Genomic DNA, 71,911 nt, shown 5'->3' with positions numbered 1-71,911 from the left:
ATGGTCAGTATAAAGTTCAGTGATTCAGTAGGTCACGGGTTGGCTTGGTTCCAGCCTTAAAACTCGTATAAGAATTTTTCGAAATGTCTATAGAGAAAATGAATGGGAAAGTCACTTCCGGGGCACGTGACTGTTCAGCTCTATAACAGGAAAGGGGAAAGTTAACAAAGGAAGCAAAAAGTGGGAGGGGCTTAGGAAAAGTCAATTGTAGGCAACAATAGAAAAATCCAATCGATGTATTTGTGCATCACTCTTCTGTTTAGTGGTGCGGTAGTAAGAGTTGTAGTTGAAGCAATGCTAGTGGCAGTAGTTTAAATGGTAGATGGGCTGCATTTATATAGCGCTTTTATCCATTTATGTGCCTACATTCACCCATTCACACACCGAGGGCGGCCAGCTGCCACGCAGGGTGCTGGCACAGCCATCGGGAGCAACACTTCGACATGCGGACTGGAGGAGCCGGGGATCGAACCACCGACCTTCTGATTATTAGTGGAGGACCCGCTCTACCTCCTGAGCCACAGTTTAGTCATGGTGACAGTGCTTAGTGGCAGTAGTTGTAACCATGGTAACAGTGCTTAGTGGCAGTAGTTGTAACCATGGTAACAGTGCTTAGTGGCAGTAGTTGTAACCATGGTGATGTGTGTTTTAACAGGTAAATGTCTGGACCGCTCTGACCTGCTCCACAAAGTGTTTATATCAGACTGTGACACCAGTAAAACCACTCAGAAGTGGGAGATGAACAACATCGTGGCCGTGTGAAGACTGGCAAACTCCCACACAGAGACAACCACTCAGAGATGCACAGAGTGACTGTATGAAGATACACACACACACACACACACACACACACACACACACAGATGCATCCTTACCAGGGGAAGGCCGATGAATGGGTTTGCCAAAATATAAGGCTGATATTGGCTTTTTATCCACTGATGGTCAAGTGAAGTGTGAACGCTGCCTCACTGCCAAAAGGAGCTGCTGACCCACCTGCAACTGTTGCATTGTGTCTCCTGGTCTCCTGGTCTCACACTGTTACACAGGCCATGAGGGAAACACACTGAATACTTGGAAATCTTTGGAATTTGGAAAATAATGAAATGTAAAGATATAATTGAATATTGGCACATATAATATAGGCTATTGACAGCTTCACTCCAAAAAGATCAATGTTGGCCTTCAAAAACCCATATCGGCCAAACCTTTGTGCATATAGACAGAATGTGTAGTAGGCACATACACACTCCAGAGGCCACGACAGCCGTGTGGAATGGAGGCTGAAGCTACCGCCCCCTGACAGCCACCAGTTGGACAACCACTGAACTGGAAAGACTCTCTCACTGGCTGGCTCTCTCTCTCTCTCTCTCTCTCTCTCTCTTTCTCTCACTGGCTGGCTGTCTCTCTCTCTCTGTCCCTCTCTCCCTCCCCCTCTCTCTCTCTCTCCCCGTCCTTGATGGTGGTTGTGTTTACATGGCATCTCTCCATTGGTTCTTTTGGTCTCTTGGTTCTTTTCTAAACAAATTAGTTTGAGTTATGGCTTTAGTTTATCGATCACAAAGACAAAGACTAGCTATTTAACAGTCATGCTATGAGTGAGACTCTTCAATCAACTCTTAGCCAATCCGATTAGCTCATTTATCAGAGTCCTTTTATTGGTGGAGGATTCATTCATGTGTTCAACAGATCAGGCTACATTTACATACAACTGTACGCAGATCTTTTTCTCTCTCCCCAGGACGGCAAAGGTATGTCCCGCCCTACTCTCCCTCTGATTGGGTTGGGTAGGCATGAAGAGGTTGGGTTTAGGCTTGAGGAGTGATGATTGGTTTGGTTTAATCATAAGGGTTAGGGCGATTGGTTAGGGTAAAATATCATGGTAAGCCAATCAGAGGCACAGTGGGGCGGGACATGCCTTAGCCATCCTGGGGAAAGAAATACTGCCAACTGTGCACTGGCCAACATGGTGGTGATTTTTGTCGGGAACCTCTTGTAGTGTGACAAAGTCAAAGAGACGCCTCACGACACCCCGACCAAAAGACTGGCAATAGCGTAATGCTAGCAGACACTCCCCGCTCGTTCCTATTCAGTCATCTACACACCAATGTTGTTAGTCCCCCTTATTAAAATGAATGGTCAGCACTAGCGTGAAGCTAACAATCTAGCTTGTGACACATTGGATGGCATGGTGAATGCTAACAAAGCTAACAGGGCAGCCGATTTTTGGTTTCATGGAAATGCCAAAGCAGAATTTCTTTCACCACACTGTGACAAAGGCCTGCCTGAGAAAAGTCATGAAACGTGACTCACTTCACTTGTGAGGATGAACCTCCAGGAGAGGCTCAATGAAGCACTCCTTCTGTCATCCTGTGGTCAAAGCCTTCTTTTCCTGGAGCGTCCTGGTAGCTGTGTGACCTCCTGCGTTTGTCACATGTCAGCCCACACCAGCTCTGCCATCTTCCCTGGCATCTGTCTAATGAAGGCAAAAACAACAACAAACTAAAACAGAGTTGGTTTCCCTAAGAAATGCACAATTGTAAAAGCGTTAAGATTGTCCCTGTTTCTTTAGTGGCCTTTGTCTTCTATAGGGTTCCATTGACTTCTATAGCATACTGTACATGTTGAGAGTGAGATGGTGTTTATGGTCGTCTTTGAGGTGGTCATCTTAAGAGTGAGATGTAGAGAAACTAAAAGCTGACTGTTGAGAGCACAAGGACAGGTGAACTGCCTGCCTTACTGACTGACAGTCTTATGAACTCATTCAGTAGCTGACCAACTGACTGTGGGACATCATTCACTGACTGTGTGACATTAACTGACGGACCGTCTGACAGCATGATGAGGACAAACAAAACAATTATTTGTATGAATTTCCTCAATGTTTTGTTGTTGTTTTTTTTGGGGGGGGGTGATACCAGCAAGATGTGTGAATCTGAATCAAGATTAAGGGGGCGGGGCAACAAATGAAGAACATGTGACTGTGGTGTTTTTTGCCAGGGAATGCAATTTGGTGTGTGGATGATCATGTATGCAATGTTTTGTACAATGTAAATAGATTTCTTTCTAAAGACGATTATGAGCATTTTGTGAAGGGCCTTGAATGATGTAAATATCTAAGTTATAGCAGAGATTTAATTATATGGGCTGAATAGTGGGTGACCCAGGAAATAAAACGCCTGCTTTTTACTACTTTGGCTGTGTCCTCTCTTTTCTACAGTTATAGGTTGTTTTCAGTTAACGTCACGTCAAGATGGCGACCGGGGCGAGACCATGTGCTCATTCTGAGGGGCAAGCAGCAGGCTATATAGGAAAGCACAACAGCACGGTGGCTCAGTGCTGTCACTGTTGCCTCACAGCAAGAAGGTCCCGGGTTCGAACCCTGGTCCGTCCCAGGTCCTTACTGTGTGGAGTTTGCATGTTCTCCCCGTGTTTGTGTGGGTTTTCTCCAGGTGCTCCGGTTTCCTCCCACCATCAAGAAAGACATGTATGTTAGGGTTAATACTCCTGTCAGTGCCCCTGACCAAGGCACTGTCAAAAAGAACTGGAGTTGGTCTCCGGGCGCTGCACTGTGGCTGCCCACTGCTCCTAGTTCTAGGAAGGTTCCTAGTAGAGGATGGGTCAAATGCAGAGGATGCATTTCCCCATGGGGATAAATAAAGGATAACAACTTGACAAGCAAAATCAGACAAGTTGCTGGAAAAATTGCTTATTTTCATTGTATATGGATCATATCCTATGTTTTACAATCTTTTGCAGCATCCAACCCTCTTGCATACTCGCTTTTCTCCATTCCCCCCGCCCCCCCCCCCCCCCCAGCGGTGTCATCAGCGTCATCAGAATCACATGGTTGCAAGCAAGTTATTGCCATTGTTTTTGTGGCTAATATACTGTGTTCAGGGCCTACACTAATATATATATATATATAAAATATACTGTGTTCAGGGCCTACACTAATATATATATATATATATATATATATAATATACTGTGTTCAGGGCCTACACTCAGGCTGGAGCTGAATCACAGATACTTTAATCAGCTATTGATCTATTTTCAGCCTTGGCCAGAAACATAAAAAAAAGCTTCCATGAAATGAATGAATGTCACAATACATTTGACAGTAAGCAATGAAGCAGCCAAGCAAAAGATGTTGAAAGCACATGTAGCCTACTGTGCTACTAATCAACCAAATAATGGTGGAGCTATATCCTAAATGTCAGAAAATAACAGTGGGAAAAGTAGCCTACCAAATTACCAAGATAGTAAAAGTATTCATTTGCTGAAATGTTACAAACTTTTAATTGCTGGTGTAACAATCAATGTAAGTAAAAGTTGAAAGTAGCATTAAAATGTATTCAAGAGTAGAAATGATTGAGGTAGTATTTAGAAAAGAGAAAGTTATTTTCCATGCAATTCTAACACGAGTCGTGACATTGTTGAATGTAGATCCAAGTCTCAGATGGGTACCCCGTGTGAATCTCACCAGCTGCAACCCCACAGCACTTCCTTTTTCTCAGCTTCTTCTGTGTTTTATGGCGGTTGGCATCCTTAAATGTTGCATTACCGCCACCTGAATTGTATCAGCTTCACAGTGCTAACTCTCTCGTAACGGACAAGCCCGTCTTTTATTTTCACAAACACCACAACACACTCATGCTGACGGTGGCTGGTGAAAAGTGTCCTCTGCATTTAACCCATCCAGGCATGTCCTTTCCTCCGAGGGGCAGGCCAGGAGCAGTGGTCGCTTTCTCGTACAGCGCCCGGGGACCAACTTCGGATGTTGTCGTCACTGGTCGGATGACGATGACGATCTGATCTTCTGCATGTTTTTAGTGGGGGGGTTATATACGGAGGAGCCCCCTGGGTTGACTATTGACAGTGTCCACTTTCTCAGCTATTCAGGGTCAAACACTGACATAGCCTACTTCCATTTCTATTTTTTATTTTTGCTATGTAAACGTTTAAATGTAAAGATAGGCCTATGCGTGCAATAACGTACTGATAGTCAGCTTACTCTGTAACATGTAGCTTTTATTAGCCTCTCAGGCTAGCTCCGGGACGCAATCTTTTTTTTCCCATGATGGCGAAGGCTAGGCGAAGGCATGACCCGCCCCTCTCTGCCTCTAATTGGCTGACTGCACTCGGCTGCTCGAAGTCATCTCACCTCATCCCCTCCCTCCTCTGCCATCTCCTGGCTCCCATCCCCCCATCCCACCCCCCCACCCCTCTTCCTCCCTCTCCCCCCCCTCCTCTCCCCCCCATCCCACCCCTCCTCCCCGGCTGCTTTTTACATGTATGGGATAATACAGGCTAATATACAAGGTGTCCCAAGCTCTGAGTCATTATAAACTCAATTAGCTACAGAAGCTAATGTTCACATTCAGTCCTTGTATATTTCTCTCATGTGTTCATCATTCCTTTCCTCGTCTGTGTGTGTGTGATTGAGAAATTAGATGCAGGTGGTGTTCATCCTAATTGGCCTGGTCAGGTGTCAGATTGCTGCTGGCTGATTGGCTGGTGGAGAGCATTTAAGCCAGCTGATGCCATCCTGTCCCCCCTTGCTCTCCTCATTCCCAACGATGATGGCTGCTGTGCTGACTGCTGTGTTCTGTCAGGTAGGAACTGTGTGTAGACCTACTTTAGTAGTTCTGCAGAACTTTATTAAGATGTGTCTTTATCTTGGTAGACCTGTGCAGTCTAAACTGTAAATAGTTACCTTCCAGATCTACACTTTTGTACACTGTAAATAACATTTACCCAAGTAGCAGAAAGTAGGGGGAGAAGCCCTTTAGTTTTTTGTAACATTTTCTGATGTTTATTTTGTAGGAGCTTATAGGTAAGAGCTGTGTCTTATTTAATCCATCATTTTCTTTTCTTAGGTAAATTTAAGGTTGGGGATTAGTTTGATTGGTTAGTTGTGTTGGGGCCATGCTGTGCTCTGAAACTAAACCTGCTACTTGTGAACTTGTGATGGTGGTTTGGCTGATCATCCTTGGGAGTGGGAAGAGTGGGGGCACTTTTGTGTTGCGGTCCGGTTCCCCGAGGCCGGTTCCTAACATAATTGGGTGCTCGTCTGCTTTTCTCATTCGTCAGCACGTCGTCTGTGTGTATGTGTATATATATATTTTATGTTTGTCTGGTGGGCAGTCTTTGTGCAGGTGGTAAATGGTGTTAGTCAAGGTGCCTTTGCATGGAGCTGAGGAAGCTCATGGTGGTAAAGCTGGTGGAGATGTTTGTTGGAGGAGGAGCCGGTCAGAGGGGACCAGTAAGACTGAGGAGGGGTGTGACAAGGCAGGGCCGTCAGTAGCACCGTTTCTCCTCTTTCTGTGTAGACTGCTACCCTACAAGAGTCTCCGTACATAGACTTGCCTGTCACTCTGACTCCCAAGCCGTCTAAATCAGCGATACAGACGTATTTACAAGTGTCACAGAAACATTTCAAAGCCACATATTGAGAAGAAGAGTTCATAGCTTCTCGACATCGGGGTTAGAAAGCTCGTCGCTGCTCATAAATGCCTCTTTTCATCTGAAGTCTGTGCTGGTGATATTTTTTACCGAGCTTTCGGCCAGAGTGGCGCTGTTGAGCGCTCTGACGGCTGGGAGCTCTAACCTGGAAAAATATCACCAGCACAGACTTCAGATGAAGAGGCATTTATGAGCAGCGTCGAGCTTTCTAACCCCGACGTCGAGAAGCGATGAACTCTTCTCAATATGTGGCTTTGAAATGTTTCTGTGACACTTGTAAATACGTCTGTATCGCTGATTTAGACGGCTTGGGAGTCAGAGTCACAGGCAAGTCTATGTACGGAGACGGGACTCTTGTAGGGTAGCATAGTCTACACAGAAAGAGGAGAAACGGTGCTACTGACGGCCCTGCCTTGTCCCACCCCTCCTCAGTCTTACTGGTCCCCTCTGACCGGCTCCACCTCCAACAAACATCTCCACCAGCTTTACCACCATGAGCTTCCTCAGCTCCATGCACACCATTTACCACCTGCACAAAGACTGCCCACCAGACAAACATATAAAATATATATATACTCAGATGACGTGCTGACGAACGAGAAAAGCGGACGAGCCCCCAATTATGTTAGGAACCGGCCTCGGGGAACGGGACCGCAACACAAGTGCCCCCACTCTTCCCACTCCCAAGGATGATCAGCCAAACCACCATCACAAGTTCACAAGTCGCAGGTTTAGTTTCAGAGCACAGCATGGCCCCAACAACAAACTAATCCCCAACCTTAAACTTACCTAAGAAAAGGATGGATTAAATAAAAGACAGCTCTCACCTATAAGCTCCTACAAAATGAACATGAGAAAATGTTACAAAAAACTAAAGGGCTTCTCCCTCCTACTTTACTTGGGTAAGATGGTAGTGTACAAAAGTGTAGAGCTGGAAGTAGCTATTTACAGTTTAGACTGCACAGGTCCACCAAGATAACACATCTGTAAGTTCTGAAGAACTACAGTAAGTAGGCCTACACAGTTCCTATCAGACAGAACACAGCCATCATAGTTGGGAGTAGAATGAGTGGCCTCTTTGTTCAATTACACACTCAGGAAAGGAATGATGTGAACACATGACACAGACTCAAAACGTTTAAATGCAATAGTTATTAAAGTTTTGAATGATAGCCCCAAACTTTTATTTCACCAACTTCCTGTGTGTGCACTGTTAAATGGGTTTGGGGATGCCATCCCTTGCAGTCATTGGCTGCTCTGCTGACGCTTTGTTCTGTCAGGTAGGCACTGTGTGTAGGCCTACTTTGGTAGTTCTTTAGAACTTTAAGATCTGTCCTTGTCTAGGTAGACTTGTGCAGTCCAAACTGTAAATAGCTACCTTCCAAATCTATACTTTTTTACACTAAATAACTCTTACCAAAGTAGTAGGAGGGAGAAGCCCTTTAGTTTTGTAACATTCTCATGTTTATTTTGTAGGAGCTTATAGGTGAGAGCTGTGTCTATTTTTTTTTAATCCATCCTTTTTAGGTAAGTTTAAGGTTGGCGATTAGTTTGATTTGTTGATGTTGGGACCATGCTGTGCTCTGAAACTAAACCTGCTACTTGTGAACTTGGATGGTGGTTTGGCTGATCATCTTTGGGAGTGGGAAGAGTGGGGGCACTTTTGTGTTGCCGTCCCCTTCCCCGAGGCCGGTTCCTAACATAATTAGGGGGTCGCCCGCTTTTCTCTTTAGTCAACACGTCGTCTGAGTATATATATATATATATATATATTATGTGTTTGTCTGGTGGGCAGTCTTTGTGCAGGTGGTAAATGGTGTGCATGGAGCTGAGGAAGCTCATGGTGGTAAAGCTGGTGGAGATGTTTGTTGGAGGAGGAGCCGGTCAGAGGGGACCAGTAAGACTGAGGAGGGGCGTGACAAGGCAGGGCCATCAGTAGCACCGTTTCTCATTTCTGTGTAGACTATGCTACCCTACAAGAGTCCCGTCTCCGTACATAGACTTGCCTGTGACTCTGACTCCCAAGCAGTCTAAATCAGTGATAGACGTATTTACAAGTGTCACAGAAACATTTCAAAGCCACATATTGAGAAGAGTTCATAGCTTCTCGACGTCGGGGTTAGAAAGCTCGACGCTGCTCATAAATGCCTCTTCATCTGAAGTCTGTGCTGGTGATATTTTTTCCGGGTTAGAGCTCTCAGCCGTCACAGCGCCACTCTGGCCAAAGGCTCGGTAAAAAATATCAACAGCACAGACTTCAGATGAAAAGAGGCATTTATGAGCAGCGTCGAGCTTTCTAACCCCGACGTCGAGAAGCTATTAACTCTTCTTCTCAATATGTGGCTTTGAAATGTTTCTGTGACACTTGTAAATACGTCTGTATCACTGATTTAGACGGCTTGGGAGTCAGAGAGACAGGCAAGTCTATGTACGGAGACTCTTGTAGGGTAGCAGTCTACACAGAGAGGAGAAACGGTGCTACTGATGGCCCTGCCTTGTCACGCCCCTCCTCAGTCTTACTGGTCCCCTCTGACCGGCTCTTCCTCCAACAAACATCTCCACCAGCTTTACCACCATGAGCTTCCTCAGCTCCATGCACACCATTTACCACCTGCACAAAGACTGCCCACCAGACAAACATATAATATATATATATATATATATATATATATATATATATATATATACATATATACATACACACAGACAATGTGCTGACAAGGAGAAAAGTGGACTAGCCCCCAATTATGTTAGGAACCGGCCTCGGGGAACCGGACCGCAACACAAAAGTGCCCCCACTCTTCCCACTCCCAAAGATGATCAGTCAAACATGATCACAAGTTCACAAGTAGCAGGTTTAGTTTCAGAGCACAGCATGGCCCCAACACAACAAATCAAACTAATCCCCAACCTTAAACTTACTTAAGAAAAGGATGGATTAAATAAAAGACGGCTCTTAGCTATAAGCTCCTACAAAACACAAGAAAATGTTACAAAAACCTAAAGGGCTTCTCCCCCTACTTTCTGCTACTTGGGTAAATGTTATTTACAGTGTACAAAAGTGTAGATCTGGAAGGTACCTATTTACAATTTAGACTGCACAGGTCTACCAAGATAAAGACACATCTTAATAAAGTTCTGCAGAACTACTAAAGTAGGTCTACACACAGTTCCTACCTGACAGAACACAGCAGTCAGCACAGCAGCCATCATCGTTGGGAATGAGGAGCGCAAGGGGCGACAGGATGGCATCAGCTGGCTTAAATGCTCTCCACCAGCCAATCAGCCAGCAGCAATCTGACACCTGACCAGGCCAATTAGGACGAACACCACCTGCATCTCATTTCTCAATCACACACTGAAGCACACTGCAATACACACACACACACACACACACACACACACAGAGGAGGAAAGGAATGATGTTAACACATGACAAAAATATACAGTACATATGACCCAGGGTCATAACAGTCCTTAGCCAGGATATATTCCAAATGTTTATATTTTACAAGGAAAATGTCTAATAACGTCTAATTTGAGTGTAGATTCTTATACTTTCAGATCAAACTAGACTTGAAACTAATAAACATTCTGTACAGGACAGACTTGGGTTTCAGGTTTGTTTTATTATTACAAAAAGGCACCAAATACAGGCATCATCATATTGATAGCATTGTAGTTATTTTCCACAAAATGATAGCACCAAAAATATGTTATTTCGCCAACTTCCTGTTCCCATGTTTCTGGATAGGCACACACACAGTTGAATGGAGACGGGGTTTGGGGAAGGCGGGTGTTTGGGGGGGTGCAGGGTTTCAAGAGAGGGGGTCTCAAATCAATATCCAATATTAAAGACAAGCTTCTTCTCCTGCAGTGCACAGTTCTTCTCTCCAGCAGTGTCAGACACTTCCACAAATAAGAAATATTAACACATCAGTAGCTGAGGTTTACATACAGTAATACGTCATATGAGGGTAACATAATGATACATAAATGAGAAAACTAAAAACATATTTGAGTGACACAGAAGTGATGAGGGGGTGTCGATACAAAAAAAACAGTGAGGGGTTTTGTATCTTTGGGTAGAAATGAAGGCATACAGTAGACACGCATCTCGTATAAAATACTGTAACACAAAAAAATGTGTTGAAAACAGTTGCAAAGGCTAAAGCATCTCTACTGGGTCTGGTTGATGCCTGCCTCCTCGCAGCGCTCCCTCATCACAGAGTACTTGGGGTAGTGGGGGTCGCAGGGCGTGACGCACACCAGGGGGTAACCAGGAGAGGGCAGCTTCTTACTGCCCTCCTTGGTCACCTCCTGGACGTGGTCGTAGTCGGAGAGCGAGACCACCTGGAGAGGAGAGAGAGGAGCAGAGAGTCATCATGAGAAGTAGGACTGCTAAGTTGGATCCCTGCATGTCCATCCAGGCAGAAAGCAACCAAGAGCCAAGACTCAACATGTCTGCATCATGAAACTCATCTTGCACAAAGGCCAGTTAAAGATCTGAATGTGTTGCCTGCATGAAGCTTGCTTACGGCCCAGCCACATCTACGCGTCGTTTGACGCGGGGCTGACGCTGCTGCCCATCCACTTTGTATTGGAACATGCTGCACGCGTCGTCTGGTCTCCCAGCATGCTTTGCGAGGCGTCGAGCAGCATGTTCCAATACAAAGTGGATGGGCAGCAGCGTCAGCCCGCGTCAAACGACGCGTAGATGTGGCCGGGCCGTTACAATGGGCGGGGCAGGGAGGATGAGGCTGCCTGCAGCCTCCTGGTCCAGAATGGTCACGGTTGCCGTAGTGATGTCCCCGAGCACCGCATCCACCGGGTCGTCGGGGCCGAGGACCAATGAGAAGGACTCATGCCACTCTCTGTCCTCATTGGACAGAATCTCCACTTTGAACAGGATGTGGTCCATCCCTACAGAGCAGTCATCAGATATTGAAGTCATACAGTATATTAGGCTTTTACTGTGATCACCTCTATGACCACCTCCCTCTGCTGCTCTCCTCTAACATCCAGTTACTGTGATCACCTCTATGACCACCTCCCTCTGCTGCTCTCCTCTAACATCCAGTTCCAACCTAAGAACTTATCCTGGTTTATAGGAAGAAGTTACAGTAGATCAGATCCTGTGTATTAACAGACAGACGGTCCTGGTGTTATAGTGTAGATGAGGAAGGTCGGCACTAACCCGGAGTAAATTCAGCACGCGGCTCTTGGGGTTGTAGTCGACTCCGGACTGGGCTGATCCGTCCCGGGTGCTGCAGCGGATCTTGGAGGTGCGGTCCAGATCGCCGTGGCTTGCCTGCCTTGCCTTGTCCTCTCTCCTGCCTTGCCTTGTCCTCTCTCCTGCCTTGAAGTCCTCTCTCCTGCCTTGCAGTCCTCTCTCTCCTGCCTTGCCTTGTCCTCTCTCTCCTGCCTCTCGCTCCCTGTCCTCTCTCTCTCCTGCCTTGAAGTCCTCGCACCTGCCTTAACACATTGAGTGCCAGCGACGCCAAATGGCGTCAGGAGAAATTTACCGTAGGCTGCCAGCGACGCCAAATGGCGTCAATAACTCCAAATTCATATTTTGACGGGGGAATGTCGATCTAAGCCTCTTACATCGCCTCTTACAATATGGGAGCTATTGAATGTGTCTAACCTATTTTACAGAACCCCGATTAGACAAAGGCCAGGAGAAAAGAGAGAAGAAGTCATGAGGAAACGGAAATCGCCATTGATATGCTTGAAGCATAACGTCGTTAGCTGTGCCTGTGAACAGCAGTCATCTGCTGCCACAATTGAGCCCCATCCGTGTCCGCTGCGATAGTCCATCCATATGATTTAGTTGCCGACACGGCGACACCAGCGTCTTTATGAAAAGTTACATTATTCTCAGCTGGGAGCCGAGGACACGCTGTAAAAAAGCGGGGGGTGCAGGCAGCAGACTTTTCAGTGCAGATCAAACTCAGAGCAAACCGCAGCAGAGCAGAGACACTCGACTCCTCCCACCACGGAGGAGGAGGAGGAGGGGGGGTGGGGCACGCAGGGCACTACACAGCATACAACCATTGACAGTACACACACACCCAGGCAGCAGCAGGCTCGATGTTTGTTCAACTCAAAGCAGAATTCATTCTGTCGCCTTTCTAACATAAAGATGTGATTATCTCAGAAACTAATTTCAGCATGCTCTTTTCGGTCGAAAACACTCTTTTTCAGAGGGGTGTATTTCCAAAATGGAACGGTTTATAAACACAGTTTTTTTTTTAAATGAAACAGAAGGGTTCAAAGTTTCATTGAGGCTATTGGTTGTCCATTTGGTTGGAACACAAAAAATGATATGGCTATATTAAAATGCATTGCGGCCTATGTGGCACAGTACAGCAACCTTTTGCCCAAGGGCAGTGGCACTCAAAGTGTTAAAGTCCTCTCTCTCCTGCCTTGTCCTCTCTCTCCTGCCTTGTCCTCTCTCTCCTGCCTTGAAGTCCTCTCTCCTGCCTTGTCCTCTCTCCTGCCTTGAAGTCCTCTCTCCTGCCTTGTCCTCTCTCCTGCCTTGAAGTCCTCTCTCCTGCCTTGCCTTGTCCTCTCTCCTGCCTTGTCCTCTCTCCTGCCTTGCCTTGTCCTCTCTCCTGCCTTGTCCTCTCTCCTGCCTTGAAGTCCTCTCTCCTGCCTTGCCTTGTCCTCTCTCTCCTGCCTCTCTCTCTCCTGCCTTGTCCTCTCTCTCACCCCCCACAATGGATCTCTAGGCAGTTTTGTTATGGCTTTCCCCAACAAACGAAATCACACTTGGCATGTTCCACTGCTCCCCGTCTACAAGTGAGGTTGGACCCATCTGCCTCCGTTTCGCCTCCTCAGTCCAGACCAGGAAACTGAGAAATGAGAAGAGGTGAGAAAACACACGGGGGTACAAACATTTTGCACAATGTTTCCCAATAAAGTCATTAGCTAATAAAATGTCTCTGTGTTGTTATTTAACTGTTTGAAGGGATTTTACAACGTGAGAGATTGCAGGATTACGTGGACACAGCACACAGAGTGTTAACTATCGCCCAGGCAGGAAGGCTTCCCCGCAAACAACAAATGTAAGAAATCGCCAATTAAAGTTTTTTTGGTACTGCCGAGCAAAAGGTAGGCAGGAAATCTACTGCTGCACTACCCGGGTGCCCAATTTCATGTCAACCGTGTGTACCGGTGTCTAATGGCTCATTTCCACCACATTTTACTGCCCTGCACAGCTCGTCACCAGTCGGCTCTAATCGTATCGGCCCGATGGACGTTTTGCTTCCACCACGGATCATCTGCCCCCACCCACCCCCGCCCACAGCTGGTCGTCATAGCGACCGCATATCTGTCCTTCGCTTATAGCCGAAGTAGGCTATAACATAACGTTACAATTAAATCCATCCACAGAACTTTTAAACTGTTTATGAAATACTGGTGCCTCTAAATGACCTACAGTGTACATGGGCAAATGTGACAATCGGCCAAGAGAATGGATATCACTTTGTAGTTAGTCAAACTCACAGGCATGCGCTGCGCTGTGCGGGGACGGGAGAGGCGCAACAGAGTGAAGCCTGTACCCCGCGGCCTCTCACCAGGCAAGACCGCGGCTTCACCAAACACCCGCTGTGGCCTAGCGGAGCGCTGCAGCCTGCACTCAGCTACAGAGCTCCCTGAGCTCCCCCGATTTTATTTCACCGGAGGCGAAGGCAGCAACACAAAAGACTGATGGAAATATACATAACAGAAGAGAAGGTAAGACCACTAAACTGGTATGCAGCCGCCAGCATTGCACTGCATTGACAGTCAGTAGACAGAGTAAACACGATTCTGCCTGACCAATCAGTCGTCAACAATGTTTTCACGTCACCGTATGAACCCGGGTTCACAGAATAGAACCACGACGAGGCAGGTACTAAAAGTAGAACGACTCGACCCCAATACAAACCGGGCTGGGATAGTTTTTAGTGGTGGAATGAGACCATTTATCGAGTCGAGCGGAGCGGGACCGCGCTACTAGCTGCGGTGGAATTGGGCCAAAAGTCACCAGACATGCCAATGAGAGCCAGTGGAGTGATGGAGACGTGGAGGGGGGAGGGAAGGCGGGGCCTGTTGGTCACAGAAATCCACCTGTAACCCGAGGCGCCTACCTTGTGCTTCTCTTAAGTAAAGAGTTTGAGTGGAGTCCCACCTCCTTCTTTTTGTTCTCCCCGACAAACAACGCGGCCACGTGGGCCGGCAGAACGTTCTCCAGCAGCAGGTGGTTCAGGTTCTCCCTGGTCTCGATCTCGTCCTGATCCGTGTGGTTCTTGTTCTTCAGCAGTCGGAAGCACGACTCGTTCTAGCAGAGAGAGACGGGTGGTGAGGATGAGGGAGGTGTTTTTTCTTCTTCTTCTAAAATATATATATATATATATATATATATATTATATATAAAAGTATATATGAAGAGTTCATTTGCAAAAACAGGTATCTCCGTTTGGATTTTTTATCATTTTATTTTATATATTGATGTATTGATACTGTAATTAATTTATTTTTGGGAAATGTTTATTATCAATCATATCTAAAACATATTCATCTGATAATTTCCACATAAATCAACTCAATGTTTTCTATGTGCACTCCAGGGAGTATCAAACAGATGTTGTTTGTTCATTTTAAGAATGGCGTTTACCTGTTTTTGCAAATTAACTCTTCATATATATATTATATATATACTTTTTTTTATATATATTTATATATATATATATATTTAGATATAGAGGTTGGAGAGGTTTGCACTCAATTTGAGAAATTATTTGGAGAAAACTTGTTATTTCAAGGCAAAATGACAAACTCCAGCATAGCATAAGACGCAAGAAGCTACTTGTTACATAGTCAAAGCCACATCACTGGCAGAAAAGCAGCTCTTACTCTAGGTAAAAGAGAGGAGGGCCATGAAGGAGGGATGTAAGAAAGGTTAGGAACCAAAGGTCACACATCTGCCATCCAGGTACTTGCGAGGCACCGTTAACTCTATAGGGATGCTATCAGTCTGTCTTTATGCCTGTGAGCAATACAAAGTTATTCATGTGTGTGTGTGTCTCTGAGAAATAAGGGATAAAAACGGGGAGGGCAATGGGGTGAGGAGCATAGTGACCAGGAACAGGGTGATATATATGCAGCTCATCACCTGGGGGTGTTTAACCAGGCCAAGCTCATTCAGGACAGATGCATCGTTAATGCTGTAGCACAAAGGGGAATTCATGGTTGGACCTCAGTTTCATTTGAAATGTTTCACCTATTCATACATGGTCATTTTAGGGATGCAGGAATAATTAGGGTTAATAATTGTAACATTGTTTGTTCGTTTGTCTCTGTGTCTTTGACCCTGGTTGTCTAATGATGTTGGTACTATGGTGGTCACTGTAAGTGGTTCTGATAAGATCTCACCACCTCTGAAATACTTCATGAGACTGAACTAGACGATGAATGAAATCTAAGTGACTAGAGTGAGTGACTAGTGTTCAATTATGACTCATATCCTGTAATGCACGAGCACCCCCCCCCCCCCCCTCACAGTACAATAAGACCATGTGACAGGATACAGGGTTGACATCCAGAGTTCAGTCCCACCTGTTGCAGTTCCAGTCGTGTGGATAGAGGATGCGTCCATAGGCCATGAAGAGCTCCTTCTTGCAGCCGAGGATGATGACGCAATGAGAGACAGGATGCAGCAGTAGACAGAGTACTGTGGGAGAGAGATGGGGGATGGGAGTTAGACCTGTGATAGTTAAAATATAGTTACAAGTTAGGAATAAATTGATGAAATAGTTGTAATGTATTTTCATTTTGTAAAATGCTTATAAAAATAGTTGTACTGGTTCAAACCAAATGGTACAGATATATTTATAAACAGGAGAGATGGCATAACATATCACTGGGACCAAAACGTAAAACAAATGCAGGTTTAAAGACAATATTTTTTCAATGTTTTTTTGTTGTTGGTCCAAGTGAAATGTTCTATGGTCTCTCCCGATTATAGCGTTAGCTGAACCGTTTGGTTCGACAAACTATTTTATAAGCATTTTACGAAATGTCTATGGGAAAATAAATGGCGGATGAAATTCTCTGGTACAGTGCTGAAGCAGGAAGTAGGCGGTCACTTTGCCTCTCTATTGTTGCCCCTCTAGTGCAGGTTGATCATTTTATTTTCCAAACAATGTGGCATCCTTTCGTTCCTAACACATTACCAAGTCCATGTTAGGAAAGATATCCAGCATGATTTTTCCCCCCATTGAGATCTGATGTGTTTTCAAAGTGTTCCTTTAATTTTTTTGAGCAGTGTACGAGCAAGATTTTCAATTGTTATTAAACAGTCTAAATGTAATAACGATGCCTCACATCTTACCTTTAATAGTAGATGAGACCTGTCTTGATGATTGCAGTCTGTGTGCGGGCCGGGCAGATCAGGAAGAGAAATGAAACGGTGAGAAAACACACGGGGGTACGAACGTTTTGCACAGGGTTAGGGTTACACAATGTTTCCCAATAAAGTCATTAGCTAATAAAATGTCTCTGTGTTGTTATTTAACTGTTTGAAGGGATTTTACAACGTGAGAGATTGCAGGAGGATTACGTGGACACAGAGTGTTAACTATGGCCCAGGCAGGAAGGCTTCCCCGCACGGCTGAGACGCTGCAGTGACATGGGCGACAGACTACAGTGAAGACACACATCTCCAACCCAAACAGTGCTCCACTTAACCACCACCTCTTGTGTAGCCCCCAAGGTGTAATGTATTTACAATATTTACAAACAAATACTAATTTCATCCAGGTAATGTTACTGTTTGGCATATTACTATTATAGGGCATGGGCTTCACCATGACAGTTCCACTTTAAGTTAAACATATTTCAAGTCATTATTGCTCGTCAATACACATTTCACCAGAGATTACTAAAAAAGAATAAAAATAATTGCCTCTTTGAGGTTGGTTCAATGTTCTTCTTCGGAAAGAGTCCTGAATTCTCTGTCCTGTGTATGGAATGGAAAAGGTAACAGTCAATCTGAGGACTGATTTACAGAGGTGAATACCAAACATGACAGGCCTTGCAGGGCAGGACTTACTCGCAGAGCTGGAAGCAGATCGTACAGGGGTGGAGCCAGTAGATCCATGTCCTAGAAAGACGCTCATTTGCGTTGACATCACCTGCACAGTGCACAGACATGGCCAGACAAATGTCAATGGAAAGTATTTGACAAGTTATTAAATGTTCAAATCCTATTTAATTTAAGAGTTGTGACCAGCAGCTCAGCAGGTCATTCTGTCGGTTGGCCGGTCCCCAACAATTTCACCACACTTAAGTTAAATGAGGCAAGGTAGTCGTGTCATGTGTGCGCCTGTGTTTGTGTTCATGTCAATTGACGGAAAAAGGGGGCAATGGGGGCCATATTTAATAACTGCAGGGTGGCAGAGTAGAGTGGATCCTGCATCTGCCACCATGAATGTTACAAAAGTGTGTGTGTGAGTCGAGAGAGAAAGCTTGAATTCATGTACATAGCCTACACATACAGATCCTTTCAAAAAAATTGAATATCATGGAAATACCATGGATGACCGTGGGCTTCAGCGGATTGTCAAGCAGACGATTAAAAAATTTGGCGGAGATTCAGAGGGAGTGGACTGAGGCTGGAGTCAGTCATAACTGAGAAGTAACTGCTGATTTTCTTCACACTATTCTAATTTCTTGAAATACTGTTCTGGGGGTTTTCTGGAGCTGTAGGCCAAAATGATGAAAAATGACACAAATAAAGGCTAGAGATATTTCACTTTGTGTGTAATGAATCTATAATCTACTATTTACAATTTTGTTGGTTCCAGTCTGGTGATAGCAGTGACAGACAAATATTATATAATATAGGGCAAGTATATTCTGAGTTCCAAGTAGATCTGTTAGCTACACAAGTTGTTTAACACAGGGTAGAATAGAATCCCTATTGGTTAGAGTTTGGAATACACTTTTGCACATACAACACACATACACGCATAATCACATACATACACACACACACACACACACACACACACATACATACATACATACATACATACATACATACATACACACACACACACACTAGGCAAGAATATGATGAGTAAATACTCCTACTCTTTAAATGCTTACCATGAAGAGGATGCTGGATAGATGCTGTGGCCCTTTAAAAACAATACCAGAAGTATTAGACAAAAAAGGTGCATCCCACTGAGTTCACTTTAGGTTCTTCTGTCTGTAAGTATGATGACACTTGCAAATTAGTTTTTATTGGAGGCAGGTTTTTTTTTTTTATAGAGTAGTCGAATATTCATATTGGACAGTCGGATTCGACTGACAGAATTCTGAGTTGAGGACATCGCTATGTAGAAGTGAGTTTATGTGGTAAATGTGGGGAGAAGGAGTGAGACAAGAAACCAAAGCGGTCAAATCAGCCAGGAAGCATGAAGAATATAGTGTTTGGCTCTCTGGTAATTAACTCATGCTGGAGTGGATAAGCAGCCAGAGAAAATGTACATAAGCAAGAGTTGTGGGGGTTTCTTGAGCAGGTGTGCAGGAGCTGCTGAGGGAAGCTTTTCACTTCAGCTCTCTCAACATCTGGAAAATAGAGTTGTAGTAGAACGGGAAATGGGTGGGAATTTATTTTATTATTTTTTGTATTTAGTGAAGTGGAGTTCGGTTCAGTTTGAAACCAGTAGGTGGCGGCAATGCAACATTTTGGATGCCAAACGACTACAACAACAGATGACGCAAACCAGGAAGTTATGGCTGTAACGTCGCCCGCCATGGCTGTAGTGTATTCCGATGTATTCAGGTAAATGAGTTTCAGATGAGCGAACGTTAACAGCTACACGCAGCACAGACAGACGTTAACAGCTACACGCAGCACAGACAGACGTTAACGGCTACACGCAGCACAGACAGACGGTGATATTTGGAGACTCGTGGGAACACAACGGGAAAAATGAAACTGGTTATTTTGCTTCTGCTGTCGTGTCTGTTGGTGGAGGACGTCGACAGCTGGAATGAAGGTCGGTACTTTCAACTTGACAACATAAACATTCTAAAACATTCCTAGCTTATTACCTGCTGTAGTGTTTGCTAGCTGACAGGAAATAAACGGTTGAAAGCTAACGTTACACTGACGGAGGGAATACACGACATGCACAACTTCTTTACTTCCTGAAATGAGTCCAGCTTCTTCATTTCCTGTCCTACACTATTGGATGAAGTGATGAATCAGGTGTGCCTGATCATTGTTGTGACTGCAGCACACCTGACATTAATCACTTCATCCAATAGTGATGACAGGAAATAAAGAAGCTGTACTCATTTCAGGAAGTAGTGGAGTAGTGCATATAGCCCATAAGGTTTCAAACTGTTCCCTGGCAACATAATTCCAGTGAAGCAGTCTAGATGAATAAGATTGAGTTTAATCATCAACCCATAACATCAATGGATACAGTAACGTTGTGTGTAATAGTGTGCAGTGTAGTGTAGTTTACGACAGAATAAAAAGCAAGTGTTCTAACTTCCGGTGTTGTGTCGCACCCCCCCCCCCGAGATATTTCCTTATTTACATTTTTTGGGCGATTTCTTTTCTGTAGAAAGTTGTAGAAGTGAAAAGCTAATTTCATGTGTATCTAATGTATGTATATATTTTGGAAATGAGGTTACAGAACGTTTGTTTAAAAATAATTGTGTGTGGGGGTAATAAGAAATCAACGTTGATAAAATGGTATGACACTTACCAATTTTAGTAATGCAGTAAATACATTGAATAAACGCAAATGCATTGTTATACAGTAATGAGCATTGGTATATTACCAATAAAGATGATGGAATGCAAGTACTTACTTCTCTGGAAGCTTTAGATTACATTTGACTAGAAAAAAACAAAACAAAAAACTGTCTTTGCCTCATTGGCTACTGAGCAAAAAAGGTGTCAGACAGGCTCCTCCTATTTGAGATGCTGTCCCCAGAGTGTTTTGATAGACAGGTGTGTCTCTACAGGCAGCGTGCTGCTGCGTGACGTGCAGGTGTTGACGCTGTACCAGGGCAGACACACCACGGCCAGGCGCTCCAGCCCCGTGCTGCAGCTGCAGTGTGTGGGAGGCTCTGCCGGCTGCACCGCCTTCAGCCCAGAGGTGGTCCAGTGTCACAACAAAGGCTGGGATGGGACCGACGCACAGGTGAGGAGAGAGGGACTGAGGGACAGGTGGATGTAGTTAGTACTGTATTGGGACAAGGGCTGAGTACACGTAGTCATACCTGGATTGGCAAAGGGAGACGTCCCCTGTATCGCTACTTTAATCTCTTATGGGATATTTCCATGCTTCCCATTCATTGTGTATTGGAGGCAAACATGTCTGCCGATATGACGCTTTAATTATGCCCAAATGCTCAATGCTTAATGAATAAAAAAATAAAAAAAAAATAAAAAAACAACTAAATACATAAATAAAAAATATGGCATGTTTTACATAACCGAAGTTGAAGTAATTTTCTATTGAATGTGTACATTTTGAAAAGCATTGTATTTATGTCTGTATCTGCCAGTGGGCTACTCCTTTTTCTTCTTTTTTCTTTTTAATTGGGGGGCGGGGTATGCATGTTAATTGGGGGGCGGGCTATGCATGTTAATTGGGGGGCGGGGTATGCATGCATTCATCGGCAATCGGCCAAAAGAGTTGGAAAATATCAGCGTATCGGATATTAGCGAATCCCTCCTGCATCCCTCCCTTTCACTTGGAGCAAAAACAATAAAGATGGGGGGGAGATCTAATCGTTCCCCCGCTCGTTATTTTTTGTTTTATGTGAAATGTTTTATGGTCACTCAGGATTCAGTAGGTCACAGGTCACAGGTCAAAGGTTGACTTGGTTCCAGCCTTAAAACCCGGGGCAAGAGACGTCACGTGACTGTTAAGCTCTATAGAATTGTCTCCTGCTCGGGGACTACAGGTGCAAATGAGCTCTTAAGCTAACCCTGGCACATTTACATTTACATTGATATTGATGTTGATTAATGTGCACTGTCCCTGATGAAAAAAATAAAAAAAACTAAGCGCTGTCTGTCCCTCCTTGTCTCCCCCCCACAGTGGGAATGTAAGACAGACATGGACAACGCCTACCGCTTTGGCCGCATCGAGGTGAGCTGCGAGGGCTACAGCCACCCTGACGACGCCTACGTCCTGAAGGGCTCCTGTGGGCTGGAGTACACGCTGGAGCTGACGGAGGAGGGCCGGAGGACGCAAGGGGCCGGGGGCTCACACTATGGCTCCAAGGGGTTTGGAGGTAGGAGGGTGAATCGATGTAGGCTCAAACAGACCCTGATAGATGTAGGCTCAAACAGACCCTCATAGACAGTAATGAACCTTGACTCGTGTCTCAAAGTAGCCATGTTGGCTCCTTGAATTTGAGGGACTTGGGCCTGGAAAGTCCTGAATTTGATGTTTTAGAAGAAGAACCCTGAATATGAACATGTCTTTGGAATCTCTTTCTCTGCCTGTTATGTGTCTCAGGTTTGGGGGATTTTGCCTCTAGCTTCTTCAGCGGTTTCTCCGGCAACAAGCATCGTCACCATGGTAACCAACAACCTCACCAGAGCTCCCAGCCTCCTGCCAGCCAGGACTCCGGCAGCCTGCTGGTGGTGGCTGTGCTGCTGCTGCTAGCCTACGGCGTCTACAAGCTGTTCCTCAGCTCCAGCACTGAGGGCCACCAGGGGGCGTACCCTGGAGACGAGCACCGTGGCCACACCGCAGGACCCCCGCCCCCCGGGTTCAAACCTGACTTTACGGGTAGGTCATGCAGACTCATATAGGGTACCTGACTTTACGGGTAGGTCATGCAGACTCATATAGGGTACCTGACTTTACGGGTAGGTCATGCAGACTCATATAGGGTACCTGACTTTACGGGTAGGTCATGCAGACTCATATAGGGTACCTGACTTTACGGGTAGGTCATGCAGACTCATATAGGGTACCTGACTTTACGGGTAGGTCATGCAGACTCATATAGGGTACCTGACTTTACGGGTAGGTCATGCAGACTCATATAGGGTACCTGACTTTACGGGTAGGTCATGCAGACTCATATAGGGTACCTGACTTTACGGGTAGGTCATGCAGACTCATATAGGGTACCTGACTTTACGGGTAGGTCATGCAGACTCATATAGGGTACCTGACTTTACGGGTAGGTCATGCAGACTCATATAGGGTACCTGACTTCACGGGTAGGTCATGCAGACTCATATAGGGTACCTGACTTTACGGGTAGGTCATGCAGACTCATATAGGGTACCTGACTTCACGGGTAGGTCATGCAGACTCATATAGGGTACCTGACTTTACGGGTAGGCATGCAGACTCATATAGGGTACCTGACTTTACGGGTAGGTCATGCAGACTCATATAGGGTACCTGACTTTACGGGTAGGTCATGCAGACTCATATAGGGTACCTGACTTTACGGGTAGGTCATGCAGACTCATATAGGGTACCTGACTTTACGGGTAGGTCATGCAGACTCATATAGGGTACCTGACTTTACGGGTAGGCATGCAGACTCATATAGGGTACCTGACTTTACGGGTAGGTCATGCAGACTCATATAGGGTACCTGACTTTACGGGTAGGTCATGCAGACTCATATAGGGTACCTGACTTTACGGGTAGGTCATGCAGACTCATATAGGGTACCTGACTTTACGGGTAGGTCATGCAGACTCATATAGGGTACCTGACTTTACGGGTAGGTCATGCAGACTCATATAGGGTACCTGACTTTACGGGTAGGTCATGCAGACTCATATAGGGTACCTGACTTTACGGGTAGGTCATGCAGACTCATATAGGGTACCTGACTTTACGGGTAGGTCATGCAGACTCATATAGGGTATCTGACTTTACGGGTAGGTCATGCAGACTCATATAGGGTACCTGACTTTACGGGTAGGTCATGCAGACTCATATAGGGTACCTGACTTTACGGGTAGGTCATGCAGACTCATATAGGGTACCTGACTTTACGGGTAGGTCATGCAGACCCATATAGGGTACCTGACTTTACGGGTAGGTCATGCAGACCCATATAGGGTACCTGACTTTACGGGTAGGTCATGCAGACTCATATAGGGTACCTGACTTTACGGGTAGGTCATGCAGACTCATATAGGGTACCTGACTTTACGGGTAGGTCATGCAGACTCATATAGGGTACCTGACTTTACGGGTAGGTCATGCAGACTCATATAGGGTACCTGACTTTACGGGTAGGTCATGCAGACTCATATAGGGTACCTGACTTTACGGGTAGGTCATGCAGACTCATATAGGGTACCTGACTTTACGGGTAGGTCATGCAGACTCATATAGGGTACCTGACTTTACGGGTAGGTCATGCAGACTCATATAGGGTACCTGACTTTACGGGTAGGTCATGCAGACCCATATAGGGTACCTGACTTTACGGGTAGGTCATGCAGACTCATATAGGGTACCTGACTTTACGGGTAGGTCATGCAGACTCATATAGGGTACCTGACTTCACGGGTAGGTCATGCAGACTCATATAGGGTACCTGACTTTACGGGTAGGTCATGCAGACTCATATAGGGTACCTGACTTTACGGGTAGGTCATGCAGACTCATATAGGGTACCTGACTTTACGGGTAGGTCATGCAGACTCATATAGGGTACCTGACTTTACGGGTAGGTCATGCAGACTCATATAGGGTACCTGACTTTACGGGTAGGTCATGCAGACTCATATAGGGTACCTGACTTTACGGGTAGGTCATGCAGACCCATATAGGGTACCTGACTTTACGGGTAGGTCATGCAGACTCATATAGGGTACCTGACTTTACGGGTAGGTCATGCAGACTCATATAGGGTACCTGACTTCACGGGTAGGTCATGCAGACTCATATAGGGTACCTGACTTTACGGGTAGGTCATGCAGACTCATATAGGGTACCTGACTTTACGGGTAGGTCATGCAGACTCATATAGGGTACCTGACTTCACGGGTAGGTCATGCAGACTCATATAGGGTACCTGACTTTACGGGTAGGTCATGCAGACTCATATAGGGTACCTGACTTTACGGGTAGGTCATGCAGACTCATATAGGGTACCTGACTTTACGGGTAGGTCATGCAGACTCATATAGGGTACCGCAGGGATGACATCTTTTTGTAGGCCATAGTTAGCAGCATCCCCTGGTTCTCTCATCTGGATGTCAATGGGATTTTTATATGGGGCTTTTGGTTAGATGCCTGAAATCCGCTTTGCAAACTAGGGGGAATTCCCCCCTTATGTTCTTCAGATAGGGGGGATTTATCATTTTTTGGGGGGGATTTATTTGGTCGCTGGCTAAAAGTTTTGGTCGTTTGAAGCTACGGATGGGTGATATGGCCTCTAAATAATATCTTTATATTTTAGGCTATATCGCGATCAGTGGGGGTAACTCATTACAAAAGTAACATTACATGTAATATATTACTTTTAGTAGTAACTGTAATATAACTCATTACAATATGATTTCAGTAATATTATACCAGATACTCTGTCAAGTAACACAAGTTACAAATTGAGTTACTTTTAATTGTGTTTTTCTGCAAATAACCACTATAGATGACAATAACAAAGGAAAACGATAACATTTTAGAATTGTGGACGGTTTACACTGACTTGAAGATGGTATATAATATAATATATAATGTTTGATATGATCGTAGTTAAGATTAGCTTAAAATGTACATTTTAAAATCTTGCATCCACTCTTGGTTACTGTTCAGACTATCCTGGTGCCAAGCCGGGCTATCCTGGTGCCAACCCGGGCTATCCTGGTGCCAACCCGGGCTATCCTGGTGCCAACCCAGGCTACGGCTTCCGCAGCGACTACAACAGCTCTGGACAGCACTACCCAGGGGGCCGTGCAGCAGGGGGTACAGGAGGCGGCTTCTGGACGGGCATGGGGGCAGGAGGGCTGATGGGATATCTCTTCGGGCGCCAGAGGTGAGTGGATGGACAGACAGACAGCAATGACTGACAGCAATGACTGAGTCAACCAGAGAGAAAAACACCTGTTATGAATGTTCATATTAGGGATGCACGATGATATCGGTATGGTATCGATGGATACCATACCCTGATGTGATGAGATATGACGGCTAACCCTATGCCAGCCAGTAGGATTCATCTGACAGTTTTGTTTGAAATGTTACATGAATAAAAATATGCCATTTTTCCCTACCCTAAGTTGAAGTATTTTGCTCAGTGAATGTGTACATTTGTAAAAACATTGTATTTATGTCTGCATCTGCCAGTGCGCCATCACAATAAGAATATGCATAATAATGTGTTCATTCCACTACAGGAGAGACTTGGATGTGCAAAAAAAAATCCAATATCGTCCTTTCATATTTCATACACAAATGTCAACTTGGGTATCAAAATGATCAAAGAAAATAGGCAGTGTAAAATTTTCTTTACTGAGGGATCAGGACGTTGGTAAACAAACGGCTTCAACAGACTTCTGGGGGCAACTGCTGTGAAACCACGCCCTCTTTGAGTCTTGAACTACTCCATACTTTAAGCTCGACACTCCATTTAAACTTTAAACCAGTCACCACTTTTAGGACTCTATCACCTTAGTTCAGCTTTAATTTATCTTATGTGCTGTTTCAGAAATCTCTCTAGCAGGCTGTACTTTTTACTAAATTCAGACATTTTAAAACTGCGGCAGTTCACATGACTTTAACATGACATATTATACATCAGACCCTTTAGCTACTTCTGCTCTCTCACTCACAATATCAAAATAGAAGCGATGTGATGTGATGAGCTATTAAGGTTTGTTTGGCACTTTTCAGCTTCATTTCATACTAGTTAACTGCTGCAGTGGCACCCGGAAGTGCTTTTTTGTTGTCGTGATGTCATGCTGATTCATCCTATATTCCAATGTTGTTGTTGTTTTACCCCTGATGTCTTTGCACCCCCAAAAACTAAATCCTTGGGTGATGACACTGTCTATATATAGATCTATAGATGGATAGACGACACTGTCTATAGATCTATAGATAGATAGATGACACTGTCTATCTATCTATAGATCGATAGATGACACTGTCTATCTATAGATCTATAGATAGATGACACTGTCTATCTATAGATCTATACATAGACGACACTGTCTATCTATCTATAGATCTATAGATAGATAGATGACACTGTCTATCTATAGATCTATAGATAGATGACACTGAGAATTCCCGTGTCACGTAGAGCTTCATGTGACGTAGATCTTGTGCTGTGTGTTTGTTTGGCAGGACTCAACCCCACAGCTATAATAACTACAGCCATCACTCTGACAGCAGACCTCCTCCTGCCACCTTCAGCACTGGCACACGCACCGCCTCAGGTACAACAAGTCAATGGTTATTATCATACACAGAGAGTTGGGTTAACTCCCTGCTCAGGTTACTCCTAGCAATTTAACTCCCAGGCCCCCCTGTGGCTGAAAATGGAGGCCAGCTCTATTGTCAACTCTTCCCTGCCAGCTATGCTATTTGCTAACTTAGAGAAACCTGGGACCTTAGAAAACTTTAATTTAAGTTTCGTCATGAAAAACTATGTCCGGATTTTAAACCGCTATCTTCGGCTGCTCAGAATCCTCTCTCGACTTCCCGACAGCTGTGCAACAGTCTCTGACATGGGACAATTGTCGCCAAGAAACTCATTCTGCAGGAATGGAAGTCCCCCTCTCCACCCTCTTTTCAGCTGTGTTTGGCGGACATGATCTCTGTTATATGGATGGAGAGACTCAGGTTCCTGAGGACCAACTCACTTAAAAGATTTCTAGCTATTTAAGACCCGTTTCTGGCCTACCTTGACGAGGTTAGGGGGCGACGGGTGACTCGCCCGGTTGGTCTCCCATGGACCCCCTTGTGCGAGATCCCATGCATAGCGTCTTTTGCGGGCACGTAGGCACATTGTGCGGCTGGTGGCACCAGGTACCATGTGTACATTTTGTTTATTTGTTTGTTTTTTCATTTAATTTCTTTTCCCGTATGCGTTTGCTTTTGTTTGTTGATGTTCTAAAAATTGCAAAATAAAAATATTGGGGGGGAAACTGCTCAGGTTAGGCCAATATCTCTACTTAGCAGGTTAGGTTACATATTACAATTATCCAATAATCATTGTCATGAAATAGTTTTGTTTTTTTAAGCCTCAGTGCAGTGCTGGTGTTTGTGTTGGCAGGTTTTGGGGGAACCAAGAGAAGATAGAACCCATGGAGGTGGAGGATCTCTTCAGTAGATTACGACCAGGAGACAAGACCCAGACCGAGATAGGCCCACATCCATGGAGAACATACGAGCATCTTTCTTCATGTTGGTCAAAAACTACAAGAGACAGTCAATTATGTGGAGATTGTGTGATGCAACAATATGGAACCTTGCTAATCAGTTATACAAGTATCTCTTAACCCATTGATACCTGATGCAGCATTTGTGTGTATCCCTTCAAGTTTGCACGTGGTTCGCGGTCTTAAAGGGATACACACACAAATGCTGCATAAGGTATCAATGGGTTAAGTGATCACTTTCATACCAACCACTGATTAAGCCTGATCTGATCTGAGCTTGTTTAGAAGAACATGGACTTTCTTAATGGTTTCCCCACTTGTTTTTGTCTTTAATTATCACTCTTATAGACCCCTCTCCCCCATAGACATCAATTCCCATAGGAAGAATTAGAACATATTATGTTTCTTATACTGTATGTTTGCTGTCACACACAATACCTGTAAAGTAATGGATGTGTTGGATATGTTTAGATATCTGCTGTTGTATTTTTTTTCTCTTTTAGTCCCCCTCCCTCAAGGACTACCCAAGCTATCCTGCACCTCAGGTGTTCTTCAAATATAAGTATATTCCTCTTGATGTGTGCTGAGCCAGAATGAGTTATTTTCAATGGAAAGAAGTAGATTCTGTGCATTCCCTACACTGCGGGTTAGGGTGTCTGCGGAGGGGCGCAGGAGAGACAGGCCAGACAAGGGAGAGAGGAGCCTAGGTTATAGAGGTGGCCTACAGGTGTCTCTTCAGTTCCTCTCCGCCTCCTCCTCCTTCCCTCTCCTCCTGTCTGGCCTCCTCCCTCTTGTCTCCCTCCCATCTGGCCGCCTTTTTTTTTTGTTACTACTGGACTACAGTCCAGCTCAAACACACAAAATGTACGGCAAGTAAAAAAAGATGTAGTTAAGATTAAAGGGTTAACTTACTTAACCACAACCACCTTTGTGTTTATGGCACCAATCAAACATTCTTGAATGTTAGTTGTTGGCGAATGGTTAATTGGTGTGACTGCACACTTCTTTACTCCAGATGAGCGCTGTCACCTCAACTTCATTTTACAGTTTATTTTCACTCTTTAATTGTGCTGATACTATGAGCATTTTTTTCTAATTGTATATTTGCTGTAGAGGTTTTAAACATGGTATATATTAAACTTAACCATGCCATAACAATTCCAAACTCAAGTATGACACAAACACCGCCATGTACAGTATATTTAAATTGTATTAACGTTTTTCACACTTTTCCTGGAAAGGTACAAATAAAATGGTCAAAAGCCTCAGAAAATGTAGTGTCTGACTCAACCTGGACGAAACAGAACAATGTAAACACATAAACGTATGCGTAAATAACGGCACGCACACCAGCATGCCAACATAGAATACACAGAAAATAAAGATGGGGGGTAGATTTACATTATGTGCTAACAAGGTGTTTCATCCCTAGTCAGTCTCAAGCCGCTTTCATATTCACAGTACAAAAAATGTAACCAAAAACTTCTATTGCAAAAATTAACAAACATCTATTCCAGATTTCAGCCTGATCAAATATTCCCACTGTTCACTTGGAAGTCCAAAAATGTAATGACAGACTATAAACAACCGGGGAGACGCCATTTATTCTCCTTGTTTTTGTCTCATTAAAAAGGTGTTGCATTGTTAGTCTATCCGCTGGATGAGCTTTTCCTCCGTCATGCAGTAGAGGGCGATGTGGGTGAGGTCAGAGATGAAGGCGTCACAGCCTCGCCTGCTGATGCCTTTACAGCCTCTGAGGTCCAGCAGAGTCAGAGAGGACAGACGCTTCAGGTAGGACAGACAGCCATCAGTCAGGAAGTTACAACCTGCAGGGAGAGACAGGGTCAGAGAGGACAGATGCTTCAGGTAGGACAGACAGCCGTCTGTCAGGAAGTTACAACCTGCAGGGAGAGACAGGGTCAGAGAGGACAGATGCTTCAGGTAGGACAGACAGCCGTCAGTCAGGAAGTTACAACCTGCAGGGAGAGACAGGGTCAGAGAGGACAGATGCTTCAGGTAGGACAGACAGCCATCAGTCAGGAAGTTACAACCTGCAGGAAGAGACAGGGTCAGAGAGGACAGATGCTTCAGGTAGGACAGACAGCCGTCAGTCAGGAAGTTACAACCTGCAGGGAGAGACAGGGTCAGAGAGGACAGATGCTTCAGGTAGGACAGACAGCCATCAGTCAGGAAGTTACAACCTGCAGGAAGAGACAGGGTCAGAGAGGACAGCAGTCTGTCAGGAAGTTATCGTGCATTCCTTTATAACTGGGAAGTGGTAATCTTACGACTTCAAAGGTCATGAGCTGGGACGGTGACGTCACCAGAGCTGCTATTTCCCATTCCAAACTCGTAGGAGCCTCAGCAGCCCCGAACTCAAAAATCCAAGATGGCTGCGCCGTGCAACAACAGTAGTTATAATCGTAGTAATGTTGTTTAGCACTTCTGTTTTGTTTGTGTCTCATTAAATCAGCGGTACACACAGCACTGCCTAACATCTATCTGTGTGGACATGAGGCTGCAGTGTTTGTATGCTCGAAATGCCACGAAATGCCATGTTGTCAACTGTTATTGCTAACAATGGCTAGCCTGGCTAGCGAGTGGATCTGACCAGTGAACAGTGAACTTCCCAGCTCAACTTTTCTGCAAATGGAACGCTAACAAAACGATGATGTGATGTCATTTAGCCTCCACATCCCAGTTATTTTGCGATAAAGGAACGCACGATTACAACCTGCAGGAAGAGACTGGGTCAGACACTATCTTCTAATCTATATCATTGGTTTCCAAACTGTGGTCCGCCAGAGAATTGCAGATTTCTTTTTACAGACAAGTTTTTACATAAATTAACCCTGAGTACTAGTAGCCGTATTTGGCGGATTTTTGAACATTTACTTTCAGAGGCTGCAGCAGGCTCAGTTTTAAAGCCAGAGTGAAGTTTCTGGTATCATATGAAACTAGAAGACTTGAGGAATCGATTTGTACCAACCATGTCATGCTAGTTTGTCAGGGAGGTAGCTAATAAATAACACTCCAAAGTTAGGCTACATTTGGCGAGGGAAAAAACATTTTCAAAGGGGTCGTCTTTTTCACAGCCAATTGTTGTTGGCAGGTGTGCGTGTGTGCGTGTGCCCATATTGAAGCAGCTAGTAGCCCTATATTGTTATTTAGCCTTTCTGCTGCTATTGCATGGTTAAATCAGCTAATTTTATTTGATGCGAGGGGAACTATGGTTTCATTTAGAGTAGAGAGAGTCAAAGTCTGACACTGTGCACCCACCAGCCAGTGTGAGCTCGCTGAGGTTGTTGCGGGTGTGGCTCCCGGCCGCTGCCAGCAGGGCGATGGAGGCGTCGGTGACGTCCTTACAGTGAGCCAGGTCCAGCCTCTCCAGCTGGGGCATGTGGCGCTGCAGCAGCCTCAGGGTCGACTCGCTCACCTCCAGACCAGACAGACGCAACGTTACCATGTTCCTCAGTCTGCTGCGAGAGGACTCCCAACCTGGAGGGAAGACACACACACAGAGGGAGAGAGAGAGACACACACAGAGGGAGAGAGAGACACAGAGGGAGAGAGAGACAAACACACACAGGGAGAGAGAGACACACACACACAGAGGGAGAGAGAGAGACACACACACAGAGGGAGAGAGAGACACACACACAGAGGGAGAGAGAGACACACACACAGAGGGAGAGAGAGAGACAAACACACACAGAGGGGAGAGAGAGAGACAAACACACACAGGGAGAGAGAGACACACACACACAGAGGGAGAGAGAGACACACACACAGAGGGAGAGAGAGACACACACACAGAGGGAGAGAGAGACACACACACAGAGGGAGAGAGAGAGACAAACACACACAGAGGGGAGAGAGAGAGACAAACACACACAGGGAGAGACACACACACAGAGGGAGAGAGAGAGACACACACACAGAGGGAGAGAGACACACACACAGAGGGAGAGAGAGAGACACACACACAGAGGGAGAGAGAGACACACACACACAGAGGGAGAGAGAGAGACACACACACAGAGGGAGCGAGACACACACACAGAGGGAGAGAGAGACACACACACACAGAGGGAGAGAGAGACAAACACACACAGAGGGAGAGAGAGAGACACACACACAGAGGGAGAGAGACACACACACAGAGGGAGAGAGAGACACACACACACAGAGGGAGAGAGAGAGACACACACACAGGGAGAGAGAGACACACACACAGAGGGAGAGAGAGAGACACACACACACACAGAGGGAGAGAGAGAGACACACACACAGAGGGAGAGAGAGAGACAAACACACACAGAGGGGAGAGAGACAAACACACACAGGGAGAGAGAGACACACACACACAGAGGGAGAGAGACACACACACACAGAGGGAGAGAGAGACACACACACAGAGGGAGAGAGAGAGACAAACACACACAGAGGGGAGAGAGAGACACACACACACAGAGGGAGAGAGAGAGACAAACACACACAGAGGGGAGAGAGAGACAAACACACACAGGGAGAGAGAGACACACACACACAGAGGGAGAGAGAGAGACACACACAGAGAGGGAGAGAGAGACACAGAGGGAGAGAGAGACAAACACACACAGGGAGAGAGAGAGACACACACACAGAGGGAGAGAGAGAGACACACACACAGAGGGAGAGAGAGAGACACACACACACACACACACACACACAGAGGGACACACACACACACACACACACACACACACACACACACACACACACACAGGGAGAGAGAGAGATAGTTTGCCACAAACCAATACAAGGTCAATGGTAGCCTGGGTAAACCCATCCCCCAGTGACCTGCTCTCAGACCTGTTCTCAGTCACGTGGGGGCTGGGTTTACCTAGGCTAGGTCAATGGGCTCATGCTCCTGCCTGTGCAAGCTGACTGAAGCTCACTGAAATGAAACTCAGAAATATCCCTTTAAGAGGCGCTGACCGTTGATATCCGATCCAATTGTTCTCTCCAATATCAGTGTAACCTACTGACCAGGCGGAGTGATCATCTCCTTCATCTGCTCATCTCTGAGGCCTTCACACCAGCGCAGGTCCAGCAGGCGGAGGCAGGGCAGAGTAGGGGAGACAAACGCTGACAGACAGAACCATGACAGACCGGCCACCCTCAACTCCCTCAGACCTGGAGGGAGGGAGGGGAGAGAGGAGGAGGAGGGTGGGAGGAATGGTGGACAGGGAGGAAGACGCCATGGAAAAGAGAGTGGAGAGAGGAGAAAAGAATGAGAGAAGTTAAACTCATATCAAGCATCGGTAATGGTTTCTGTTGAGTGTTCTCTAGAAAACAATTTCCATATTCTTCTTAACCTGACCATTTCCTTTACTTTTCAATGTTTGAGACACAGACAGATAGATATAGATAGACAGATAGATCTATAGATAGACAGACAGACAGACAGATCTATAGATAGACAGATAGATCTATAGATAGATAAATAGATCTATAGATAGATATATCTAGATAGATAGATATATCTATAGATAGATAAATAAATAGATAGACAGATCTATAGATATATCCATAGATAGATATAGATATATCTATAGATAGATAAATAAATAGATAGACAGATAGATCTATAGATATATCCATAGATAGATAGATATATCTATAGATAGATCGATAGACAGATACATAGATGGATGATGTCTTTGATTCCCCCCTTTCAGTTTTTCAATGGCAATTCATTCTGGGAAAGTCTGTGGGCTGTGTTTGTACTTTGAATGATGAGTGGGATATGGCACACGCCAGTAGGGGTGTCATATTTTATTGTTATCGATATACAGTTCATTATCATATTGTCAAACATTCATATTGTGATATTCCTAATATTGTGACCTTTTGAGGTAATGATGTCACACTGTTATGATGTCACACTGTTATGCAGCGTAACGCTGTGACACACACAGCAACAAGCAGCTTGGCTGAAAGTGTCTGACTTCAGTAGCAGTGTGGGAGTGGTCTGTGACTTCAGTAGCAGTGTGGGAGTGGTCTGTGACTTCAGTAGCAGTGTGGGAGTGGTCTGTGACTTCAGTAGCAGTGTGGGAAGTGTCTGTGACTTCAGTAGCAGTGTGGGAGTGGTCTGTGACTTCAGTAGCAGTGTGGGAAGTGTCTGTGACTTCAGTAGCAGTGTGGGAGTGGTCTGTGACTTCAGTAGCAGTGTGGGAAGTGTCTGTGACTTCAGTAGCAGTGTGGGAGTGGTCTGTGACTTCAGTAGCAGTGTGGGAAGTGTCTGTGACTTCAGTAGCAGTGTGGGAAGTGTCTGTGACTTCAGTAGCAGTGTGGGAGTGGTCTGTGACTTCAGTAGCAGTGTGGGAAGTGTCTGTGACTTCAGTAGCAGTGTGGGAGTGGTCTGTGACTTCAGTAGCAGTGTGGGAGTGGTCTGTGACTTCAGTAGCAGTGTGGGAAGTGTCTGTGACTTCAGTAGCAGTGTGGGAGTGGTCTGTGACTTCAGTAGCAGTGTAGGAGTGGTCTGTGACTTCAGTAGCAGTGTAGGAGTGGTCTGTGACTTCAGTAGCAGTGTGGGAGTGGTTAGTTTGTGGGAGTGGTTTGGTTACAAAAAAGCACGTAAAACAAACCACAGTCATATTTGAAGGCATCACAGAAATACCCTGAAATACAGTGGTGTGATTTTAGGGCCCTAGTTTTCAGGTGTGTATGTAATGTAATGTACGTATGCAGGACGTGTTTGCGTTTGTACCTGGTAGCCTGGTGAGCAGACAGTTGAGCTGTTTCTTGGCCAGGGGGGTCCAGGACAGATCCAGAGAGGTGGGCTGGCGTTTAATGATGCCTGCTAAGGCCTGGTTACTGAGCGGGCTGCAGCGGCTCACATCCACATGGCTCCACAGACGCTTGTCGCAGCTCCTACACGTAACATGGAAACATGCTGAATTATAATGTGTGTGTGCGTTAGATGTTGTAGCCTCCTTCGTTCCCCGTGGCGGACTGTGGGACTGTGAGGGATTTCGTCAGCTACTGACCTCATTTGCAACCCTAATATGAGGTTCTAAGTGCAGATGTAGAGTTAGTGTTGGGTTAGTGTTAGTGTTAGTGTTGTGTGTCACTCACCACTTGTACCAGGCCTTACAGACGCTCATGCAGGCCAGCAGCTCGGCTCTGCCCAGGTACCTGAACACGGACACCCACACCTCCTTCTCGCCTCCCCGGTCGTGTCCCACGTCCTTGAAGGAGGGCAGCGACAGCAGGGCTGGAGGTGAGAAGGAGGAAGAGGCCTGAGGAGCAGAGGTCTCCTCCTCGTCTGAAGACCAAGACCCATCCCTGGTGCCTCGCTCGCCATGCTGAGGGTTGCGGCGTGGCCTGCCAGATACAGACGCACAATGTCACAATGGCCATTGAGGTACCCATGAGCAAGGCAGTTACCCATGAGCAAGGCAGCTGAATGACAGTATTGTGTAGTGTTGAGCCCTACCTGCCAGGGCCTCTGGCTGTGGTGCTGTCCAGTGTGGAGTCAGCGCCTTTCAGCCGGGACGGTTTGGAGAGAGCAGACTTGCGCTGGACGAAGCCCGGCTGACCCGGACCCACTGGACCCGTCCTCGGACCCATGGCTGCTTCTAGCTTAGGAACAATGGAGCCTGAGGGAGGACAAGGTACGCCAGGTGTACTTTACTGATATTAGGGTTAGGGGGATTCATTCATGATTTATGAAGTCGCTGCGGTGCCATAATGCGTTGAGCCTTCGCTTGTTTCACAACATTATTGTCCGCTCCGAAGCGCTAATGCCATCCATCCAACCATCGGAGATGCTGTCTGAGGTAGGCTTTAGACGTAAGCTTAGCGTCACCTCACCTAATATCACAGTCAGTCAGTCCCTCTCCTCACATGCTCCAGGTAACGCTTTCTCCATGCAAAAATGCAAACGTTATGTGTGAACAGCCCCACACACAGCAGATTACCCCTGCTCCGTCATTGCCATAGTAATCACTGTGTGGCTGTGCTCCTGTGTGGCCCGCGATGGAATTGCAAAAAAAACAACAAAAAACTTTTTTTTTTTTTTTTTTACAGTGCACCTGAACGCAACATGCAAGATGCCCGCTGAATAAGTGTGCAAATGTTCATGTCATTCTGACCAATACTCCACTTCTGTTATAGCATTTCAGTCTGGAATATGGAATATCTTTCAATAATCTATGATTTAGCTGCTAAATTGTCAAATACCGCCGTCTGCTCGCTACCCAGGCACTTATGTATATACTGACATAACTAACTTAACCTAACTAACTATCCAGTGTGCACAACATTGTCAGCATAAACTCCGGCTGACACCCCAAAAACCTACAATCCGCTACAGAAAAATGTATATTGTTTGTTTATGAACTTCTATCATTTCACGAAAGTGGCCCCCGGGCAAAGCAAGTTGAGTATTCCTGGTGTAGTTGTTACCTGGCTGTGTCTTGGTCTTTTGGGGGCGCTGTAGAGTGACGGTCAGGTAGGAGCCACTCAGATCGTCGTCATTCAGATCAGACACCAGGAGGACCGGGGGCTCTGGGTCTGAATCCCAGTGACCCTCCTCCTCCCCCTCTTCGTCTTCCTCATCCTCGTCCTCCAGCGTGTCCAGGTCCTCGTCCTCAGGGTCAAAGTCCTGCTCCTCGCTGTCCTCATCTTCCTCCTCATCATCATCGTCATCGTCGTTCCTGCGCCTCCGTCTCCGTCGTCGAGTGCGCCCTTCTAGGACCCTATGATTTCAGAAAATGCGGACGGAGTCACAGAATTTGGTCATAAAAATGCTATCAACTGTAAAACACGGAATATTGCAGAATTGCCCATATATATTCTATGGTTGAAATTGATAATAACAAAAAGTAGGGACAATTATTGTAGTAACCTAAATGCTTTCATAATTGTAAGCCTAGAGATAACTGTAGGCCTAGAGAGAAATAATTACGTTTTCGATTGGGGTGTTTTGCTGGGGTGGGGGATTGACAACAAAGTTGTCACCTCACAACTTGGTTGTCACTTTGAGAAACATGTCTGAGAGAGCAAAGTCATACTAAATAATAGTCCTAAATTGAACCTAGAATTTAGGGGAAATTCTAAACAAAATAGGTAAAGTAATTTTGAAAAAAATAATTTTAGAAAAAATAATTTCATAGGGCCCTACCGTTCTTTCTCTGCGTCCTCACTGTCCTCTTCCTCCTCATCGTCGTCGTCATCATCCTCATCGTCGTCTGACTCCTCAGAGTCGTCTCCCCTCCTCTGCATCCTGGAGCCTCCCCGCAGCCTCACCCCTCTCCCCCTCACGCCCCTCCCCCTCTGGTGACTGGACCCGCCCGTCACCACACCTCCTCTGCTTCCTTTGTGGGCGGAGCCTCCTCTCAACACTCCTCTCCTGAACCCCCTCCTGGAGGCGTGTCCTCCCCCGCGGGCCTGTAGGGCCAGGCTCCGCCTCCGAGAGGCTGGAGGGACGGACGGATCGATGCAGACAGGAAGAAAGAAGACAAAAAGAGTAGAGTGATTACTGGAGTCAGTAAGTTAAAATCCTACCTGGCCTGGAGTCACTAAGCTGGAGTCAGTAAGTTGGAGTCAGTAAGCTGGAGTCAGTAAGCTGGAGTCAGTAAGTTGGAGTCAGTAAGCTGGAGTCAGTAAGCTGGAGTCAGTAAGCTGGAGTCAGTAAGCTGGAGTCAGTAAGTTGGAGTCAGTAAGTTGAAGTCAGTAAGTTGGAGTCAGTAAGCTGGAGTCAGTAAGCTGGAGTCAGTAAGTTGGTCCATTTGCTTTAGCTATTTGGACGTCAAATGGACCAACACACAAATGTCATTACTGTAGGACTGAAAGCACCTAGTCAATGATGGTGACATGACTGATGCGTCATTTTGTTTTGAACACAGGTGTGGAAAGCCCGATGGGCAGTATGGACACGCTGTCAACAGAAACCCAATAATATGGTGCTTTGTTTACTATACAAAAGTTCATCCTTGAGTCCAAGTGAATGTTTGAGCCAAATTTGAATAAAGTCCTTCAAGGCGTGTTCGCGATATTGTGAACGAGCATGAGAATGGCAGTCATGAGGTCACAAAATAACCTTGAACTTTGACCACCAAAATCTAATCAGTTTATCCTCGAGTCCAAGTGAATGTTTGAGACAAATTTGAAGAAATTCCGTCAAGGCGCTCTTGAGATATCGCATTAACGATTATTGGACGGAGGGACCCCAAAACATAATGGCTCCGGCCAGTCTATTGCCGGCGGAGGCATAAATATAATTATGCAATTGAAATATTTTGCCCTAAAATGTGAAGATTTTGAGCGGACTCCATCAACACGACTCAACTCCCATATTAGTTCATGGGCCACACCAGATTCCGGTACCTCTCAAGGTGGCAAAACTTTGCTTATGATTTTTGATAAGACACATGTCTGTAGATGAAATTTTGGTATGATAGCCATTCCTGAGTGGTAGCTGTGACACAGTTACCAGCTTGTGAAGTGAACCACCCCTAAAGTCAATTGCATTTTAGACGCTGGTGCATATTGATTAGGCACATGGCCAGGGCATTTTTCAATGTCTTATAATATTGTGTTTGGACCTATTTTGGACCTTCTTAGCTTTCATTTAAGGGCAGTTGTGATTTCTTTCTGACAAATATAGAGGTCACTTGAGCGCTTCAAACCGTCACACATTCTTCCATAATTTTCGCCTAAATTCTAGACTTTCTTTGAGCCCTGTGTGTGTGTGTGTGTGTGTGTGTGTGTGTGTGTGTGTGTGTGTGTGTGTGTGTGTGTGTGTTGTGGCATCAAGGAACATGAGAAACACAAAACACAGAAACTGGACTGCTCACCAGGACTAAGGATTCCGGAAATGTATAATACTAGGCGGGCTCACTATCGCCTGCCCTGCAGCTCGCCGAGCTGGCCCCCTCGCATACACACGCTGCACGGCCTCGCCCACAGCTCGGCTGCTGCGTGGCCTCGCCTGCCCTATTGGCGCGCCGCACGCAATGTCTCCCTCTCTCTCTCCCTCTCCCTCTCCCTCCTCTCTCTTGATCTACCTCAGTCTCTCTCTCTCTCGTGTGTGTGTGTGTCACTGATGGCATCATCAGTGATGTCACAATGATGTCATAATGCCTATGTATGACATCACTGATGGCGTCATCACTGATGACATCACTGAACTATAGCGTGTTTTAGGGCAATCAGCCTTAGGGCAATTAATCTGCCCTAATTTTAAAAATCCGTCAAGTCACCCACATGGGTGCTCTTTACACCCCCTGAAAGTTTCAGCCCGATCGCATGTAAAACGGCATAGCTGTGGCCGGACACAATTCTTGAAACAGAGAAACAGACAGAGTCCACATTGCCAATGGCCATTTAGTCAGGCCTCACTCACAGAGTAGCCTCAGCCAGGAAGGATGACATCACTGATGACATCATCACTGTAGACATAAAGATGACATCACATCATTAGGTAATCATGGGCCCCTTGCTATTCCTTCTCTATATCAGATCTCTGGGCCATGTGATCTCATCTCATGGCTTCTCTTATCACTGCTATGCTGACGACACTCAGCTCTACCTCTCTTCCCCCCCCTCAGACACCCAAATCGAGGCACGTATCGCTGCATGCCTCAAAGACATTGGCGACTGGATGTCTGCCCACCATCTCAAGCTGAATCTTGGTAAGACAGAGCTACTCTTCCTCCCCGGGAAAGACTGTCCCCTCACCGACCTTTCCATCTCCATTGACAACACTACTGTGTTTCCCTCTCAAACAGCTAAGAACCTTGGAGTGATCCTTGACAATCAGCTGTCCAACTCAGCGTACATCGCAGCAACTGCCCGCTCCTGCAGCTTCTCCCTGTACAACATCCGCAAAATCCGTGTATTATGGCCTTAATTCTGCATATGTGCGCTGTGAGGGGGGGGCCTTTATGTGTCCAGGCCCAGGGCCCATCATGCCCACCGTGTGTGTGTGTGTGTGTGTCTGTGTGTGTGATGTGTGATGTCACAGAAATCATTTGCAGAGGTCTACAAGCCCTCCTGCCTGTCACTTCTCAGAAACAAGCCTCTGAGTGGACAGACACCACAAGTGTGAACACGTTTCCTGCTTCAAGAGGAAACGTGCCTGTCTGCTGAGAAAAGGGCCTAAACACCTCCGCCCTTTTCACACCTAGAAAACCCCCACTTTGCACTCATCAAGAACAGCCCAGAAGTTAAAATGCTGACATAAGCATGATCACATCATTTTTAATAATCTATTCATATCCTAATTAATATTAGGTCAATAATAGATTAGTGTAATTGTGTTAATATTCTCATGAAATACTGAGGCCTATAGATTCAAATGTTATTTTCTAATGTTAGAAGTAACTGGTCAAGATGAGCTCTGATAATAAAGCCGTTTTCACACATGCGTACAGGAACATTGCCTGTAAATCAATAACGGCTATTTCCCTTCACACCTGAGGGATCACATGTGTAAAAATACCCGTGAAAGAAGCTGTATTTTGGGGGGCGGCAAAACTATGATGGTGAAATAAGTTCGCTTGTCACAGAATAAATCACACTCGTTTGACTTAAGAGGGCATGTATGTTGTATCCTTCACATTCGCTAACCAGTCTTTGAACTGAAATCTTTGAAGAAGTTGGGATCCCTGTCGGAGAGAAATAGCCTGGTTTATCCGTTCACCTGCGTCGCGTTGAAGCACTTTTTACAGACTGGCTTCGTTTGATGTGTCCAGGGGCTTGCCTTCGCTGTCGGCAACATAAGCAAAATACTTCCACATTTCGCTTCGTGCATTTGCTTTCTCTACAAGCGTTGGGCAGCTTGCAAGACTCTGAACAAGCCGCTGCCATTTTCGCTGTGTCTGTCCTGTGTGTCGGGCTGCTGCTGACTGAAGGACTGGCCAGAGAGCGAGCAGAGAGGGGAGGGGGGAAATCGGCACGCCCACACATGAAGCAGACATACCGCTCTTATCACAAGGTTACAAGTGGTGAAATGTCCACGATGACGGGGGCGCGCTTATACCGGAAAACAACTTTCACACATGAAGGCATTACACCGCTTTCTGGTCATTTCCCGGTATAAAGCGCATGTGTGAAAACGGCTTAAGACTGCTGGTAGCTGGACTTATCTCTGTGTTATGAGGAGCAGGGCGATTGTAGTTCCAGACCTCTAGGGGGGCTCAGCCCCTAATCACAATGTGACATGCATACAGTGCCTCACAGAAGTGGTTGAACACCCCCCCCCCCCCCCCCCCCCACCAGCACCACCACCACCAGCAGCAGCTACACGACTAATATAGCCAGTCCAGTAGTCAATATTCCTTGGAAAATGAAAAATGTAATATGTGCTGTTTGAAGTATCCAACCCCAACTCAAATACACAATGGAGTCCACTGCAATGAATGTGCAAGAAGCTGCCCTGGCATTATAGCTAAACTCACGGAGCACTTTACTGGAACGCCAGACTAATACTGGGTAGCTATCAGCTTTCAGCTCGGTGTTAACCGGCTACCAAAGTGACAGACGTGTTGCATTCTGAGATACTTTTCTGCTGACCAAAGTTGTTGTTTTTGCACCATTCTGTGTACATTCTTGAGACTGTTGTGAGATCAGCAGTTTCAGAAGGGTTGTACCAACAACTGCCGTGCCGCGGTCAAAGTCGCTTATGGTGTGAGTTGCATGTTAGTTAGTTTGTTCAGCCATAGTAACCACACGCAGTGCCAGCATTGGTAAAATAGCTGTTGAATTCAACAATTTGATCATTATAAACTAGGGGTGTAAAATAGGTTAGACACATTCAATAGCTCCCATATTGTAAGAGGCGATGTAAGAGGCTTAGATCGACATCCCCCCCGTCAAAAAACGCAATTGACGAACATGTCCGTCCTTGGCACTCTACGTTACTATTTGAAATGACGAACATGTTCGTCCATGGCACTCAATGAGTTAAACTTGTGTGTTTTTGTTGATTGTTCTATTTGATGTTATGTGTTACTGTATGTCCTGTTTTTATAAGACCAGGGACCATGTTGGAAATAAGTGTTCACACTTTCACATGTTTATCCCTTGGATTTTGTGCTGCTATATCCATAAAATCAATCAATCAATCAGATACTCTGGTACCATAGACCTATGAGAGCATCCTTATGCTTGACCATGGTGTTTGTTATGGCCAATCCATGTCTAAAGCACAGAAGTCCAATAACCGAACACTCAGGTTCAGATCAGGGAAGCCATCCCAATCACGCCCCTCCGTGTGCTGTGAGCATTCCAGTTTTTGTGTTTGGTGTCTCTGATGTTCCTTGATGCCACCGGGCTAAAAGAAATGACACAATTTAGGCAGAAATTGTGGAAAAATGTGTGTCATTGATGGGTTGAAGAGCTCAAGTCACCTCTATATTTGTCAGAAAAATTCACACCTGGCCTTAAATGAAAGCTAAGAAGGTTCCCTTTAAAATAGGACCAAAGACAATAGTACAAAAGATTGAAAAATGTCCTAACCCTAAACCAGGATATGCACCAGCGTCTAAAATGCAATTTAATTTAGGGGTGGTTAAGTTCACGAGCTGGTAACTGTGTCACAGCTACCACTCAGGAATGGCTATCGTACCAAAATATCATCTACAGACATGTATCTTATCAAAAATCATAAGCAAGTTTTGCCACCTTGAGTGGTACCGACAAGTGAAATGTTTGAGCTCTGGCCCACAGACTATATACATACTGTAGGTTTTCAGCAGGGAATAAGACATTGGGAGTAAGAGAAAAAGTGGCTCACATGCATCGCTCGATAAAGAGGCTGACAAACCTTCATCATCGTCGTCACTGGCCGAGTCATCTTCATCTCGACTGTGTCTGTGTCGTCGGTAAATCTTAGCGATGCGAGCGTCCAACAGGGAGGAAGACTTGCGCTTCTGTACAGTCAGGAGGGGCGAGGAGGGAAACAAAGTCAGCGGGAGGAAGAGAAGGAAGGCAACACGGACATGACGAGGAAAGAATGATGGAAGAGAGGGTAGAGAGGAGGAAGGCAACACGGACATGACGAGGAAAGAATGATGGAAGAGAGGGTAGAGAGAAGGAAGGGAACACGGACATGACGAGGAAAGAATGATGGAAGAGAGGGTAGAGAGAAGGAAGAGAACACGGACATGACGAGGAAAGAATGATGGAAGAGAGGGTAGAGAGGAGGAAGGCAACACGGACATGACGAGGAAAGAATGATGGAAGAGAGGGTAGAGAGAAGGAAGAGAACACGGACATGACGAGGAAAGAATGATGGAAGAGAGGGTAGAGAGAAGGAAGAGAACACGGACATGACGAGGAAAGAATGATGGAAGAGAGGGTAGAGAGAAGGAAGAGAACACGGACATGACGAGGAAAGAATGATGGAAGAGAGGGTAGAGAGAAGGAAGAGAACACGGACATGACGAGGAAAGAATGATGGAAGAGAGGGTAGAGAGGAGGAAGGCAACACGGACATGACGAGGAAAGAATGATGGAAGAGAGGGTAGAGAGGAGGAAGGCAACACGGACATGACGAGGAAAGAATGATGGAAGAGAGGGTAGAGAGGAGGAAGGCAACACGGACATGACGAGGAAAGAATGATGGAAGAGAGGGTAGAGAGGAGGGATATAAATGGCCTGCATTTATATAGCGCTTTTATCCAAAGCGCTTTACAATCAGTAGGTAGTCTACATTCACCCATTCATACACCGATGGCGGCAGGCTGCCACGCAGGGTGCCTACACACCATCGGGAGCAAGGAGGGTTAAGTGTCTTGCCCAAGGACACAACGACAGCAGCTGGGAGGGAGCGGGGATCGAACCGCCAACCCTTGCGTCATTGGCCGACCCGCTCTACCTCCTGAGCTAAAGCCGCCCCCGCCGCTTCCATATAATGATTAAAGGCATGAAATGATATCAGGAAGGAAGGAAAGGATAGTTGAAGGAGGAAGGAGGGAAGGAAGGAGTCACTCAAGGAGGAAGAGGAAATGAGGATAGTACAGGACAGAGGAAATTGTAGAAGGCCTTCATTCAAAAATGCATTCAGCAATTACATCCATCGTCCTGTAGAGGGCAGTAGAGGTCAGACTTACCAGTGGAAGCATTTTGTTCTTGTCCCCTTTCGGCTGCAATAGCAATAGAAAAAGGATGTCAATACCAGAAATGAGAAGAAAAGACATGACAGTAGAATCTCAAAAGCCTTTTCTCAGCTCCTCGGTTCTCCACTTTTCTGAGAGGATTTGAGGGTTCTCCGGTAAAGATTTCTGTCAATACTTGCTCAATATGGGATAACTATACTCAATATTTTATGTCAACATTCAATATCTATATTTGAGCATTTATACGTTTTTTTTTGTTTTTTTATTCACGAACGGCACGCAACGCACGGATGGATATAGGCAGAGTAGGCGGCGCCTCTCACCAGTCTCGAGCTGATTGGCTGAGAAGGCAGAGGGGCCGCCACCAATAGGAGTGAGGCCGAGGAGGAGGAAGAGCAGGAAGGAAGAGGAGGAGGAGGAGGGAGGAACCCACAGCGGACCACCTCCCCATCCTGCTGGGAGGCCCCGGGCACCGCCAGCCCGGGCCCCCCCAGCGCAGGGCCCAGCCTGAGGACCAGGGGGACGTGCTGCTGGTGGCCCACAACCAACGACTCATCACTGCCTGATGACTGACGGATTACAATTAAATAAATAGAAAATAATAAAACCAACAAAAACAAATCATAGAGTAAAAGAAAAAGAAAAAGAAACAGACAGGAGACACGACACCCGTTAGGCTTTGACATAGTCTCGGGCTCCCAGACAATTGGAGATCTCCGCCTACCAATCGTCTGGAAACTTCTTGTGAAAAATAGTGGTTTAAACGCCAGCAAGAAGCACCGCTAACAAACCTAACGCCCCTTTGTCAAGGACATGCTTTTTTGTATGATTTGTATTTGATTTAATTTAATTTGATTGAATAGGGACAATGCAAGTTAACTTCCAATACAAAGCATGAGACAGAGTTTAGAGCTTTTCCTCATTTTCAACTCTTGTCCAAAGTCACTTCCTTGCTGGAAATGATGCTGTCGATGCTCTCTGCTAATATTGCATGTAGGGCTGCCCTAAACATTACATTACATTACATGTAATGCCCTAAACATTACATTACATGTAATGTAATGTAGGGCTGCCCTAAACATTACATGTAATGTAATGTAATGTAGGGCTGCCCTAAACATTACATTACATTTAATGTAATGTAATGTAGGGCTGCCCTAAACATTACATTACATTTAATGTAATGTATGTAGGGCTGCCCTAAACATTACATTACATTTAATGTAATGTATGTAGGGCTGCCCTAAACATTACATTACATTTAATGTAATGTATGTAGGGCTGCCCTAAACATTACATTACATTACATGTAATGGAATGGAATGTATGTAGGGCTGCCCTAAACATTACATTACATGTAATGTATGTAGGGCTGCCCTAAACATTACATTACATTTAATGTAATGTATGTAGGGCTGCCCTAAACATTACATTACATGTAATGTATGTAGGGCTGCCCTAAACATTACATTACATTTAATGTAATGTATGTAGGGCTGCCCTAAACATTACATTACATGCGATGTTTAGGGCAGCCCTACATACATGTAATGTAATGTATGTAGGGCTGCCCTAAACACTTTGGCTTCTGGGAGAAAGTTGTCAGTCTCTAGTTGAGCGAAGCGGATAGACACTGACAACTGAGTCTAGCTTTGACACACAAGTTGGGTTTCCATCCACTTGTTTTTATGCAAATTTTCAATTTGCGCATAAAAAACCTGAGTGGAAACGCTGCAAAATGCGAGAAAAACACACACAAAATATCGCAAAAAAGTTTTCACGCTTGAGGAAGGTGGAAAAGTTGGGTGAATCGATAAAAGGAAAATGTGATAAATCAATGCAGTGGAAACATGAAGCGAATCTTCCCTCGTTTCTCCATTCAAAAAACCAGGCAGTTTCATGTTGCGCTGCACTACATAGGACTTGTAACGTAATAATGGTAAATAATACACTGCCGTTGTGTTTAAACAGAAGAAGACTGGGATCAATGTTAATGCGACGCACTTCTAGAATTGCTCCGGGGATTGTAACATTATGCTTGCAGTTGAAGAGTGGCACCTGGTAATACAGAAATTCCATCTTATGGTCTATGTAGATGTACCTTTGTAGATAATCAAGAAAGTTTAAATGAATAACGTAGATGTGTATAATAGAGCTCGACACTGCCTGCCTGCAAGACGACGCAGAGCCTATCCTATCTAGCAGCAGATGAGCAGAGTCTATCCTGTCTAGCAGCAGATCAGCAGAGTCTATCCTGTCTAGCAGCAGATCAGCAGTCTATCCTGTCTAGCAGCAGATCAGCAGAGTCTATCCTGTCTAGCAGCAGATCAGCAGAGTCTATCCTGTCTAGCAGCAGATCAGCAGAGTCTATCCTGTCTAGCAGCTGATCAGCAGAGTCTATCCTGTCTAGCAGCTGATCAGCAGAGTCTATCCTGTCTAGCAGCTGATCAGCAGAGTCTATCCTGTCTAGCAGCTGATCAGCAGAGTCTATCCTGTCTAGCAGCTGATCAGCAGGCAGACAGCCTCAAACACCAGGTGATTGACAGCTATAATTCTCATAATAGCAGCGGATGGAAACGCGCGTATTTTGCATTTTCTTTTGCAGACATTCTGAAAATTCGATAAAAATTTGTAATACCTTTGGATGGAAACCCAACTACTCTAAGCAAGTGTGTGTGTGTGTGTGTGTGTGTGAGTGTGAGTGTGAGTGTGTGCGTGCGCGTGAGTGCATGTGTGTGTGTGTGTGCGTGCGTGCGAGTGTGTGTGTGTGTGTGTGCGTGCGTGCGTGCGTGCGCGTGCATGTAAAAGTCAGAAGTGCCATACCTCTGGGTCGGTGATTCCTAGGATGCACTTTGGACACTCCCAACAGCTGGGCAAGTCTTTGTTGATGACCCCGTCCCCCTGCACCTAGACACACACAGAACAGGACAATATGACCCCGTCCCCCTGCACCTAGACACACACAGAACAGGACAAGGATGGCTCAAATGGAAGAGAAGTAAATGAGACAGAAAGCCTTCAGATGTAACAGCAGGTTAAGAGGTGAAACATTTCTCACAAAGTGAGAAGAGATCGTTGCCGCCCACTCCACGGAGTTGAGTTTGGGTGCTTCTGGTCTGGCAGCGTCATATGCAAATGCCTCCGTTTCACCAGCGATTCACCAATCAGCGCCGAGGGGGACTAACAATTAGCCAATCAGTGTCAAGCAACAGCCCAACGGGCGGGACTAAGCCGTTTTCAAGCGGTTGTGTGCCGAGCAGTAACGTCAATAACAAGAGCTGCGGCTGCTAATATACAGATCCTTTCCAAAAAATAGAGAATGTGAAAAAATGAGAATATCATGGCAATAACATGGATGACCGTGGGCTTCAGCGGATTGTCAAGCAAAGACGATTCCAAAATTTGGCGGAGATTCAGAGGGAGTGGACTGAGACTGAAGTCAGTCATAACTGAGAATTAACTGCTGATTTTCTTCACACTATAATAATTTCTTGAAATACTGTTTTGGGGGGTTTTCTGGAGCTGTAGGCCAAAACTATGAAAGATGAAACAAATAAAGGCTAGAAATATTTCACTTTGTGTGTAATGAATCTATAATCTATGAAAGTTTCACTTTTTGAAAGGAATTGTGGGGGAAAACTAACTTGTTTTGATATTAATTTTTTTTGGAAAGCATCTGTATTTGCCTAGGCGGGCGGTGTCTGCGGATCCGTTAGTCATGATTTTGCTTCACGTTTTGTGACGTCTTCCCCCCGGGCCGAACGATACCACGCGGCCCGGGCCCAGGCTGTTACGTGCTTTTAGGTCTGGCTGTTATGTGCTTTTAGGTCTGGCTTCAAGGACCTTGTGCGAGTGAGTGAGTGAGTGAGTGAGTGAGTGAGTGTGTGCGTGTATGCGTGTCTTACCGTGAGGCAGGCAGGGTGGATGATCTGGGCACAGTTGGAGCACTCCATCAGAGTGAGGGAGGGGTCTCCGCTCTCCTCCTGGTTGGGCTCCTGACACACCTCACACACCGCTGAGAGAGGCAGGCCGGGCTGGGAGGCAGAGAGAGGCGGGGGGGGGGGGGGGGTTAGAAGTTAGAAAGTTAGAAAGCATCCAACCTAGGGCTGTGACAATGACCACATCACAGTGACATCACCGCACATTCAAGCTCATTACCCTTATCACCATGATATCTATATATACACAGTAAAACTTCCAATAAGGGGCCCGGGCGTTTATTATGCTAAATCGTGTTTGACCCCAGGCATTTAAAGGAGACCAGGCGGCAATTGGAGTCAGGCGGTTATTTCTTTATTGTACAAAACTGACCCAGGCGATTATTATTTTTTGTACAGATTTCCTGGTCAGCAGTATCAAAATGCTCATAATATGGTAAATATACCCCCCTACTTGCACAACTCCACTACTTCCTGAAATGAGTAGAGCATCTTGGTTTCCTGTCCTACACTATTGGATGAACTGATTAATGTCAGGTGTGCCTGACTGCTGCGGTCACAACAACAGTGATCAGGCACACCTGACATTAATCAGTTCATCCAATAGTGTAGGACAGGAAACCAAGATGCCCTACTCATTTCAGGAAGTAATGGAGTTGTGCAAGTAGTCTATTGGGATCACTGAAAAAAAAATCTAATAACCGCCCCCGGCTGTTATTGGAAGACCGGCGCTTATGTGCAAAATTGAGTTTGACCCCAGGCGTTTATTGGAGACCCGGCGGCAATTGGGGACCAGGCCCTTACTGGAAGTTTTACGGTATCTATATATATATATATCTATATATCTATATATAGATATATATATATGGGGGGCACCTAATGTCCCACAATATGATAATATGATGATATTACCACATTTTAAAAGATCGATACTTGGCGTCCGTGTATCGAAACAATATTTCCATGCAAAATATTGCGATACTATGCTGTATTGATTTCCCCCCCACCCCTATTAGTTATCATCATTGACTGTCTTCCATCCTATGTTCAACAGGGCTTTTGGAGACTTCTATGTTCAACCGGGCTTTTGGAGACTTGTCTCTCAGTCTCAGACTCCTCCCACAAACTGAACCACAGCAGCAGGAGTCACATTGAGATTGCTGACAGAAAATAGTGTGGTCTGTACATGTTTTTAAATAACTTAACTGTAAATTCCCTGCACATTTAATGCCTATTTAACTTAGCCTGTAAATTTCATGTACATTCAATGTAAATTCATATTTATCATCCACAGAACACTTCACCACTCATGTACATATTGTATATATTGACTCGATTTGATTTGATTGCAACTTTGTGATTGTCTTTAGTTATCTTCCTACTTCTTATCCCTGTATATTGATGTGACCGCTACGCTGCATACAGACACTAAGACAAATTCCTCTTATGTAACTTGCATATGGTGGCAATAAAAGTGATTCTGATTCTGAAATAGCATAAATGACAGTAAAGTCCAAGATAAAAAGGCCATCATTATTTTGGGGGAAAAGGGACAGTTTCCCACAGAGATGTGCAGATTGCAGTCATATCGACGGCACCAAGGGGAATGTGTATCATGAGAAAAGGAGCTCAAAATAACAAAAGACGTGCCAAGTTGTGCCATTGTACAGTTTGTCCAGTAGATGGCAGTGAGAGTAGTACAATAAGTCACAGTATTGATTTTCTTTTCAGCTTCTTTTTCACCTCAGTGAAGGCATCCATCTTGCTCCTTTCCTCTCCTCCAACTCGCCGCCGGGCGCTCTTCGACAGAGGTCGGGGCCGTCTTTCTCTCTGTCAGCAGGATTACACAAAACTACGGGTCGGATTTTGGTGAAGCTTGGTGGAAAGGTGGAAAGGTGGAGCACGGGCCAAGGAAGAAGCCCTTACGTTTTGGAGCAGATCCGACTCAAGCCTCACGAACAAGCATTTGGCCGTGGCGGGGGTCTGCGCTAAAAGGTTTACCCGGAAGGGGATTTTCACTCTTGTGACTGTCCCATCCAACTCCCACAAAAATACTCCCGTCCCGTTCCAATCCCGGGCCAGAGTTGAAAAAAAGTCCTGTCATATTCCAATCCCGGAGGAATGCCTCCCATTCCCGTTTATAATCATACTAGAACTGCATATTTATATAGAATAAAAACTGACTTTTCACACTCCCGCTGACTTTTTTTCCTGTCCTGTTATGAATAGTGACTCCCATCCCGGGAATCCCGAAAAAATCTCAGGCTCTAGTCTGCGCTCCGAGCATAACCAAGTCTCACACAAGTTACACAGCTCTTCCATGTGTTTCTCCTGTGATCAGCGCTGATCACAGGTCTTCTCTGATCCACTCGGGTATTAAAGACACAGTATCGATCAGCGCTGATCACAGGTCTTCTCTGATCCACTCAGGTATTAAAGACCCAGTATTGCAAAGGCACAGTTCACATGGTAACATTTAATTACCGAAAGCAGACTCTCCCCGCATCTTTAGTATTCCTGGTCAGTATACTGCGGGGAGAGGTTGCTTCATCACCGTGGTAAGGAAAAATCCATACCATCACAGCCCTAATACACACCCCTGAGGCAGGCCTGGCAAGGAGCGTAGGAGGTATAAGAAAGGGCTTAGACTAGGGCTGTGCGATTTTGCCTAAAACTAAAATTGACGATTTTTTCTCTCAAAACTCGATTTTCGATTTCGATTTCGATTTATTATACTATTATACTTCTCTAAACATTTGTTGCCCTGCAGAGCTCTTTTCCCCCCTTTTTTCCATAATTGACAATTTACGCTTTTACTCTGAAGGTAGAACAACTCAACTTCCTGTTTTAGCTTGCCGCTGCTATGCTTAACTTCCTGGCTGTTGCTTGCTAACTTGACACTGGTGGATTTGCGTGTTCCTCCGTGAGATAATTATATTAGTGTCTAAGCGACCACCCGTGCTCGGAGTTATATCTGTACTAGAATAACACAAAGTCACAACAGGAATGCGTGGAACTGCGATAGCAGTTAGGGGGAAATTCAGACACACAGGGACAGGTGAGTCAGCTGAGGCAGCCATGAATACAGCCAATCTATCAGTACTCGGTGGCCTCACGTGTTGTTTTGTTATTATGTGAACTGGCAACGTTTCATCGTCCGGTGATAATGTCTGTGTTCGTGTGCGCGCGTGAGTGTGTTGTGGCAATCGTTATCTTGTAGGCTACAGCCTGCAGTGCAACAAGCTGCTTTTTGGTCGGAGGTGTTGAAATAAGTCCATTGTGCTGCTGTTTTTAGTAGCCAGTATCACAGCCTCTAGAGAGACTTTACACAAGTAGCAACATGCGTACATGAGAGAGAGCCGCCCCGCGTAACGTACTTACCCTAGTTAAAGTGAAAATTAAAAAAAAAAAAAAAAAACGATTTTACGATTTTCATTTTTTTAACATCGTCCTAACTAATTAATTCGATTACGATTCAAAATCGATTAATCGCACAGCCCTAGCTTAGACCAGGACCGTATTACAGAAACCTATCTAAAGGAGAACTTCACCAAAAAACAACGCAGATTTATTTTGCATATAATCTCACACATATCCGCAAAATGTAAACAGTTTTGCAGGCATTCATTTAGCTTGACAGTTATTGAGAGTTCACCTGAGTAAAGTTGTGGACCAGTGATGTCACTCGTGCACAAATGACATCACTGGTCCACAACATAACTCAAATAAACTCTCAATAACTGTCAAGCTAAATTAATGCCTGAAAAACGGTTTAGTTTTCGGATATGCGTGTGCTCATGTGCAAAATAAATCTGCATTGTTTTTCAGCGAAGTTCTCCTTTAGATACGAAATGTCTCAGATAGGATTTTTCCTGGTTTCGTATTACAGAAGCAACATCCTAACTCACTTTAGGAATCATATGTTATCTTCCTAAATCCTATCTTATGTCTGGTTAGGAAATCTGAAATACTCAATCCAACATCGGTTCTCGACTTTTATGTCTGTTACCATAGCAACCGACACTACTTTTCTCAACTGGCCTTGTTGCTAACGGTTACTGTGAATAATAACCTACAATAGAGAGATCTCTTACACATAAAATCTGTGTTTGCCATATACGTAGCTTCAAAGAGAGACAGTTAAACTAACTGGAATGAACTAGAACTACTTAGTATATTGTGAATAAAGATGATGGGTACATTATTGTCATTGTCTGCACTGCTAACTTTGCTAGCTACTTTGATTGTCGTTACCCTGTGCTACCTAGCTGACATAAGGTTGACTTATTAACCTGTTAACATTCTTGAAGTTTCCTTGTCTGCTCAGATAGTTGCTGTTCAGCCTACAGTTATCCTAAAGTTAGGAGAGTATTTTTAGGATTTGGGGAAGTTAGGATGCTTCTGTAATACACTTTTCGTATCTTAAATTAGGATAGGAACATTGACTTAGGAACTGTTCATCTGTAATGGTTATTTTCCTAAATCAGGTCCTAACTCTAATTACCATGGTAACCAAACTAAAGCTATTTTCACACATGAACTCCGGATCAGGTCAGGGTTGCCCCCCACTGAGCCTGCCCCGGATGATACGTGAAGTGTACCCTTTCACACATGAGGCATGTTGCATTCTCACATGAGTAGCACCTCCGCAGAGTTTGTAAAGTAGAGAGGGGGCGGGCGGCGGGGGTGGGGGAATTTGGGCATGACCACACGAGTTGTGAAAACTAAAAATACATAATGGGCGTTAACTGCCTAACGTTCACGGCATATAATCGTTTGCGCATAACGTTAGTAATTAATTAAACAACCCTACAACTCACGCCCAGATGCATCGATTTCCTCGAGTCGCAAGCACTACAAACAAAACAGGTCTTTGCTATGTTCAGTCCTAAAATGCATCAAACCTACTAGAATTATACAGAATACAGGAAGCTATTCGTTTTTACCTTCAAAATAAAATAAATGTTGTATTACTTAGTAACAAAAAATCTGAATGTCGACTCACTACGGGTTAAAATTGACTTTTCGAAGGGAGCAGATATTCTTCCAGTTTATCTCCGTTCTGTATCTTTCGAAACACACACAAAAAAACATTACACGTGCATTTACTTTATTTATTGCGAAGGTTATACCCGGAAGTTTTCGTTTTATACTGCCTGACTTGACGCTACATGGAATTTGCGGTTCTGCCATTTGCCATTGAATCTTCACAAACGCTGTGTAAACGTTAAATCAAAGACATGAACGCAACCAGATCCAGATACACTACCTAGCGATGTCCAATACTGGGAAGCGGGACGACCCTCACGTCCAAAAATTCTTATTAAATGTGTGTGCTGTGCGAAGCTATACAGACATGAAATCGGATCAGAGCCATGAGCCTTTCAATCCAGCAACATGGCACAGTCGCACACGGAGCAGGTTTGAGGCGCTTCATTCGAAAAACTTTGCATGATGTTTTTTTGCTCGCTCATTCACATCGACTATTTATATAATAATAATCTGTCACGCTGGCTTTCTGTCTGTCCTCATGCACTCACGAGCTGACTACTTCACGGAGCTCTGGAGGGGGGGGGGGGGGGGGGACAATCCGCCCCTGTGTGTAGGGCAGGGGCTACACTTCCCTCCGGCTAGGATGAGGCTCGCGGGAGCGCGCATGAGCCTCGAAAATCTGTTCACACATGACAGCCAATACGGATGACCTCTAGATAACTCCTGAATTCCAGACATGTGTGAAAGCAGCTAAAGATAGGATTTGCAAGTTAGGAAGTTTCTGTAATATGGCCCCAGCTCCTCGTCAGTTTTAGCCAAGACCAAATGACGATGACCGTAACACAAAGACACACGTCAGGCAGACACACACACGTCAGGCAGACACACACATCAGGCAGACACACACGTCAGGCAGACACACACGTCAGGCAGACACACACGTGACTCACAGCCAGACACTGTCGCAGCACGCAGGTCTGTTTTAGCTTCCCAGGGCCTCCAAACTTCTTCATGTCTCTGCAGAAGTTACAGTCTCCACACTCTGTTCTCATACAGGCCTCACAGCGTTTACACCTGCAAAGGAGAGACAGACATGAGGAAAACAGAGTGTGAGTAATAATACCCCCCCCCCACACAATAAAGTCCTATAGACGGTTTTCACCAGAGCACAACCCCACAGCACTTCCTTTTTCTCAGCATTCGGCAAACTGCAGAAATATTCACTCGACATCGTTACTTTTGTTTTCACCGCTCAGCTGTATAGACGGTTTTCACGGAATGGTCAGTCCTGCACTTGAATGTTTTTTTTTCCGTTTATGTCCATAGCAAACACTGCAACAGGAAGTGAGCGGGGGTTCAATTTAGAATGTTTTTGTTGTCAAGTTAAAACAGTCTATAAAGCTGCATCAATCCCAGTAGAAATAGACAGAATCCAGGAGGCTAGGTGGTGTTACCTGACCCGGCGTCTCCTGAGCACAGACATGGAGGAGGCAGGTTTCTGGGGCCGGGGGACCACAGGGGTGGTGGCCAGTTTAGGCCGAGGAGGAGGTGGAGGTGGAGGAGGAGGCTGATACCATGATGGCTGAGGAGAGGAGTGAAACAACAAATCACAATGCTTTTTGGTGTCTATTTGATCGTTTTTCATAAAGCCTGTCTATTAACACATTCACTGCCAGCCATTTTTTTTTTTACTGTAGGTAGCTTCTGCCAAGCCGTTTTTTGAGGATTCTGGCTCATTTTACAAGAGCCGAGGATAATTTTCTGCTTGGACTTTGTGAACACGAAGTTCACAAAAGTACTAATAGAATGTGTGCTTTCTCTGTCTAAAAGAGTTAGTTTGTAGAGTTAGTAGTTATGTAGATATTAGCCGTTGAGTACAGCATGGTTTCAGTGTCTGAGACAGGAAGCTGAGATAATCGCAGTTTTGTGAAATTCAATCAAACAGGCAGAACAGTCACTTTAACTATTTATTTTTGGCATCAGTGAGAGATCAGACATCTGAACAATATAGTTCTGAACACCCTCTCCCTTAAACTCCTCCCTCCGTGGGCGTCAACTGTGAGGTCATCGACGATGTCACTGCAACTGTGAGGTCATCGATGATGTCACTGCAACTGTTATCTGAACTGTAATCCGGCTCGAGGGACCACTATGTAGGGAAGTTGTCGCTTCTACTTATTATGTGCTGTATTATTTCAATTGGAACTCGGCACAGGTTGATCAGAATCACACAGATGTCTTTAAGCTTTTATTGGGGCAATCCTGCTGAGGTAAGGCAGCCGATCAAGTACTCAGCCGTCGAACAACACACAACAGAACAGACTAAAACATTGCTTATTTATATCTTGGCATGTATGATATCACCGATGACATCACAACTGCACTTATGACATCATCGATGACCTCACAGTTGCAGTGACATCATCAATGACCTCACAGCTGCAGTGACATCACCGATGACGGTGGTCCAGGCCATGACACCGAATTGAATAGAAACGAAATTGTGGCAGACTTTGTGATATCAGCAAATACTGTATCGTCCAAAGAATCGATAGTATCATGAAACTTCCCGTTCCCACCCCTAGTTATTAGGATCATTGCTGACTGTATGATCAGTCCCACCCCTAGTTATTAGGATCATTGCTGACTGTAGGCTGCTTACCCTCTTTGGCCACGTGACAATTGGCTTTCCGTTGTAGGACAGCTTGGGAGTGTCACTGGCATGCTCCTTCAGTAGGGCCTGTATGGCAGGGGAGACGAGAGAGATGGGTTTAGTAGAGCCTGGTGTAGAGCTGCAACCACTAATAGATTCATAATTAAACGACTAATACTTTGAATTGCCTCTGTGTATGAAATGCGCTATACAAATAAACTTGACTTGACTAGATTAATCGATTAGTTGACTATTAAATTAATCTGCAACTATTTTGATAATCATTTAATGATTAAATGAAACCAGTGTTTCCCATACATAAAGGAATTTGTGGCGGGCCGCCACAATAATATTTGGACCGCCACAATAAGATGTTGACCAAAAAAAAAAAAAAAAAAAAAAAATTTTTTTTTTTACAGTGCACCTGAACGCAACATGCAAGATATCCGCTGAATAAGTGTCCAATAAACGTTCATGTCATTCTGGCCAATACTTCTGTTATAGCATTTCAGTCTGGAATATGGAATATCTTTCAATAATCTATGATTTAGCTGCTAAATTGTCAAATACCGCCATCTGCTCGCTACCCAGGCACTTATGTATGTACTTAACCCAACTAACTTAACCTAACTAACTATCAACACTAAGTGCACAACACACTAAGTGCACAACACTGTCAGCCTAAACTCCGGCTGACACCCCAAAAACCTACAATCCGCTACAGAAAAATGTATATTGTTTGTTTATTAACAGGCCCCTCGCCTTCTATCATTTCACAAAAGTGGCAAAGCAAGTTGAGTATCCCTGACCTATAGGGAGAAATTTAGTTTGTCATTGGAAACCCACAGCACAGTAATGATGACATGTTCTTCATAGATCTAGCCTTTTAATTTTGCTCTTAAGCTTTCTCAAAGTACACCAAATTCATGCATTTTACTTTAAAATGTTTAAAAAAATCTCGCGGGGGGGCATGCCAAAGCACCCCCCTAGCGGGTCTGCGGTCCCCCACCACAAATTCTCGAAATCCTGTGGGAAACACTGGAAACACGTTCTTAAAAAAATACTCAAAAACCGATTAATTTTTAATCGGTTGGAGTATTTTTTTAAGAACGTGTTTTTTTTTCTGATTCCAGATTTATTTTCTGGTTTCTTTACTCCTCTGTGACAGTCAACTGAAAATCTTTGGGTTGTGGACAAAATAAGACATTAGGGTCCTCTTGGGTTTTGGGAAACACTGATGGACCATTCTTTACCATTTTCTGACATTTGATAGATCAATATATTTTTTTATTAATCAAGAAAGTAATTGACAGATGAATTGATAATGAGTTGCAGCACTCACATACACCCTCGCAGCCCATCTCCTACCTTGATGTGTGTGAGCAGTGCAGGGGCGTTGTGTATCATCTCCTACCTTGATGTGTGTGAGCAGTGCAGGGGCGTTGTGTACCATCTCCTACCTTGATGTGTGTGAGCAGTGCAGGGGCGTTGTGTATCCCTGCTGGGACACACTTCTTGTTAGAAGGCAGAGCCTCCAGTTTGCCCAGCAGATTCCACAGCCCCTCCAGCTCCAAGGGAGTCAGATACACTAAACCCACGGGCTGATTAGACTGCTGGGCCCCATTCTCTTCATCATCATCATCATCCTCCTCCTCCTCCTCCTCCTCCTCCTCCTCCTGCTTCACACAGTCTTTGGCCAGTTCTGACTTTGATGGCTTCTTCAGACCTGGGGAAGGTGAGGGAGATGGAGAGAGGGCGGTATGTTGTGGGCAAACAAGAGGACAATATCTGTGAAAGGCTCTTTGTCTAAGATTTCACCAGAATTCTACTTTAAGATATTAAAAAATTACCTTAAGATATCTACTGGAATTAGCATGCTAACCAGGTAGGAGGTAGGAGGCTGGCTGCTATTAGTTTGCAGCATCTGGGGAAATCTTACACATTTGAACAGGAAAAGATTTGCTGGATAACATAATGCGGTTTTCTCTGCATGCGTGTTCATACCAATGCCAAGGGAGTGTTTCTGGAACTCGGGAGTGAGGTAGGAGGTGTTGGTGATGCTGAAGACGTAGCGCTCCAGCACGTACCAGCCCATCTCGTAGTAGAACGGGTAACGAAACTTCACAGGGACCTGCGAGGGGTCGCGGGGTGAAGAGGGGATTTATCACATCGACTATTTCTAAACAGACTGATTTGCTGTGTCTGTGTGTTAGGGCTGTCAAAGAATATTATATATTCGAATATATATTTCGAATATAAAAATGAAAAGAATATTCGAATATGAAAATGAATATTTGCAATTATTATTATTATATGAATAATATATATGATTTTGAGGACATTTTGACAGCCCTAGTGTGTGTGTGTGTGTGTGTGTGTGTGTGTGTGTGTGTGTGTGTGTACTAACCCGCGTGCGATCCTCTATATTTGAGATGCTGAGTTGTGTGGGAATGTTGAAGCTGTGAAGGAAGTTGCCTCCAAACACCAGAGTGTCCACAGGGGTGTAGACAGCATGGATCCAACCTGAACATATCCCACACGCACAAGAAATCCAAACAGTGGATTTGTAGTCTGCAGTGTGTTCCAGCTTGATATGGAACGTGCACTCCATCTGCAGCCTGCTAACACTCAGTCAAAGACGATACTCCAGATTTAGTCATATGCATTTCACATAACTCAGGACAACTGTTGCAAAAAAACGTATTCTGAAGGAATGAAAGTCCTCCTCTTCCCCCTCTTTTCAGGTGTGGCTGATGGACATGACCTCGGTTATACAGATGGAGAGACTCAGGTCCCTGAGAGCAAACTCGCTTAAAGGTTTCTCGACTATTTGGGACCCTTTTTTGGCCTACTTTGATGAGGTTAAGAAAGAATATTGTCTGAGGCTCTCCTGTCTGGTTTGTTGTGCACCCCATGCACAATATCTATTAGAGATAAAAGCACCTTATGCGGCTGGTAGCAACATCTTGTAATGTTGAACGTTGATGATGTATGTTTTCTTTTCTTTTCTTTCCTGTGTCTGAGCCTGTTTATGTATTATTATTGTTCTATAAAAATTGAAAATAATTATGCATTTCACATCCACACTGCATTAATTCTATATGTACGCCTCCAGTCAAAGGTTTGGACACACCTGATTGAATGCACTATGTTTTTCATTGTCTTAAAGCAGTGTTTCTCAAACAGTGGTCCTCGGACCACTGGTGGTCCGCGGGCGCCCCCTAGTGGTCCGCGAGTAGATTTATATTTTTTTCCTCTTTTTTTTACCTCCCACTATCCAATCAGAGAAATGTTTACATTTTCTGAGAAAGTCAAGGTCAGATCACGATGCCTTTAAAGGACTACCGTAAATTCCGGACTATAAGCCGCACCGGTGTATAAGCCTCACCTGCAAAGTTGACTATTTTTTTCTTATATAAGCCGCACCGGACTATAAGCCGCGGGTGTTTTAATGTTTTTTTTTATTTTTTTTTATTGTGTTTTAATGTTTAATTACCATATGTAAGGGTTCATGCACAGAGGGGATTGTTGGGAAAGAGATGGCTGTTTGAGGAAGCTCCCATTTATTAACATTTCAACAAAACAACATAACACAACACCACCTGTGTTGTTTTTTACAGTGCACACAGTGTCATACAGTGTGGTGAAAAGAGGGCAAGAGAGGAAATTAAAACTTATTATAGTTATATAGGATTTATAGTTAGAAAGAGTGCTAAAAAAAGAGAGATTTTTTTTTTTTTTTTGTGGAAAAATCCATAGATAAGCCGCACCGTTATATAAGCCGCAGGGGCCAAAAAAGGCCAAAAAACGGGAAAAAAGGTGCGGCTTATAGTCCGGAATTTACGGTATATGTATTTTTTGACCCCGAATCCAACGCCACCACCACGACTTACGGTTGCGGAAATACGTCCACTCTGCCTGCAGGGCTAGGAGAGAGACACAGTCAGAGTACAGCGGGTGGTTGGGAGTTCCAAGTTACTGACCAAACACTCTATTTCAGTAATTGCTATCAGAATATAGAGCCATTTAACACTTATTTGAACACAAGAACATCACTGAATGCAACTTGAAGATGGCAAAAGATAGCCTATTTGACTCAAACTTTCTTTGAACTTTGAATATATTTGAACTGAACAGGAGCAATAAATGTAAAAAATAATAATAATAATAAATGGACTAACTAAAATAAATTACATATATATTTTTTTTATATGGGTTATCCTGTTTTCATAATTGTGGGAAGCCAAAAATTAGATTAATTGTACTGCTATTTGTCATTTAATTAGCATGTAATTTCCAGTTGAAGTAGTAGGCCTATTGTTTTTGGGGATGTTTTGGGAGTTAGGTGGTCCCCGAGTTTTTGGTCCTTGGTCTGAAAAAGTTTGAGAAACACTGTCTTAAAGGGATGCACGATATATCGATCTGTTAAATAGGGCTGTCCCGACGCGTCGATGTCATCGACTACGTAATTGCGGCGATTTGCATAATGTGCGTCAATGCGCCGAAGTTAAGTGAAGCAAAGATCATTAATACAATAGACGTTTGGGACCGAACATGCGAATGGACTTTACCGCTATTACATGCTTACACCATAAACCGGGCCACTTTCACAAATCATAGTAAAACTTCTTGATTTTGACTACCGTAAATTCCGGACTATAAGGCGCGGCTTTTTCCCCGTTTTTTGGCCTTTTTTGGCCCCTGCGGCTTATATAACGGTGCGGCTTATCTATGGATTTTTTCAGCAAAAAAAAAAAAAAAAAAAAAAGAATTCTCTCTTCTTTAGCACTCTTTCTAACTATAAATCCACTTCTGTTTTAATTTCCTCTCTTGCCCTCTTTTCACCACACCGCGGACACTGTGTGCACTGTAAAAAAAAAACACAGGTGGTGTTGTGTTATGTTGTTTTGTTGAAATGTTAATAAATGGGAGCTTCCTCAAACAGCCATCTCTTTCCCGACAATCCCCTCTGTGCACGAACCCTTACATATGGTAATTAAACATTAAAACACAATAAAAAAATAAAAAAAATAAAAAAAACAACAACATTAAAACACCCGCGGCTTATAGTCCGGTGCGGCTTATATATGTAAAAAACAGTCAATTTTGCTGCTGCGGCTTATAGTCCGGTGCGGCTTATAGTGCGGAATTTACGGTACTAGTACATGCTCCTTGATATATCTGCCAAGTTTCACGATCATTGGACAAACAGGTGTGAAGTTATGGCCTTTTTTGTGTTAGGCCACGCCCATTTTGGGCGTTTATGGTGACCCCTTGGTCGAATTGTACAAAATTAGGCACACATGGTCTGTGATGATATCCAAACATCTCCCCCAAGTTTGTGATGATTCCTTAATTGAACATGAAGTGATGACAATTTAGCTAAAGGGGCCACGACCTCTCGAAGTGTTAATATCTCCGAAACGAAAGTAGATTTCAAAAATCCAAAAAAGCAAGTTGTAGAACTTGCTCCATAGATGCTACCTAGCAATTTTGGTAGGAATCGGTTAAACGTTCTAGGGGGAGATGTCAAAAATGTGTTTTCCAAACTTTTCAAAATATAAAAAAAAACATTCCAAATGGACCTAGAGGGTCCTTGAAGCAAATTTGTAGAGCAGGTTCACCTGAACATGTGGAAAAAAACTTGCTTTAAAATCGGACAAACGGCGTGGAAGTTATGGCCTTTAATGTAAAACCTTTAATTATAGCGCCACCTTCAGGACAATTCGAAAAATATTTCTGGACAGCCCTAGTTTGCGTGTGTGCGCCTGCGTGAATGGTTGCGTGCGTATGTGTGCGTGTACCTGAGGGTATTATAAAGGTAACACCCTGCTTCAGTTCGATCCTCTGGCAGTCAGAAACTCTGTCTCCCAGGAAGATGTCTCCCTGTTTCCCTGACAGCACCCAGCTCTCATACAGCTCCAGGTTCTGAGGGGTGGGCGGGATCAGCCAAAACACCTAACACATTTCAGGAACAAGCATGTCACCTTGTGGTAGGGGTGGGAATCACCAGTTACCCCACAATACGATATTATCACAATACTTAAAGTTATACTATACAACAATTTAATCAAAAAAACAAAATATACACACATAGAAAAGTTTCCCTATCAATCCCACAGGATTTTGAGTTGTTGTGGTGGGGCAGCCAAGACAATACTTAGGCTATAAGCACCAAAACAGGAGTTTGTCCGGCAGCCAAAAAAAAGAAATAACAATTTTGTCCTCCCAATTGTGATTTTTGTTATATATATATATATATATATATATACGGTATATATATATATATATATATACACACACACACACACACACACACACACACCTTCTAGTATATAAATTGGTTTTTACTTTATTTTCATTTCTTTTTTATTCTTACGATTTTTATCTATTATCTGTGTTTTTACTTTGTAATTAAATTGAAATTAATTTGTGTGGTTTCTGTTTTTATGTCTCGTTGAAGCACTTTATAAACTGTGCTGTAAAGTATCTTGCTAAAACAAGGGTGTTATTTTGTGTGTTTGCTTGTCCCCACCTTGCATCCTCTTAGTATGTGGTACCAGACAGAGGTTCCTCCAAAGTCGATGTGGAAGTCTGTGTAGCAGCCCTGCACACTCATCAGACAGTATCTAGAGAGACGGACAGCAGCCATGACACTCATCAGACAGTATCTAGAGCAGGGGTGCCCAATACGTCAATCGCGATCGACCGGTCGATCGCGAAGGTAGTGTGGTCGATCGCATGGCATTGAGGGGAGAAAAAAAAAAAAAAAAAAAAAAAATTTGTTTACTGTTTTTCCCGTTTCCACTGTTTTTCCACTGTTTTTCCACTGTTTTTCCACTGTTTTCCACTGTATACTCAGTGTATATATATATAAATAAATATGTTTGGTAGATCACTTTGACTTGGTCATTTTAAAAGTAGCTCCCAAGCTGAAAAAGTGTGGGCACCCCTGATCTAGAGAGACGCACAGCAGCCATGCTTGCATTCATTTACATTTACATTACGTCATTTGGCAGACGCTTTTATCCAAAGCGACTTACAGTAACACACTTTTTGTCAGCAATAGAGCAATCAACTATGGAGCACAGTCTATGACAACTACAAATCCTGAAGGAACAGTGGTACGAGTTTTAGTTTAGGGTTTTTTTTTTTTTTTTTTTTTTTTTTTTTTTTAATAATATTAAATAAAGAGAGAGAAAGAAGAGAGAGAAAGAAGTTAGATCAAGAAGGGCCCAGGTGGAGCCTGAAAAGGTGAGTCTTTAGTCTTTTCCGAAAGATCGGCAGTGATTCAGCAGTCCTGACCGAAGGTGGCAGCTCGTTCCACCATTGGGGTGCCAGGGAGGAGAAGAGTCGAGATCGGGATGAGCGACTTTTGAGCGCCCGTAGCGAAGGAGGAGCGAGGCGCCCTGCACTGGTAGAGGAGCGAAGGGAGCGGTGAGAGGTTTGGAACCTGACCATAGATTGCAGGTACAGGGGAGCTGACTGGTGTACTGCCCTGTAGGCCAGTACCAGTGTCTTGAATTTGATGCGAGCTGAGATGGGAAGCCAGTGGAGGTCCCGGAAGAGGGGAGTGACATGAGAGAATTTGGGTTGGTTGAATACCAGACGGGCTGCAGCGTTCTGAATGAGCTGAAGCGGTCGGATGTCGGTGGCAGGTAGGCCAGCCAGGAGCACGTTGCAGTAGTCCAGGCGAGAGACGATAAGTGACTGGACCAGGAGTTGAGTCGCTTCTCTTGTGAGGAAGGGACGGATTTTGCGGATGTTGTAGAGGGAGAACCTACAGGAGCGTGCTGTCGCAGCTATGTTGGCAGAGCAAGACAGCTGGTTGTCGAGGATCACCCCAAGGTTCTTAGCTGTTTGGGAGGGCAGTACAGTGGTGTTGTCGATGGAGATGGAGAGATCTGTGAGAGGACAGTCTTTCCCTGGGAGGAAGAGTAGCTCTGTCTTACCAAGGTTGAGCTTGAGGTGGTGGGCAGACATCCAGTCGCCAATGTCCTTGAGACATGCAGAGATGCGAGCCTCGATTTGAGTGTCGGAGGGGGGGAAGGAAAGGAAAAGTTGGGTGTCATCAGCATAGCAGTGATAAGAGAAGCCATGAGAAGAGATCACATAGGCAAGAGATCTGATATAGAGAAGAAAAAGTAAGGGGCCCAGGACTGAGCCCTGGGGGACACCAGTGGTAAGAGGGCAGGATCTGGAGACAGACCCTCTCCATAAGACCTGGTATGAGCGGTTCGAGAGATAGGAAGCAAACCAGGATAGTGCAGAACCTGAAATGCCAAGGTCAGACAGAGTGGAAAGAAGGATTTGGTGATTGACTGTATCGAAGGCAGCAGATAGGTCAAGGAGGACAAGGACAGAGGAGAGGGATGAGGCCTTAGCAGTGTGAAGGGCCTCTGTGACAGCAAGAAGAGCTGTCTCAGTGGAGTGCGAAGCCTTGAAACCGGACTGCAGAGGGTCCAAACGTCAAGTGAATCTCAGGTGAATTCTTGAAAAAGACTGAAGGTGATTATGATGATGTGGTGCATCATTGTGTCATCAGCTTACTTCTGTACTTTGGGGTACTGCATGTACTTACTTCTGTACTTTGGGGTACTGCATGTTACTTACTTCTGTACTTTGGGGTACTGCATGTCGGTGATGGAGTTGGTAGAGTCCCTCTGTCTTTCTTTCAGGTGACGGGGCCACATATTGTCCACCCAGTCAATCAGATCCACCTACACACACACACACACACACACACACACGTACGTCTTAGACAGGCTACTTTTCCCAGTAATGATTAGTATTATGTGAGAAACCTTGGAGTCTTATTTGACTTGGATCTCAACTTCGATCATCAAGTGGTTCAGTCCCGTTTCTTTCAACTGTGGATCGTTGCAAAAATCAAGTCCTTCCTCTCCCCCAGCGACCATCAGAAAGTCATCATCATGCTCATTTTCTCACGACTGGACTATTGCAATTCCCTCTACTCTGGTCTTCCTGATAAAACCATCTACCCCCTCCAGCGCATCCAAAATGCTGCTGCCAGGCTGGCCTCAGGGACCAGAATGAGGGACCACATCTCCCCAGTTCTTGTCTCTCTCCATTGGCTCCGAGTGAGGAAGAGAGTCATATTTAAGATGCTGATGTTTGTTGTCAAAGCCCTCAACGGTCTCGCCCCGGCCTACATTGAGGAACTCTTAGTCAAATCCGTCAGCTCCAGGTCCCTCAGATCAAATGTACCAACTGTGTCTGAAGGTCCCGCCGGCCAAACTGGTGACAAGGGGTTACCGGGCTTTCTCAGTGATGGCACCGACACTGTGGAATAAGCTCCCTTTGAACATCAAGTCTGCCAACACCTTACAGACTTTTAAGGCCTTGCTCAAAACCCACCTTTTCGCTCTAGATGATCACTGAGTTACTTTGCTGTTGTGTTGTGTGTCTGAGGTGTACTGATGTTCTCCGTCTGTCCATCTGCCTGGTTCCCTGTCTCCATTGTCCTGTCTATTCATTTCTTTTCTCTCTTTTTTTGCGCCCCGGACCGATGTAAAAGTTGGCTTGGGGGGGGCGCAATATAAATGAAAATATCATATCATATATCATATGATATGTATTACCATTTACATTTTGGTAATAACACTTTAGTCACCTATCACAGAATATGATTTCCTGTTCCTTGTTATTGTGCTTGCTGTTAGGCAAGCACAATCCTTATTGTTTCTCATACTTATTTGTATTTTTAAGTAGAAATATTTAAGTAGAAATATTCTAAGTAGAAATGCAACCTTTTGAGATTTTGATGGTGCAATTACAGTGCGAGAAATAATCACTTACACTTTCTTTCTACAATACCAAGGATAGCGAAAGTCAAACGAGTTCTTCTCGTTCATGTGTGTGTACATACTGTGGTGGGTCTCTTGACCAGGTTCTCCAGCTTGGTGTGACTGAACTCCAGGCTGATGACGTTGTAGAGCTTCTCTCTCTGAGGTGGAGGCGTCTCATAGTAGCGTCTCCACTGGGCCATGGACATCTCTGTCCCCTTCTGCGTGCTCACATCCATCACATCTACCATACGTCTGCTACCTGACGGGGGGGGGGAGGATATGCATTGATAAGAAGAAAGCCAGCTCTGTCGTTGGAGCCGAGGTGAGCAACCTGGAGGCGGTTGCAGAGGCAAGGACTAAGAGAAGGCTGCACGCCATCCTGGACTACCCCTCCATGCTGCAGAAACCCTGGTCGCAAGCTTGACACTCTGCTATTTTCATATTTGATGGTTGGTCTCTGGAAACTTACCAACATAGAGCTTCTCTGGAAACTTACCAACATAGAGCTTCTCTGGAAACTTACCAACATAGAGCTTCTCTGGAAACTTACCAACATAGAGCTTCTCTGGAAACTTACCAACATAGAGCTTCTCTGGAAACTTACCAACATAGAGCTTCTCTGGAAACTTACCAACATAGAGCTTCTCTGGAAACTTACCAACATAGAGCTTCTCTGGAAACTTACCAACATAGAGCTTGACGTCATTGACGCTGAAGTCATAATCTGGCATCCTGTGGAGCAACAAGAGAACAAGAAGGTTACAGCCGGTGACACAGCTTTGCTTTCTTTAACCACCTAGTCCATACATAGAAGCATGCGCGCAGTATGGACCAGTTAGTTCAAGAAGAGTTTCCTTCATTCTATAGTAGGATCATCATCCGAGGTATTAGGGGTGCACCGATCGATCGGCAAGCAATCTGTATCGGCCGATTTTGACCTCAAATATGCGATCGGCCATTTTTTTTATATATATAAAAATATATATAACTTTATATATATAACTTTCTTTGAGGAGTTTATATATCGGTGATCGGTAATCGGTGATCGGTCGGGCAGATATTTCCCATAGGCGATCGGCAATCGGTGATCGGTGGCAAAAAACGTGAGTGGTATAAATCCAACAGGTAAAAATGCATTGGAAAAAACTTAATACATGGCCTTCAAGGGGAAATTCAACCAACTTTTTGGAGGAAGATGATGTGAAAGAGTGAAAGATAAAGACGGGAAAGTAGATGGAGATGAAAGAGAAGGAGAGGAACAGAGCAGAGGGAGATGAAGAGGAGGCCTACTTGATTCCCAGTCCATCAGGCTTCTCAAAGATGATGGGGTCCCGCAGTCCTCCTCTCTGGACGTACTCATATGTCAGCTCTGAAAACACCACCACAGCAACCATCAAAAGTGGCCTGGACATTTTCCAAGATGTCACCAGCTACGTTTCCATCCAATTATCAAGCAAACCGTTATGAAACTCTTGAAAGTGTCACAAAACATAAAAGGGTGGCTACTGTCTTTCAACTGAAAACTCTCTGTGCCCATCATTACACACAGAAAACACACACAATTGTTCTGATGAACAGCTTTTTGCACAAAAACAGGGAAACACTGCACACTATGGCTGAAGCTTTCTGCACTATTAGTAACTTTAGCTAGGTTTCGGTTGAACTACCTTTCCCCTCCATGCGCACGATGCGGTCCGAGCTGAACCTCTGACTGCGAACTTTCTCCTGTAGATCGAACATCCTCCTCCCGTCAATCTCCTCATCCGAGATGCCGTCGTCATGGTAACGTCGCCTGGTACCCGCCCGCTTGGGGGTGGGAACAGAAGGGGACAGAAGTGGTGAAGACAGGGCAGGTGGTTACAAAATAAAATATGACCAGCAGATGAGGAATTTATGAAAGAGAGAGGAGATATAGTGCAGAAAGAAGAGATGTGTGTCACATTTTATACATTATTAGTCAACTGGACTGGAGGCAAAGCAGTAAGATTCAACTAAAGATGAATGGAAAGCACTATACTATACTACTCTTCAAATATCAACAAGAGTGAAGTTTACACATATTTGGGTTAGCCACTAGTTAGGCATGATAGAAGGACTACTGATGTACATGACTGCACTGAGTTTGCCCCGACGCATTAAATTAGAATTTTTTAACAATATTTCAAAATGGGCTAATTTTACTGTTTTACTGTGTGGCCGTGGGCTGTAAAAAGGCTGTTTTTTTTCCAAATATCAACAAGAGTGAATTTTACATTTGATTTAGAGTGCAGTTTGCCATGGGTATTTATTCAATTTGTGTGACATCACTTCAGTTTGTGCATTTTATCGATTTTGAATGACAGCTTTTTATTTTGAAAAATCCTTACGGCCTCTCTGTGTATCTCTCTTGCCTGATGGGAATAACGGCTCTTTGAAGGGAGCCAGATCTTATGGCTCCGTTCCTTTCTGGGAGCCGTTCAAAATAGCGGCTCCTCGTTCATTTTTTTTAAGGGTGTAGCGTCTCCCGTTTTGATATTAAGCTGAGTCCGCCCATCCAGGCCAGTTACAGCCTGCTCTGGTAGAAATTTAACGAATGCACCTATCCTCCCTGCTCATACCCCTGCTGCGGACTTCAGCAGAGGGAGGGAGGGTTCTACCCTCTGTGTGTGTGTGTGGTGGGGAGCGCAGGCAGTGAAATTTGGGCACAACGATCAAATGAACGGCTCTCAAGAAGGACTCGGTTCCCTTCGTTCGTACCAAAGAGCCGTTCAATAGATTCGGATCGTTCGCGAACGTCACATCACCCCCTGATCAAGTAAATGGATGGCGGCAGCAGCTCCCAACAGCTCCCCCGTGTCATTCTTTCACCATAATAACAACGATATATAAAGAACCCAAAACGCTCGGTTACAATAATGATAGACGAAAAATCCCCACAACAAATGTGACCAAATGCACATGATGTCACTTACCAGCCTTTTGCTGAATCGGGGCTTGGACTGATCCATGAGTGGTTTAGGGGTCTGCGCGTTACGACGCTGCATCACTCTTGTAATATTGAGTCATACACACCGAGTTACAGCAGGTAGAAACCCCCACAGCGACACCCACATGTCACCAGAATTGGCATACAAAATCACATCCAAACGCTTGTAAATAGACGCTGTTTGTTCAGTGGCTTCACCGGCGCTAGCGTTACGTTCAAACGTTACAAAACGTCCAAGTAGTGGCGAGTTGTTTGGCTTTTGGAAAACGTTTCGCTCATATCGATACTAAACAACTCCACACAACTTGACCGCGTATTAAAATAATATAGACTAAATACAGACAGCACTGCAGTCCTGGAGGAAAACAGCGCACAGCGTTTACTGTTGTTCGTTGTAAAAACTGGAGTCAATGCAGTATCCTAATCGCCGCCATTTTCCATCCCATCACAAAACACCACTAGATCCCGCCCACAAACGTGAAATGGGTCAATCACGAACAAGCCGGCGAGACACTCATTGGTCTAGAGCCATGCCACTCAAAGGGGATATTTGTAAGCCCTGATTGGACAAGAACAGCCAATAGAGAAACAAAGGAACTGGTGAACTACCAATCACGCCACATTTCCAAAGTAAGCTTACCTCAATATTGGTTAGAATATCCCCAAAAGCCTAATTATTGGACAAAACACGCCATCGGGCATGAGAGGCAGCCAATCAAACGATAGAACACCGCACTGACACCGCCCATATCGATACAACTAGTCATTACCCGGAGATAACCTGCAAATGAGCTCAAAATAAGACGTTGGTTTTGTACTTACCACCATGTCGAAGCAGGGCAGGGTATTTAAAAGCGCCTGTGATAATCCGAGCTGTGTGACGTCATTCACTGTCCGTGTTTGGCCTCCTGAACGCTCGCATCGCAAGGACACGTTTTCCAGCTTTCTCCTCAACGAGGAAGTGGCTGCGCCTCTATATAATGGGAGTGTCTTCTCATCGAACTCCTGTCTATTGGCTAGAAAAGGCTGAAGGGCTGTTGTGATTGGTGGCAGGGACCTGTCTGTCAAAGACGCGCCGACAGAGGACGGCGAGAGGAACATGCCAAAATGTGACGAGAACAGCGAACAAGGCCAACAAGTGCCTACCATGGATGTATTAAAAGAGGTGCCTACATGGTCAACCTGACAATAGAATAGAATAGAATAGAATAGAATAGAATAGAATAGAATAGAATAGCAAATAGTACGGTGGCACTGGGGCCCCTGGGGTAGAGGGGCTGATTCATTGATTGATTGATTGATTGATTGATTGATTGATTGATTTTATTTTGCATAAAGAATAACAAAATCCAAGGAATGACATGAAAAAGTGTAAACACTTATTTCCATCAAAAAGTGTACTTATTTCCATCATGGTCCCCATGGAGAGCTAGTCAAGTCAAGTAAAGTCAAGTTTATTTATATAGCCCTAATTCACAAGCATGTCTCAGAGGGCTTCACAGAAAGTATGTCTAGCTAATTCTAGCTGACACAACAGTAGCAAGAATATACAGAATAAAGTTAACATTTGAACAATTGATGGAGAAATATAGAAAAATAGCTCTCCAACAATGTAGGCTACTGGGCAGAAAACGGGCTCTTCCCAATGACAAATTGCCAGGCCAAAAATATACCTGTGTTCAAATAAGAACACACATTAGATCTATAGTGGTGCCATTTGCTAGGCAATACCCTCAAAAGACAAAGCCATCTCTGTCATAATTTAGTTTTCTTTTCTTTTCTTGCAAAAATCTATAACAAAATTACATTATTCAAAATAAAAGCAATATTCATCAACATAAAGTCAGCAGTCATTTCAGGACCACAGTGAAGTAGACGTCCTCTGCTCTCAGGTGCCGACGCTTGTTTTCACGTTTGAGTAGCCTATTATTAGATCGTCTGTTGGGTGTCAGAGCGCTATCCATGGTTCTGATTAGGGATGCACCAATACGAAAATTTTGGCCGATGCCGATAACCGATATTAACATTGCTGTTATGGCCGATAACCGATATTTACCGATGTCGATATGATCTGTATAAAACCACATTTTTATGATCATCACATTTTGTACATACTGAAAAACACGTTAACACTGAATTTGAAAAAGTTATGCATTTCTTTATTTGCAAAGCCTTTGGAAAAGCCCATAAATCATAGATTTACTGCATTATTTCATATCAATGTGAAGAATTTGGCTGATAATGATAACCGATATTAACATTGCAACATCTGACCGATACCGATATGACCGATATGTTAAAAAATGACTAACATCGGCCGATACCGATATGATTGCCGATATATCGTGCATCCCTAGTTCTGATAGCTTGCTCTATGACTTCTCTACATTCCCCATACAATATCCTAAGTAACTCTTTCAACTGTAAAATCCAACACGTTGGTAAATTATACGCCTACATATACATATAAATATATGTGTGTAGCCTACTTCGTAGTGTGGCCGTGTGGGCCCGTCAAAATTGCACTGTGACCCATCGTGACTACCTTATGCCACTGAACAGCACCTTAAATACAAATTTTCATTTATTTGTTGTCAAAAGGAGGCAAAGCAGCAAAAGCCATGATGTGATTTTCCATTTTCAGTTTGTGTCAATGTCCTTATAACGGCTTCCTACAACATTACATTTTTTCTTCATTTTTTCATTTAGCTAATGTTATGCAATGTGCGAAGAAGACACAAGTAGGCTATACACACTAATGACATACTATCACTATAAAACCTATTCATGGTGCATAGAATAGCCCATTGAACCATTCCATCTTGCCTCCTTGCCTCCATCATACAATGCAGCAGGACCACAAATATTCCTCTGTTAAGTTAGCCTACCGTAGGTTGATAGTCTCTCTGTCTGAGACTGAGGAAAACAAGTCAGTTATACTTATGGACATGTAAGCTATTCATGTCATTAGGAGGACAACCAGATGCTGTCAGAAACCCTTAAGGAACACTCAGCCCATGACCAAAAATGGTTTTGCAGGCATTCATTTAGTTTGACAGGACATCACTGGTCCACAACTGAACTCAAATCAATTCTCAATAACTGTCAAACTAAATTAATGCCTGTTGTAATGATGTTCCTCTAACTATGACTTGAGATGACTTGAATGAGCCAACAGTGGTAAATAGCCTACAAATGTGACAGGCTGGTTTACCAGGCTAACAAATGTGACAGGCTGGTTTACCAGGCTAACAAATGTGACAGGCTGGTTTACCAGGCTAACAAATGTGACAGGCTGGTTTACCAGGCTAACAAATGTGACAGGCTGGTTTACCAGGCTAACAAATGTGACAGGCTGGTTTACCAGGCTAACAAATGTGACAGGCTGGTTTACCAGGCTAACAAATGTGACAGGCTGGTTTACCAGGCTAACAAATGTGACAGGCTGGTTTACCAGGCTAACAAATGTGACAGGCTGGTTTACCAGGCTAACAAATGTGACAGGCTGGTTTACCAGGCTAACAAATGTGGGCTCAGGGATGCAAATAGCTGAGAGGATTTAAGAAAGCAGCAA

At 44.6% G+C, this 71,911-nt stretch overlaps 3 protein-coding genes across 9 annotated transcripts in view; 2 read left to right on the top strand and 1 right to left on the bottom strand.

Annotated features, from left to right (window-relative positions):
• Positions 1-3,159, top strand: part of galnt7 (UDP-N-acetyl-alpha-D-galactosamine: polypeptide N-acetylgalactosaminyltransferase 7) — a 41,487-nt gene extending 38,328 nt beyond the window's left edge. For 3 of the 4 annotated variants that reach the window (XM_083655396.1, XM_083655398.1, XM_083655397.1), the window contains one exon: positions 656-3,159. In XM_083655396.1, the coding sequence (XP_083511522.1) occupies positions 656-762 (107 nt within the window). In that variant the 3' untranslated portion in view covers positions 763-3,159. The remainder of the gene's footprint in view (positions 1-655) is intronic. The other variant, XR_014553529.1, reaches the window with a different exon arrangement.
• Positions 3,160-19,277: 16,118 nt separating this feature from the next.
• On the top strand, positions 19,278-29,133 carry saraf (store-operated calcium entry-associated regulatory factor). Of its 3 annotated transcripts, XR_014553554.1 has the most exons (8): positions 19,278-19,523; positions 20,503-20,684; positions 21,591-21,786; positions 22,014-22,289; positions 25,299-25,518; positions 26,832-26,923; positions 27,763-27,977; positions 28,083-29,133. XR_014553554.1 is itself a non-coding variant. In XM_083656090.1 (7 exons), exons 1-7 carry the CDS (start codon positions 19,457-19,459, stop codon positions 27,786-27,788), a joined length of 1,056 nt encoding a protein of 351 aa, XP_083512216.1. In that variant the 5' UTR covers positions 19,278-19,456; the 3' UTR covers positions 27,789-29,133. The 3 variants fall into 3 exon arrangements, 2 of the variants coding, with proteins under 2 accessions (XP_083512216.1, XP_083512215.1); XM_083656090.1 differs by having other exon boundaries at positions 20,506-20,684; positions 27,763-29,133; XM_083656089.1 differs by having other exon boundaries at positions 27,763-29,133.
• Positions 29,134-29,277: 144 nt separating this feature from the next.
• Positions 29,278-69,277, bottom strand: kdm2aa (lysine (K)-specific demethylase 2Aa). Of its 2 annotated transcripts, XM_083656085.1 has the most exons (27): positions 69,160-69,277; positions 67,040-67,178; positions 66,663-66,741; positions 66,058-66,104; positions 65,453-65,631; positions 64,177-64,283; positions 62,099-62,192; positions 61,368-61,521; positions 57,971-58,086; positions 57,568-57,694; positions 57,024-57,289; positions 55,573-55,650; positions 54,365-54,492; positions 53,861-53,984; positions 49,662-49,748; positions 47,886-48,014; positions 46,804-46,887; positions 43,975-44,007; positions 42,687-42,792; positions 37,041-37,335; positions 36,323-36,615; positions 35,352-35,514; positions 34,991-35,239; positions 34,623-34,786; positions 32,900-33,046; positions 31,148-31,366; positions 29,278-29,694 (listed from the first exon to the last, which is right to left on the bottom strand). In XM_083656085.1, exons 1-27 carry the CDS (start codon positions 69,163-69,165, stop codon positions 29,513-29,515), a joined length of 3,795 nt encoding a protein of 1,264 aa, XP_083512211.1. In that variant the 5' UTR covers positions 69,166-69,277; the 3' UTR covers positions 29,278-29,512. The 2 variants fall into 2 exon arrangements, with proteins under 2 accessions (XP_083512211.1, XP_083512212.1); XM_083656086.1 differs by lacking the exon at positions 49,662-49,748.
• Between the last annotated feature and the right edge of the window lie 2,634 nt (positions 69,278-71,911).

This window comes from Poromitra crassiceps (assembly GCF_964638095.1).
Source record: "Poromitra crassiceps genome assembly, chromosome: 19".
Classification (NCBI taxonomy): domain Eukaryota; kingdom Metazoa; phylum Chordata; class Actinopteri; order Beryciformes; family Melamphaidae; genus Poromitra; species Poromitra crassiceps.
Note: the sequence above shows the minus strand (reverse complement) of the source record. Positions and strands in the feature narration are given on the sequence as shown.

Excerpts from the sequence above, each read along its gene's own strand:
- saraf (XM_083656089.1), top strand. The coding sequence starts at position 19,457 with ATGAAACTGGTTATTTTGCTTCTGCTGTCGTGTCTGTTGGTGGAGGAC. Across the intron at positions 22,290-25,298 it reads GTTCAAACCTGACTTTACGG|ACTATCCTGGTGCCAAGCCG; the intron begins GTAGGTCATGCA and ends GTTACTGTTCAG. Across the intron at positions 26,924-27,762 it reads TGGCACACGCACCGCCTCAG|GTTTTGGGGGAACCAAGAGA; the intron begins GTACAACAAGTC and ends TTGTGTTGGCAG.
- kdm2aa (XM_083656085.1), bottom strand. Across the intron at positions 54,493-55,572 it reads TTGTCACGTGGCCAAAGAGG|CCATCATGGTATCAGCCTCC; the intron begins GTAAGCAGCCTA and ends TCCTCTCCTCAG. Across the intron at positions 31,367-32,899 it reads GGAGATGATCACTCCGCCTG|GTTGGGAGTCCTCTCGCAGC; the intron begins GTCAGTAGGTTA and ends TCTTCCCTCCAG.